At 47.4% G+C, this 71,739-nt stretch overlaps 7 non-coding genes and 4 pseudogenes across 7 annotated transcripts; 5 read left to right on the forward strand and 6 right to left on the reverse strand.

Moving 5' to 3' along the window:
- The first annotated feature begins 5,187 nt into the window (after nucleotides 1–5,187).
- On the forward strand, nucleotides 5,188–5,358 carry LOC137325975 (U2 spliceosomal RNA; annotated as a pseudogene).
- Nucleotides 5,359–7,339: 1,981 nt separating this feature from the next.
- On the reverse strand, nucleotides 7,340–7,503 carry LOC137325699 (U1 spliceosomal RNA). The gene has a single exon (XR_010963943.1). It is a non-coding gene; the product is annotated as a U1 spliceosomal RNA (small nuclear RNA).
- Nucleotides 7,504–12,636: 5,133 nt separating this feature from the next.
- Nucleotides 12,637–12,827, forward strand: LOC137325694 (U2 spliceosomal RNA). Its single transcript, XR_010963937.1, has one exon. It is a non-coding gene; the product is annotated as a U2 spliceosomal RNA (small nuclear RNA).
- Nucleotides 12,828–14,808: 1,981 nt separating this feature from the next.
- On the reverse strand, nucleotides 14,809–14,972 carry LOC137325711 (U1 spliceosomal RNA). The gene has a single exon (XR_010963954.1). It is a non-coding gene; the product is annotated as a U1 spliceosomal RNA (small nuclear RNA).
- A 5,311-nt stretch (nucleotides 14,973–20,283) lies between these two features.
- LOC137325834 (U2 spliceosomal RNA) lies at nucleotides 20,284–20,491 on the forward strand (annotated as a pseudogene).
- Nucleotides 20,492–22,472: 1,981 nt separating this feature from the next.
- Nucleotides 22,473–22,636, reverse strand: LOC137325972 (U1 spliceosomal RNA). Its single transcript, XR_010964059.1, has one exon. It is a non-coding gene; the product is annotated as a U1 spliceosomal RNA (small nuclear RNA).
- A 5,273-nt stretch (nucleotides 22,637–27,909) lies between these two features.
- LOC137325851 (U2 spliceosomal RNA) lies at nucleotides 27,910–28,113 on the forward strand (annotated as a pseudogene).
- Nucleotides 28,114–30,094: 1,981 nt separating this feature from the next.
- LOC137325780 (U1 spliceosomal RNA) lies at nucleotides 30,095–30,258 on the reverse strand. The gene has a single exon (XR_010964020.1). It is a non-coding gene; the product is annotated as a U1 spliceosomal RNA (small nuclear RNA).
- Nucleotides 30,259–35,610: 5,352 nt separating this feature from the next.
- Nucleotides 35,611–35,774, reverse strand: LOC137325670 (U1 spliceosomal RNA). Its single transcript, XR_010963915.1, has one exon. It is a non-coding gene; the product is annotated as a U1 spliceosomal RNA (small nuclear RNA).
- A 23,837-nt stretch (nucleotides 35,775–59,611) lies between these two features.
- Nucleotides 59,612–59,782, forward strand: LOC137325801 (U2 spliceosomal RNA; annotated as a pseudogene).
- Nucleotides 59,783–61,764: 1,982 nt separating this feature from the next.
- LOC137325673 (U1 spliceosomal RNA) lies at nucleotides 61,765–61,928 on the reverse strand. Its single transcript, XR_010963918.1, has one exon. It is a non-coding gene; the product is annotated as a U1 spliceosomal RNA (small nuclear RNA).
- Nucleotides 61,929–71,739: the final 9,811 nt, after the last annotated feature.

A 71,739-nucleotide genomic window follows, 5' to 3' on the forward strand; every position in this document is an offset into this window, starting at 1 on the left:
GGCGATGGTTGTTTGCGTGTCGCCCTTCGAGGGAATTGTCCCGCCTCCAGTTGTTGTTGTTGTAATATATACACGCGCGCTGTTGTAGGAATATTGAACTGCAAGTTGTCTCTATAGTAGTAGTTTCGAATCAGCACAAAGCAGGTGCCTCCCTGGAATGTCACACGTGGGTGGCAGGTCCCTCCCTGACCTGGCCTGGAATGTCACGCCTGCGTCCCAGAAAACAGATCTCCTGGTCAAAGCAGTCCCGCCCCGCCCTGGGATTAACATGACAATGGACAGGGCCTAGTCAGGAGCAGCTTGACACACAACTCACAATATGCACTTCTGAAACATTAACGTCGTTCAACAGTTTAACCAGCCTTTAACACGTCTTGTGTTTTAGGAACATAGGAACAGGAGGAGGCCATTCAGCCCTCGTGCCTGCTCCGCCATTTGATAAGATCATGGCTGATCTGTGATCTAACTCCATATACCTGCCTTTGGCCCACATCCCTTAATATCTTTGGTTGCCAAAAAGCTGTCTATCTCAGATTTAAATTTAGCAATTGAGCTAGTATCAATTGCCGTTTGGGGAAGTGAGTTCCAAATGTTTTCTAATCTCACTCCTGAAAGGTCTGGCTCTAATTTTTAGACTGTGCCCCCTACTCCTACAATCCCCAACCAGCGGAAATAGTTTCTCTCTATCCACCCTATCTGTTCCCTTTAATATCTTATAAACTTTGATCAGATCACCCCTTAACCTTCGAAACTCCAGAGAATACAACCCCAAATTGTGTAATCTCTCCTCGTAACTTAACCCTTGAAGTCCAGGTATCATTCTAGTAAACCTACGCTGCACTCCCTCCAAGGCCAATGTGTCCTTCTGAAGGTGCGGTGCCCAGAACTGCTCACAGTACTCCAGGTGCGGTCTTACCAGGGTTTTGTATAGCTGCAGCATAACTTCTGCCCCATTGTACTCCAGTCCTCTAGATATAAAGGCCAGCATTCCATTAGCCTTCTTGATTATTTTCTGCACCTGTTCATGACACTTCAATGATCGATGTACCTGGACCCCTCAATCCCTTTGGACATCCACTGTTTTTAACTTTTTACCATTTAGAAAGTATCCTGTTCTATCCTTTTTTGATCCAAAGTGGATGACCTCACATTTGTCTACATTGAATTCCATTTGCCACAGTTTTGCCCATTCACCTAATCGATCAATATCGCTTTGTAATTTTATGTTTTCATCTACACTGTTGACAATGTCACCAATCTTTGTGTCATCGGCAAACTTAGATATGAGACTTTCTATGCCTTCATCTAAGTCGTTAATAAACATTGTGAATAATTGAGGCCCCAAGACAGATCCCTGCGGGACTCCACTAATCACACCCTGCCAATGTGAGTACCTTCCCATTATCCATACTCACTGTCGCCTTTCACTCAGCCAACTTCCTAACCAAGTCCGTACTTTTCCCTCGATTCCATGGGCTTCTATCTTAGCTAACAGTCTCTTCTGTGAGACCTTATCAAATGCCTTCTGGAAGTCCATATAAATAACATCCATTGACATTCCCCTATCCACTACTTTAGTCACCTCTTCAAAAAATTCATTCAGGTTTGTCAAGCACGACCTACCTTTCACAAATCCATGCTGGCTCTCTCTGATTAACTGAAAATTCTCGAGGTAGAAAACTATCCCGGACACACTCAAGAAATTCACTACCTTTCTGACAGTTGCTGGTCTGCTTTTCCCAATCTATGTGAAGGTTGAAGTTCCCCCATTAAGACCACTATGCCTTTGTTACACGCTTGTCTAATTCTGCATTTATACAATCTAGCACTTCAGAGCAGCTGCCAGGGGTCCTATATGCAACTCCCACATAGTCTTAGATCCTTTCCTATTTCTCAATTCAACCCATAAGGTCTCTGTTGGCTGCTTACCTCTCGTTATATCCTCCTTTATCATTGAAGTGATTTCATCTCTAATCACTAAGGATACTCCTCCCCCTCTTCCATTTTACCTATCTCTCCTGTAGACTTTATAACCTGGTATATTTAGTTCCCAATCCTGACCATCCTGCAGCCATGTCTCAGTAATAGCTATCATGTCATACCTTCCAATTTGAATTTGAACCTGTAGTTCATTTAATATACTCTGTGCATTTGTATATAGATCTCTTAGTTGGGCCACACACCCTAGCCTGACCTTCAGCTTTGGTGCTGGGTTAATCTCCTTACGTCTTCTAGTTTTCACTTTATCTGTAGTTCCTAATGTACACTTTGTTTCTGCTGCTATACGCTTTTCCCTTTCACTTGTTCTTGAACAACCGTTTGTACTATTTGTATTGTAAATTTCCCCTGGGTCTTCCCCTCTCATGCTGCTCTCAACTTTACTCCCTTCTGACTCCCCGCTCAGGTTCCCATCCCCCTGCCATTCTAGTTTAAACCTTCCCCAACAGTATTCGCAAACACCCCCGCGAGGACATTGGTCCCGGACCTGCTCGGGTGTAACCCGTCCCGCTTGTACGGGTCCCACCTTTCCCAGAACTAGGAATCGAAATCCCTCCCTCCTACACCATCCCTGCAGCCACGCATTCATCCGGTCTATTCTCTTGTTCCTATAAATAGTAGCACATGGCACTGGTAGTAATCCTGAGATCACTACCTTTGAAGTCCTGCTTTTTAAATTTATCTCCTAACTCCTTAAATTCACATTGCAGGACCTCATCCCTTTTTTTACCTATGTCATTGGTACCAATATGGATCACGACTACTGGCTGTTCACCCTCCCCCTCCAGAATGTCCTGGAGCTGCTCCGCGACATAGAGTCATAGAAGTTTACAACATGGAAACAGGCCCTTCGGCCCAACATGTCCATGTCGCCCAGTTGATACCACTAAGCTAGTCCCAATTGCCTGCACTTGGCCCATATCCCTCTATACCCATCTTACCCATGTAACTGTCCAAATGCGTTTTAAAAGACAAAATTGTACCCGCCTCTACTACTGCCTCTGGCAGCTCGTTCCAGACACTCACCACCCTTTGAGTGAAAAAATTGCCCCTCTGGACCTTTTTGTATCTCTCCCCTCTCACCTTAAATCTATGTCCCCTCGTTATAGACTCCCCTACCTTTGGGAAAAGATTTTGACTATCTACCTTATCTATGCCCCTCATTATTTTATAGACTTCTATAAGATCACCCCTTAACCTCCTACTCTCCAGGGAAAAAAGTCCCAGTCTATCCAACCTCTCCCTATAAGTCAAACCATCAAGTCTCGGTAGCATCCTAGTAAATCTTTTCTGCACTCTTTCTAGTTTAATAATATCCTTTCTATAATAGGGTGACCAGAACTGTACACAGTATTCCAAGTGTGGCCTTACTAATGTCCTGTACAACTTCAACAAAACATCCCAACTCCTGTATTCAATGTTCTGACCAATGAAACCAAGCATGCCAAATGCCTTCTTCACCACCCTATCCACCTGTGACTCCACTTTCAAGGAGCTATGAACCTGTACTCCTAGATCTCTTTGTTCTATAACTCTCCCCAACGCCCTACCATTAACGGAGTAGGTCCTGGCCCAATTCGATCTACCTTCCTTGACCCTAGCATCAGGGAGGCAACATACCATCCTGGAGTCACGATTGCGGCCGCAGAAACGCCTATCTGTTCCCCTTACAATTGGATCCCCTATCACTATAGCCCTGCCACTCTTCTTCCTCCCCTCCTGTGCAGCAGAGCCACCCGTGGTGCCACGAAATTGGCTCTTGCTGCTTTCCCCTGATAAGCCATCTCCCCCAACAGTATCCAAAGCTGTATATCTGTTTGAGAGGGAGATGGCCCCAGGGGACTCCTGCTCTACCTGCCTAGTCCTTTTATTCTGCCTGGCGGTCACCCATTTCCTTTCTGCCTGCGTAATCTTTACCTGCGGTGTGACCACCTCACTGATCGTGCTATCCACAATAGTCTCAGCATCATGGATGCTCCACAGTGAATCCACCCGCAGCTCCAGCTCCGAAATGCGGTTAGCCAGTAGCTGCAGCTGGACACACTTCCTGCACACATGGTCGCCAGGGACCCTGGTAGTGTCCATGGCTTCCCATATGGGGCAGGAGGAACATATCACGGGTGCGAGCTGTGCTGCCATAACTTGCCTTAGATTTACACTGCGTTCACCTCTCAGACTCTCCTCCCGCTCTCTGTCTCCTTTTACACTGTGCTCACCTCTCGGACTCTCCTGCCTCACCTGTGACGTTGCACAGTAGTTTTCTCTTGTTGCAGGTCTGCTGCTGCTTTTATTCCCCACTCTCAGTATTCTGCTGCTCAGGTCCGCCGCCGCTCTGCGGAAAAAGTTAGGAAAAGCAAGACAAAGCAGCACCTCCTTCCCCCACTTCACCAAACTCCCACACTCACCAAACTCTCAGCTGTCTCACTCGGTGCTCTGTTGTACTCAGTTTTTATTTCCCATTTCCACCCAGCCAGCCAGCCAAGCCGGCATCTGCAGTATTTTCTTTTGATTGGTCTTGCCTGCTGTGGAACGAATGTTTAAACACAAGCTGCTGATTGTCAGCACCTCACCTCTTTCTCAATTGGCCTGTTGTAATCTCACTCAGACACGTCACATCACGTCACTAGTTTTCTCTAAAGAGGTTTCCTTCCACGGCAGTTAGTTAGTGACTGAGACTGACTGACGGAGGTCCGTTGAGACACAACCCTCTCCCATCTGATTGGTGGACTACTGGCAAATTTACAAATCTCTCAAGCAATCCGAGCGAGAAAGGTAAAAGCGGCAACTTCTTTAAGCCGATCCACTGTTGCAATTAGAAATGGTGGCAAAATTGTGCCCAGAGCGGGAGAGAACGGCAGTGGTTCTAGACTGCTTTAGACACATTCAGCCAGAGTCAAAGGAGGGAGGGCAGACAGGACCCAAGATCAATTCACATCGAGCGCGTTATCGCTTCTCGGCCTTTTGGCTAAGATCAAGTGGTCAAGTGGGGGAAGGCAACCATTTGGAGCCTTCCTGCCATTGTATGCCGGGGGGATGCAGTCAGAGAGAAATCCCCTCGGGCAGAGTGTAGAGCTTTGGCTTGTAGAGCTTTGGCTTGATGTAATGTCACTGCAAGGAATCTGGAATGAATCTGTAAGGCAATAAGGCACCCCAGAGTGTCAGAAAAAAAAAAAAAAAAAAAAAAAAAAAAAAAAAAAAAAAAAAAAATCTGTTCTTATCAGTTTAATATCTGATACGTCCCCTATCTGGGGACCATATATTAAATTGATTTTTGGAACAGGGAGATGGAATAGGGGCTTGCTCCGTCCACTCCACGCATCGACCCAGTATTGCAGTGTCTCTGGGAACGGTGCACCTCCCTCTGGGGAGATATTCAAAAGGAAAAAACAGCTCTTTCCCAGCGTCTCTCTACGTGTGTATGGATTATTACTCAGAATAAAGCTGATATATTGCACTTACTTTCTCAGCTCATTGCTATTCTTTTCTTCTCCTGGGCTGAGTGCCCCTCGCTCCCTCGCAGCGATATAATTCAAACTGCAAAATACCTTGACGTCGTTGACTTTAAACGAGCAGGGTCTGCGTGTCTTTGTGCGTACAAATGAAAACTGCGAGATTAAAGTGTGCGTGCTCCTGAACTCTCTGTCTGTCTGTCAAGGAGAGGAAAAGGCGGTGGTGGTGAGGGTGGAGCATCGCACTCAGAAAAGGAGACTTTCTTTGATGCTGCCAATTAATCTGCACCAGAAAGTCGCTCCCCCCGACCGGGATTCGAACCCAGGTCTCAACGAGTTTGAAAGGTTGCGTCCTGTAAGAATTCTGGGAATTCCTCCTCTTCTGAGTTTGGAAAACTTTGGCCATTGACCAAAATCCTAAGATGGAAGGATAGGTGAGACGTCACCAGTCTCTGTTTCAATGCAAAACCAACAGCAGGTGGTCAATGATCAGCACTAATTCGAGAGGCAGTCGGTCATTGAGAGAGGCAACTGCTCCAGACATGGCGGAGCCATGCCTCGGTTCTGATGCAAAACCAATCGACAGCGAGGACGTGGGGTGAAAAGGGAGCCTTGTGTGGCAAGTGCTCGACGATCGGAATGAATTCGAAGAACAATGGCCCATCGAGAGAAGCAATTGCAACATGATGAGAGACCATCAAAAGCCATTAAAGACTCTTAACAACTTTGTAAGAACTGTTAAACAGACATGGAGTGCCTCATTTAACAACAAAAACTATTGTAAGAGAGGAGTATATAAGTGGAAGCTCGAAACCCCTCTCTCTCTTGTTTGCTCTCTTGCTTTTGGTCTCTTGTTTTTTGCGCTTGTTTGCTGTCTCTGGTTCTTGCTCTCTTGCTTCTTTGCTCTTATCTCTTTTCCAGCTCTTTCTCTCTCTCTCTTAGTTCCTGCTCGCTCTTTTTTTTTCACCCGAGCTCTCCAGGGAGGAGAGCAGCTTCCAACGAAACCAATGTGAGAGAACCGGTCAGCCAGACCGAAGAGTGTAAAGGAATGGTGAGCCCCAACCATACGTGTGTGTGTGTGATAGGTGTCTCCAGGGTCCCCACCAGCCTCTTAGTTTAGCGGGATAAGGTACTGTAGTGGGTGTGTGTAACTCAATGTACTGTGCAGGACCGTTTTTATCGTTATTTTCTTCGTGTTGATGGAATAATAAAAGCAACATTCCAATTAAATTCAAACACCGAGTTTGTGTGTTCTCTGTGCCATTCGGCTATGTGATCCATCACCAGGTGCGTTAGCAAAAGTCCTGTCTTCCTGAACTCCCGGTCCATGAGGTATAAGTGTTCCTTGGCTAGACCGGGGACCAGATATCTGCACCGATCAATAGGGTGAGAACAACCCCAAAGCACCCTACAGTCCTAACCACTAGACCACCAGGGGAGCTGCCTCAACCTCCCTGAGGAACCTGGACATGAGGCTGAGAACACGCACACCGGCCCCACTGGCAGCACCGACCAGCAGGGGGCCGGCCGGCTGGTCCTTCCCTTTCACAGGCTTTTGGCCCTCGATTAAACGGCAAAGGTGTTCAGAAGGAAGGACGGGAGGGTGGGAAATCAGTGGAATGTCACACCTCCGACCCAGAAAACAGGTCTCCTGGTCAAAGCAGTCCTGCCCCGCCCTGCCATTAATGTGACAATGGACAGGGCCCAGCAGCTTCAGACACATCTTTCTTTCAATATGCAAGTTCTTTTTAAAAACCTTTCCTTCCACAGCAGCCTCTGAGTGAGAGAGAGAGACTGACTGACTGACATAACGTACAGACACACACACAAAACAACGCCTCCCATCCGATTGGTGGACTACTGGATCGAAAATCTAACTTTTAGTTTCAATGCAGGGGAGAGCGCGAACGCAGTCCCCCACTACCACAAATTTTGCAGTCGAGTATCCCGCATTTGGGGACATCGCAGGTGTCAGCACACCCCGTGTGCAATGGGCTAGCCTCGTCCTGGGAGATCCACCTTCGGGATCACAGATTCTCCCCTGCCAGGTAAGTATGCCTTATGTCGCCACACAGTGCCACTTGACAGCATTCACTGCCTCTTACGGTTGCAACGGCAGGTTTTAAAAATCAGAATGTCCCTTCGCTCGCAACGTGCTGATGCTCTGAGAGATTAATTCTGCTCAAATATTGGACCCTATATCCGATGATATACTCTCGGAGAAAATACTGCAGCAATGCGGTGCCGGCGATGGTTGTTTGCGTGTCGCCCTTCGAGGGAAATGTCCCGCCTCCAGTTGTTGTTGTTGTAATATATACACGCGCGCTGTTGTAGGAATATTGAACTGCAAGTTGTCGCTATAGTAGTAGTTTCGAATCAGCACAAAGCAGGTGCCTCCCTGGAATGTCACACGTGGGTGGCAGGTCCCTCCCTGACCTGGCCTGGAATGTCACGCCTGCGTCCCAGAAAACAGGTCTCCTGGTCAAAGCAGTCCCGCCCCGCCCTGGGATTAACATGACAATGGACAGGGCCTAGTCAGGAGCAGCTTGACACACAACTCACAATATGCACTTCTGAAACATTAACGTCGTTCAACAGTTTAACCAGCCTTTAACACGTCTTGTGTTTTAGGAACATAGGAACAGGAGGAGGCCATTCAGCCCTCGTGCCTGCTCCGCCATTTGATAAGATCATGGCTGACCTGTGATCTAACTCCATATACCTGCCTTTGGCCCACATCCCTTAATATCTTTGGTTGCCAAAAAGCTGTCTATCTCAGATTTAAATTTAGCAATTGAGCTGGTATCAATTGCCGTTTGGGGAAGTGAGTTCCAAATGTTTTCTAATCTCACTCCTGAAAGGTCTGGCTCTAATTTTTAGACTGTGCCCCCTACTCCTACAATCCCCAACCAGCGGAAATAGTTTCTCTCTATCCACCCTATCTGTTCCCTTTAATATCTTATAAACTTTGATCAGATCACCCCTTAACCTTCGAAACTCCAGAGAATACAACCCCAAATTGTGTAATCTCTCCTCGTAACTTAACCCTTGAAGTCCAGGTATCATTCTAGTAAACCTACGCTGCACTCCCTCCAAGGCCAATGTGTCCTTCCGAAGGTGCGGTGCCCAGAACTGCTCACAGTACTCCAGGTGCGGTCTTACCAGGGTTTTGTATAGCTGCAGCATAACTTCTGCCCCATTGTACTCCAGTCCTCTAGATATAAAGGCCAGCATTCCATTAGCCTTATTGATTATTTTCTGCACCTGTTCATGACACTTCAATGATCTATGTACCTGGACCCCTCAATCCCTTTGGACATCCACTGTTTTTAACTTTTTACCATTTAGAAAGTATCCTGTTCTATCCTTTTTTGATCCAAAGTGGATGACCTCACATTTGTCTACATTGAATTCCATTTGCCACAGTTTTGCCCATTCACCTAATCGATCAATATCGCTTTGTAATTTTATGTTTTCATCTACACTGTTGACAATGCCACCAATCTTTGTGTCATCGGCAAACTTAGATATGAGACTTTCTATGCCTTCATCTAAGTCGTTAATAAACATTGTGAATAATTGAGGCCCCAAGACAGATCCCTGCGGGACTCCACTAATCACACCCTGCCAATGTGAGTACCTTCCCATTATCCATACTCACTGTCGCCTTTCGCTCAGCCAACTTCCTAACCAAGTCCGTACTTTTCCCTCGATTCCATGGGCTTCTATCTTAGCTAACAGTCTCTTCTGTGAGACCTTATCAAATGCCTTCTGGAAGTCCATATAAATAACATCCATTGACATTCCCCTATCCACTACTTTAGTCACCTCTTCAAAAAATTCATTCAGGTTTGTCAAGCACGACCTACCTTTCACAAATCCATGCTGGCTCTCTCTGATTAACTGAAAATTCTCGAGGTAGAAAACTATCCCGGACACACTCAAGAAATTCACTACCTTTCTGACAGTTGCTGGTCTGCTTTTCCCAATCTATGTGAAGGTTGAAGTTCCCCCATTAAGACCACTATGCCTTTGTTACACGCTTGTCTCATTCTGCATTTATACAATCTAGCACTTCAGAGCTGCTGCCAGGGGTCCTATATGCAACTCCCACATAGTCTTAGATCCTTTCCTATTTCTCAATTCAACCCATAAGGTCTCTGTTGGCTGCTTACCTCTCGTTATATCCTCCTTTATCATTGAAGTGATTTCATCTCTAATCACTAAGGATACTCCTCCCCCTCTTCCATTTTACCTATCTCTCCTGTAGACTTTATAACCTGGTATATTTAGTTCCCAATCCTGACCATCCTGCAGCCATGTCTCAGTAATAGCTATCATGTCATACCTTCCAATTTGAATTTGAACCTGTAGTTCATTTAATATACTCTGTGCATTTGTATATAGATCTCTTAGTTGGGCCACACACCCTAGCCTGACCTTCAGCTTTGGTGCTGGGTTAATCTCCTTACGTCTTCTAGTTTTCACTTTATCTGTAGTTCCTAATGTACACTTTGTTTCTGCTGCTATACGCTTTTCCCTTTCACTTGTTCTTGAACAACTGTTTGTACTATTTGTATTGTAAATTTCCCCTGGGTCTTCCCCTCTCATGCTGCTCTCAACTTTACTCCCTTCTGACTCCCCGCTCAGGTTCCCATCCCCCTGCCATTCTAGTTTAAACCTTCCCCAACAGCATTCGCAAACACCCCCGCGAGGACATTGGTCCCGGACCTGCTCGGGTGTAACCCGTCCCGCTTGTACGGGTCCCACCTTTCCCAGAACTAGGAATCGAAATCCCTCCCTCCTACACCATCCCTGCAGCCACGCATTCATCCGGTCTATTCTCTTGTTCCTATAAATAGTAGCACATGGCACTGGTAGTAATCCTGAGATCACTACCTTTGAAGTCCTGCTTTTTAAATTTATCTCCTAACTCCTTAAATTCACATTGCAGGACCTCATCCCTTTTTTTACCTATGTCATTGGTACCAATATGGATCACGACTACTGGCTGTTCACCCTCCCCCTCCAGAATGTCCTGGAGCTGCTCCGCGACATAGAGTCATAGAAGTTTACAACATGGAAACAGGCCCTTCGGCCCAACATGTCCATGTCGCCCAGTTGATACCACTAAGCTAGTCCCAATTGCCTGCACTTGGCCCATATCCCTCTATACCCATCTTACCCATGTAACTGTCCAAATGCGTTTTAAAAGACAAAATTGTACCCGCCTCTACTACTGCCTCTGGCAGCTCGTTCCAGACACTCACCACCCTTTGAGTGAAAAAATTGCCCCTCTGGACCTTTTTGTATCTCTCCCCTCTCACCTTAAATCTATGTCCCCTCGTTATAGACTCCCCTACCTTTGGGAAAAGATTTTGACTATCTACCTTATCTATGCCCCTCATTATTTTATAGACTTCTATAAGATCACCCCTTAACCTCCTACTCTCCAGGGAAAAAAGTCCCAGTCTATCCAACCTCTCCCTATAAGTCAAACCATCAAGTCTCGGTAGCATCCTAGTAAATCTTTTCTGCACTCTTTCTAGTTTAATAATATCCTTTCTATAATAGGGTGACCAGAACTGTACACAGTATTCCAAGTGTGGCCTTACTAATGTCCTGTACAACTTCAACAAAACATCCCAACTCCTGTATTCAATGTTCTGACCAATGAAACCAAGCATGCCAAATGCCTTCTTCACCACCCTATCCACCTGTGACTCCACTTTCAAGGAGCTATGAACCTGTACTCCTAGATCTCTTTGTTCTATAACTCTCCCCAACGCCCTACCATTAACGGAGTAGGTCCTGGCCCGATTCGATCTACCTTCCTTGACCCTAGCATCAGGGAGGCAACATACCATCCTGGAGTCACGATTGCGGCCGCAGAAACGCCTATCTGTTCCCCTTACAATTGGATCCCCTATCACTATAGCCCTGCCACTCTTCTTCCTCCCCTCCTGTGCAGCAGAGCCACCCGTGGTGCCACGAAATTGGCTCTTGCTGCTTTCCCCTGATAAGCCATCTCCCCCAACAGTATCCAAAGCTGTATATCTGTTTGAGAGGGAGATGGCCCCAGGGGACTCCTGCTCTACCTGCCTAGTCCTTTTATTCTGCCTGGCGGTCACCCATTTCCTTTCTGCCTGCGTAATCTTTACCTGCGGTGTGACCACCTCACTGATCGTGCTATCCACAATAGTCTCAGCATCATGGATGCTCCACAGTGAATCCACCCGCAGCTCCAGCTCCGAAATGCGGTTAGCCAGTAGCTGCAGCTGGACACACTTCCTGCACACATGGTCGCCAGGGACCCTGGTAGTGTCCATGGCTTCCCATATGGGGCAGGAGGAACATATCACGGGTGCGAGCTGTGCTGCCATAACTTGCCTTAGATTTACACTGCGTTCACCTCTCAGACTCTCCTCCCGCTCTCTGTCTCCTTTTACACTGTGCTCACCTCTCGGACTCTCCTGCCTCACCTGTGACGTTGCACAGTAGTTTTCTCTTGTTGCAGGTCTGCTGCTGCTTTTATTCCCCACTCTCAGTCTTCTGCTGCTCAGGTCTGCCGCCGCTCTGCGGAAAAAGTTAGGAAAAGCAAGACAAAGCAGCACCTCCTTCCCCCACTTCACCAAACTCCCACACTCACCAAACTCTCAGCTGTCTCACTCGGTGCTCTGTTGTACTCAGTTTTTATTTCCCATTTCCACCCAGCCAGCCAGCCAAGCCGGCATCTGCAGTATTTTCTTTTGATTGGTCTTGCCTGCTGTGGAACGAATGTTTAAACACAAGCTGCTGATTGTCAGTACCTCACCTCTTTCTCAATTGGCCTGTTGTAATCTCACTCAGACACGTCACATCACGTCACTAGTTTTCTTTAAAGAGGTTTCCTTCCACGGCAGTTAGTTAGTGACTGAGACTGACTGACGGAGGTCCGTTGAGACACAACCCTCTCCCATCTGATTGGTGGACTACTGGCAAATTTACAAATCTCTCAAGCAATCCGAGCGAGAAAGGTAAAAACGGCAACTTCTTTAAGCCGATCCACTGTTGCAATTAGAAATGGTGGCAAAATTGTGCCCAGAGCGGGAGAGAACGGCAGTGGTTCTAGACTGCTTTAGACACATTCAGCCAGAGTCAAAGGAGGGAGGGCAGACAGGACCCAAGATCAATTCACATCGAGCGCGTTATCGCTTCTCGGCCTTTTGGCTAAGATCAAGTGTAGTATCTGTTCTTATCAGTTTAATATCTGATACGTCCCCTATCTGGGGACCATATATTAAATTGATTTTTGGAACAGGGAGATGGAATAGGGGCTTGCTCCGTCCACTCCACGCATCGACCCAGTATTGCAGTGTCTCTGGGAACGGTGCACCTCCCTCTGGGGAGATATTCAAAAGGAAAAAACAGCTCTTTCCCAGCGTCTCTCTACGTGTGTATGGATTATTACTCAGAATAAAGCTGATATATTGCACTTACTTTCTCAGCTCATTGCTATTCTTTTCTTCTCCTGGGCTGAGTGCCCCTCGCTCCCTCGCAGCGATATAATTCAAACTGCAAAATACCTTGACGTCGTTGACTTTAAACGAGCAGGGTCTGCGTGTCTTTGTGCGTACAAATGAAAACTGCGAGATTAAAGTGTGCGTGCTCCTGAACTCTCTGTCTGTCTGTCAAGGAGAGGAAAAGGCGGTGGTGGTGAGGGTGGAGCATCGCACTCAGAAAAGGAGACTTTCTTTGATGCTGCCAATTAATCTGCACCAGAAAGTCGCTCCCCCCGACCGGGATTCGAACCCAGGTCTCAACGAGTTTGAAAGGTTGCGTCCTGTAAGAATTCTGGGAATTCCTCCTCTTCTGAGTTTGGAAAACTTTGGCCATTGACCAAAATCCTAAGATGGAAGGATAGGTGAGACGTCACCAGTCTCTGTTTCAATGCAAAACCAACAGCAGGTGGTCAATGATCAGCACTAATTCGAGAGGCAGTCGGTCATTGAGAGAGGCAACTGCTCCAGACATGGCGGAGCCATGCCTCGGTTCTGATGCAAAACCAATCGACAGCGAGGACGTGGGGTGAAAAGGGAGCCTTGTGTGGCAAGTGCTCGACGATCGGAATGAATTCGAAGAACAATGGCCCATCGAGAGAAGCAATTGCAACATGATGAGAGACCATCAAAAGCCATTAAAGACTCTTAACAACTTTGTAAGAACTGTTAAACAGACATGGAGTGCCTCATTTAACAACAAAAACTATTGTAAGAGAGGAGTATATAAGTGGAAGCTCGAAACCCCTCTCTCTCTTGTTTGCTCTCTTGCTTTTGGTCTCTTGTTTTTTGCGCTTGTTTGCTGTCTCTGGTTCTTGCTCTCTTGCTTCTTTGCTCTTATCTCTTTTCCAGCTCTTTCTCTCTCTCTCTTAGTTCCTGCTCGCTCTTTTTTTTTCACCCGAGCTCTCCAGGGAGGAGAGCAGCTTCCAACGAAACCAATGTGAGAGAACCGGTCAGCCAGACCGAAGAGTGTAAAGGAATGGTGAGCCCCAACCATACGTGTGTGTGTGTGATAGGTGTCTCCAGGGTCCCCACCAGCCTCTTAGTTTAGCGGGATAAGGTACTGTAGTGGGTGTGTGTAACTCAATGTACTGTGCAGGACCGTTTTTATCGTTATTTTCTTCGTGTTGATGGAATAATAAAAGCAACATTCCAATTAAATTCAAACACCGAGTTTGTGTGTTCTCTGTGCCATTCGGCTATGTGATCCATCACCAGGTGCGTTAGCAAAAGTCCTGTCTTCCTGAACTCCCGGTCCATGAGGTATAAGTGTTCCTTGGCTAGACCGGGGACCAGATATCTGCACCGATCAATAGGGTGAGAACAACCCCAAAGCACCCTACAGTCCTAACCACTAGACCACCAGGGGAGCTGCCTCAACCTCCCTGAGGAACCTGGACATGAGGCTGAGAACACGCACACCGGCCCCACTGGCAGCACCGACCAGCAGGGGGCCGGCCGGCTGGTCCTTCCCTTTCACAGGCTTTTGGCCCTCGATTAAACGGCAAAGGTGTTCAGAAGGAAGGACGGGAGGGTGGGAAATCAGTGGAATGTCACACCTCCGACCCAGAAAACAGGTCTCCTGGTCAAAGCAGTCCTGCCCCGCCCTGCCATTAATGTGACAATGGACAGGGCCCAGCAGCTTCAGACACATCTTTCTTTCAATATGCAAGTTCTTTTTAAAAACCTTTCCTTCCACAGCAGCCTCTGAGTGAGAGAGAGAGACTGACTGACTGACATAACGTACAGACACACACACAAAACAACGCCTCCCATCCGATTGGTGGACTACTGGATCGAAAATCTAACTTTTAGTTTCAATGCAGGGGAGAGCGCGAACGCAGTCCCCCACTACCACAAATTTTGCAGTCGAGTATCCCGCATTTGGGGACATCGCAGGTGTCAGCACACCCCGTGTGCAATGGGCTAGCCTCGTCCTGGGAGATCCACCTTCGGGATCACAGATTCTCCCCTGCCAGGTAAGTATGCCTTATGTCGCCACACAGTGCCACTTGACAGCATTCACTGCCTCTTACGGTTGCAACGGCAGGTTTTAAAAATCAGAATGTCCCTTCGCTCGCAACGTGCTGATGCTCTGAGAGATTAATTCTGCTCAAATATTGGACCCTATATCCGATGATATACTCTCGGAGAAAATACTGCAGCAATGCGGTGCCGGCGATGGTTGTTTGCGTGTCGCCCTTCGAGGGAAATGTCCCGCCTCCAGTTGTTGTTGTTGTAATATATACACGCGCGCTGTTGTAGGAATATTGAACTGCAAGTTGTCGCTATAGTAGTAGTTTCGAATCAGCACAAAGCAGGTGCCTCCCTGGAATGTCACACGTGGGTGGCAGGTCCCTCCCTGACCTGGCCTGGAATGTCACGCCTGCGTCCCAGAAAACAGGTCTCCTGGTCAAAGCAGTCCCGCCCCGCCCTGGGATTAACATGACAATGGACAGGGCCTAGTCAGGAGCAGCTTGACACACAACTCACAATATGCACTTCTGAAACATTAACGTCGTTCAACAGTTTAACCAGCCTTTAACACGTCTTGTGTTTTAGGAACATAGGAACAGGAGGAGGCCATTCAGCCCCCGTGCCTGCTCCGCCATTTGATAAGATCATGGCTGACCTGTGATCTAACTCCATATACCTGCCTTTGGCCCACATCCCTTAATATCTTTGGTTGCCAAAAAGCTGTCTATCTCAGATTTAAATTTAGCAATTGAGCTGGTATCAATTGCCGTTTGGGGAAGTGAGTTCCAAATGTTTTCTAATCTCACTCCTGAAAGGTCTGGCTCTAATTTTTAGACTGTGCCCCCTACTCCTACAATCCCCAACCAGCGGAAATAGTTTCTCTCTATCCACCCTATCTGTTCCCTTTAATATCTTATAAACTTTGATCAGATCACCCCTTAACCTTCGAAACTCCAGAGAATACAACCCCAAATTGTGTAATCTCTCCTCGTAACTTAACCCTTGAAGTCCAGGTATCATTCTAGTAAACCTACGCTGCACTCCCTCCAAGGCCAATGTGTCCTTCCGAAGGTGCGGTGCCCAGAACTGCTCACAGTACTCCAGGTGCGGTCTTACCAGGGTTTTGTATAGCTGCAGCATAACTTCTGCCCCATTGTACTCCAGTCCTCTAGATATAAAGGCCAGCATTCCATTAGCCTTATTGATTATTTTCTGCACCTGTTCATGACACTTCAATGATCTATGTACCTGGACCCCTCAATCCCTTTGGACATCCACTGTTTTTAACTTTTTACCATTTAGAAAGTATCCTGTTCTATCCTTTTTTGATCCAAAGTGGATGACCTCACATTTGTCTACATTGAATTCCATTTGCCACAGTTTTGCCCATTCACCTAATCGATCAATATCGCTTTGTAATTTTATGTTTTCATCTACACTGTTGACAATGCCACCAATCTTTGTGTCATCGGCAAACTTAGATATGAGACTTTCTATGCCTTCATCTAAGTCGTTAATAAACATTGTGAATAATTGAGGCCCCAAGACAGATCCCTGCGGGACTCCACTAATCACACCCTGCCAATGTGAGTACCTTCCCATTATCCATACTCACTGTCGCCTTTCGCTCAGCCAACTTCCTAACCAAGTCCGTACTTTTCCCTCGATTCCATGGGCTTCTATCTTAGCTAACAGTCTCTTCTGTGAGACCTTATCAAATGCCTTCTGGAAGTCCATATAAATAACATCCATTGACATTCCCCTATCCACTACTTTAGTCACCTCTTCAAAAAATTCATTCAGGTTTGTCAAGCACGACCTACCTTTCACAAATCCATGCTGGCTCTCTCTGATTAACTGAAAATTCTCGAGGTAGAAAACTATCCCGGACACACTCAAGAAATTCACTACCTTTCTGACAGTTGCTGGTCTGCTTTTCCCAATCTATGTGAAGGTTGAAGTTCCCCCATTAAGACCACTATGCCTTTGTTACACGCTTGTCTCATTCTGCATTTATACAATCTAGCACTTCAGAGCTGCTGCCAGGGGTCCTATATGCAACTCCCACATAGTCTTAGATCCTTTCCTATTTCTCAATTCAACCCATAAGGTCTCTGTTGGCTGCTTACCTCTCGTTATATCCTCCTTTATCATTGAAGTGATTTCATCTCTAATCACTAAGGATACTCCTCCCCCTCTTCCATTTTACCTATCTCTCCTGTAGACTTTATAACCTGGTATATTTAGTTCCCAATCCTGACCATCCTGCAGCCATGTCTCAGTAATAGCTATCATGTCATACCTTCCAATTTGAATTTGAACCTGTAGTTCATTTAATATACTCTGTGCATTTGTATATAGATCTCTTAGTTGGGCCACACACCCTAGCCTGACCTTCAGCTTTGGTGCTGGGTTAATCTCCTTACGTCTTCTAGTTTTCACTTTATCTGTAGTTCCTAATGTACACTTTGTTTCTGCTGCTATACGCTTTTCCCTTTCACTTGTTCTTGAACAACTGTTTGTACTATTTGTATTGTAAATTTCCCCTGGGTCTTCCCCTCTCATGCTGCTCTCAACTTTACTCCCTTCTGACTCCCCGCTCAGGTTCCCATCCCCCTGCCATTCTAGTTTAAACCTTCCCCAACAGCATTCGCAAACACCCCCGCGAGGACATTGGTCCCGGACCTGCTCGGGTGTAACCCGTCCCGCTTGTACGGGTCCCACCTTTCCCAGAACTAGGAATCGAAATCCCTCCCTCCTACACCATCCCTGCAGCCACGCATTCATCCGGTCTATTCTCTTGTTCCTATAAATAGTAGCACATGGCACTGGTAGTAATCCTGAGATCACTACCTTTGAAGTCCTGCTTTTTAAATTTATCTCCTAACTCCTTAAATTCACATTGCAGGACCTCATCCCTTTTTTTACCTATGTCATTGGTACCAATATGGATCACGACTACTGGCTGTTCACCCTCCCCCTCCAGAATGTCCTGGAGCTGCTCCGCGACATAGAGTCATAGAAGTTTACAACATGGAAACAGGCCCTTCGGCCCAACATGTCCATGTCGCCCAGTTGATACCACTAAGCTAGTCCCAATTGCCTGCACTTGGCCCATATCCCTCTATACCCATCTTACCCATGTAACTGTCCAAATGCGTTTTAAAAGACAAAATTGTACCCGCCTCTACTACTGCCTCTGGCAGCTCGTTCCAGACACTCACCACCCTTTGAGTGAAAAAATTGCCCCTCTGGACCTTTTTGTATCTCTCCCCTCTCACCTTAAATCTATGTCCCCTCGTTATAGACTCCCCTACCTTTGGGAAAAGATTTTGACTATCTACCTTATCTATGCCCCTCATTATTTTATAGACTTCTATAAGATCACCCCTTAACCTCCTACTCTCCAGGGAAAAAAGTCCCAGTCTATCCAACCTCTCCCTATAAGTCAAACCATCAAGTCTCGGTAGCATCCTAGTAAATCTTTTCTGCACTCTTTCTAGTTTAATAATATCCTTTCTATAATAGGGTGACCAGAACTGTACACAGTATTCCAAGTGTGGCCTTACTAATGTCCTGTACAACTTCAACAAAACATCCCAACTCCTGTATTCAATGTTCTGACCAATGAAACCAAGCATGCCAAATGCCTTCTTCACCACCCTATCCACCTGTGACTCCACTTTCAAGGAGCTATGAACCTGTACTCCTAGATCTCTTTGTTCTATAACTCTCCCCAACGCCCTACCATTAACGGAGTAGGTCCTGGCCCGATTCGATCTACCTTCCTTGACCCTAGCATCAGGGAGGCAACATACCATCCTGGAGTCACGATTGCGGCCGCAGAAACGCCTATCTGTTCCCCTTACAATTGGATCCCCTATCACTATAGCCCTGCCACTCTTCTTCCTCCCCTCCTGTGCAGCAGAGCCACCCGTGGTGCCACGAAATTGGCTCTTGCTGCTTTCCCCTGATAAGCCATCTCCCCCAACAGTATCCAAAGCTGTATATCTGTTTGAGAGGGAGATGGCCCCAGGGGACTCCTGCTCTACCTGCCTAGTCCTTTTATTCTGCCTGGCGGTCACCCATTTCCTTTCTGCCTGCGTAATCTTTACCTGCGGTGTGACCACCTCACTGATCGTGCTATCCACAATAGTCTCAGCATCATGGATGCTCCACAGTGAATCCACCCGCAGCTCCAGCTCCGAAATGCGGTTAGCCAGTAGCTGCAGCTGGACACACTTCCTGCACACATGGTCGCCAGGGACCCTGGTAGTGTCCATGGCTTCCCATATGGGGCAGGAGGAACATATCACGGGTGCGAGCTGTGCTGCCATAACTTGCCTTAGATTTACACTGCGTTCACCTCTCAGACTCTCCTCCCGCTCTCTGTCTCCTTTTACACTGTGCTCACCTCTCGGACTCTCCTGCCTCATCTGTGACGTTGCACAGTAGTTTTCTCTTGTTGCAGGTCTGCTGCTGCTTTTATTCCCCACTCTCAGTCTTCTGCTGCTCAGGTCCGCCGCCGCTCTGCGGAAAAAGTTAGGAAAAGCAAGACAAAGCAGCACCTCCTTCCCCCACTTCACCAAACTCCCACACTCACCAAACTCTCAGCTGTCTCACTCGGTGCTCTGTTGTACTCAGTTTTTATTTCCCATTTCCACCCAGCCAGCCAGCCAAGCCGGCATCTGCAGTATTTTCTTTTCATTGGTCTTGCCTGCTGTGGAACGAATGTTTAAACACAAGCTGCTGATTGTCAGCACCTCACCTCTTTCTCAATTGGCCTGTTGTAATCTCACTCAGACACGTCACATCACGTCACTAGTTTTCTTTAAAGAGGTTTCCTTCCACGGCAGTTCGTTAGTGACTGAGACTGACTGACGGAGGTCCGTTGAGACACAACCCTCTCCCATCTGATTGGTGGACTACTGGCAAATTTACAAATCTCTCAAGCAATCCGAGCGAGAAAGGTAAAAACGGCAACTTCTTTAAGCCGATCCACTGTTGCAATTAGAAATGGTGGCAAAATTGTGCCGAGAGCGGGAGAGAACGGCAGTGGTTCTAGACTGCTTTAGACACATTCAGCCAGAGTCAAAGGAGGGAGGGCAGACAGGACCCAAGATCAATTCACATCAAGCGTGTTATCGCTTCTCGGCCTTTTGGCGAAGATCAAGTGGTCAAGTGGGGGAAGGCAACCATTTGGAGCCTTCCTGCCATTGTATGCCGGGGGGATGCAGTCAGGGAGAAATCCCCTCGGGCAGAGTGTAGAGCTTTGGCTTGTAGAGCTTTGGCTTGATGTAATGTCACTGCAAGGAATCTGGAATGAATCTGTAAGGCAATAAGGCACCCCAGAGTGTCAGAAGAAAAAAAAAAAAATCTGTTCTTATCAGTTTAATATCTGATACGTCCCCTATCTGGGGACCATATATTAAATTGATTTTTGGAACAGGGAGATGGAATAGGGGCTTGCTCCGTCCACTCCACGCATCGACCCAGTATTGCAGTGTCTCTGGGAACGGTGCACCTCCCTCTGGGGAGATATTCAAAAGGAAAAAACAGCTCTTTCCCAGTGTCTCTCTACGTGTGTATGGATTATTACTCAGAATAAAGCTGATATATTGCACTTACTTTCTCAGCTCATTGCTATTCTTTTCTTCTCCTGGGCTGAGTGCCCCTTGCAGCGATATAATTCAAACTGCAAAATACCTTGACGTCGTTGACTTTAAACGAGCAGGGTCTGCGTGTCTTTGTGCGTACAAATGAAAACTGCGAGATTAAAGTGTGCGTGCTCCTGAACTCTCTGTCTGTCTGTCAAGGAGAGGAAAAGGCGGTGGTGGTGAGGGTGGAGCATCGCGCTCAGGAAAGGAGACTTTCTTTGATGCTGCCAATTAATCTGCACCAGAAAGTCGCTCCCCCCGACCGGGATTCGAACCCAGGTCTCAACGAGTTTGAAAGGTTGCGTCCTGTAAGAATTCTGGGAATTCCTCCTCTTCCGAGTTTGGAAAACTTTGGCCATTGACCAAAATCCTAAGATGGAAGGATAGGTGAGACGTCACCAGTCTCTGTTTCAATGCAAAACCTACAGCAGGTGGTCAATGATCAGCACTAATTCGAGAGGCAGTCGGTCATTGAGAGAGGCAACTGCTCCAGACATGGCGGAGCCATGCCTCGGTTCTGATGCAAAACCAATCGACAGCGAGGACGTGGGGTGAAAAGGGAGCCTTGTGTGGCAAGTGCTCGACGATCGGAATGAATTCGAAGAACAATGGCCCATCGAGAGAAGCAATTGCAACATGATGAGAGACCATCAAAAGCCATTAAAGACTCTTAACAACTTTGTATGAACTGTTAAACAGACATGGAGCGCCTCATTTAACAACAAAAACTATTGTAAGAGAGGAGTATATAAGTGGAAGCTCGAAACCCCTCTCTCTCTTGTTTGCTCTCTTGCTTTTGGTCTCTTGTTTTTTGCGCTTGTTTGCTGTCTCTGGTTCTTGCTCTCTTGCTTCTTTGCTCTTATCTCTTTTCCAGCTCTTTCTCTCTCTCTCTTAGTTCCTGCTCGCTCTTTTTTTTTCACCCGAGCTCTCCAGGGAGGAGAGCAGCTTCCAACGAAACCAATGTGAGAGAACCGGTCAGCCAGACCGAAGAGTGTAAAGGAATGGTGAGCCCCAACCATACGTGTGTGTGTGTGATAGGTGTCTCCAGGGTCCCCACCAGCCTCTTAGTTTAGCGGGATAAGGTACTGTAGTGGGTGTGTGTAACTCAATGTACTGTGCAGGACCGTTTTTATCGTTATTTTCTTCGTGTTGATGGAATAATAAAAGCAACATTCCAATTAAATTCAAACACCGAGTTTGTGTGTTCTCTGTGCCATTCGGCTATGTGATCCATCACCGGGTTCGTGAGCAAAAGTCCTGTCTTCCTGAACTCCCGGTCCATGAGGTATAAGTGTTCCTTGGCTAGACCGGGGACCAGATATCTGCACCGATCAATAGGGTGAGAACAACCCCAAAGCACCCGACAGTCCGAACCACTGGACCACCAGGGGAGCTGCCTCAACCTCCCTGAGGAACCTGGACATGAGGCTGAGAACACGCACACCGGCCCCACTGGCAGCACCGACCAGCAGGGGGCCGGCCGGCTGGTCCTTCCCTTTCACAGGCTTTTGGCCCTCGATTAAACGGCAAAGGTGTTCAGAAGGAAGGACGGGAGGGTGGGAAATCAGTGGAACGTCACACCTCCGACCCAGAAAACAGGTCTCCTGGTCAAAGCAGTCCTGCCCCGCCCTGCCATTAATGTGACAATGGACAGGGCCCAGCAGCTTCAGACACATCTTTCTTTCAATATGCAAGTTCTTTTTAAAAACCTTTCCTTCCACAGCAGCCTCTGAGTGAGAGAGAGAGAGAGAGAGACTGACTGACTGACATAACGTACACACACACACACAAAACAACGCCTCCCATCCGATTGGTGGACTACTGGATCGAAAATCTAACTTTTAGTTTCAATGCAGGGGAGAGCGCGAACGCAGTCCCCCACTACCACAAATTTTGCAGTCGAGTATCCCGCATTTGGGGACATCGCAGGTGTCAGCACACCCCGTGTGCAATGGGCTAGCCTCGTCCTGGGAGATCCACCTTCGGGATCACAGATTCTTCCCTGCCAGGTAAGTATGCCTTATGTCGCCACACAGTGCCACTTGACAGCATTCACTGCCTCTTACGGTTGCAACGGCAGGTTTTAAAAATCAGAATGTCCCTTCACTCGCAACGTGCTGATGCTCTGAGAGATTAATTCTGCTCAAATATTGGACCCTATATCCGATGATATACTCTCGGAGAAAATACTGCAGCGATGCGGTGCCGGCGATAGTTGTTTGCGTGTCGCCCTTCGAGGGAAATGTCCCGCCTCCAGCTGCAAGTTGTCGCTATAGTAGTAGTTTCGAATCAGCACAAAGCAGGTGCCTCCCTGGAATGTCACACGTGGGTGGCAGGTCCCTCCCTGACCTGGCCTGGAATGTCACGCCTGCGTCCCAGAAAACAGATCTCCTGGTCAAAGCAGTCCCGCCCCGCCCTGCCCTTGGATTAACATGACAATGGACAGGGCCTAGTCAGGAGCAGCTTGACACACAACTCACAATATGCACTTCTGAAACATTAACGTCGTTCAACAGTTTAACCAGCCTTTAACACGTCTTGTGTTTTAGGAACATAGGAACAGGAGGAGGCCATTCAGCCCTCGTGCCTGCTCCGCCATTTGATAAGATCATGGCTGATCTGTGATCTAACTCCATATACCTGCCTTTGGCCCACATCCCTTAATATCTTTGGTTGCCAAAAAGCTGTCTATCTCAGATTTAAATTTAGCAATTGAGCTAGTATCAATTGCCGTTTGGGGAAGTGAGTTCCAAATGTTTTCTAATCTCACTCCTGAAAGGTCTGGCTCTAATTTTTAGACTGTGCCCCCTACTCCTACAATCCCCAACCAGCGGAAATAGTTTCTCTCTATCCACCCTATCTGTTCCCTTTAATATCTTATAAACTTTGATCAGATCACCCCTTAACCTTCGAAACTCCAGAGAATACAACCCCAAATTGTGTAATCTCTCCTCGTAACTTAACCCTTGAAGTCCAGGTATCATTCTAGTAAACCTACGCTGCACTCCCTCCAAGGCCAATGTGTCCTTCCGAAGGTGCGGTGCCCAGAACTGCTCACAGTACTCCAGGTGCGGTCTTACCAGGGTTTTGTATAGCTGCAGCATAACTTCTGCCCCATTGTACTCCAGTCCTCTAGATATAAAGGCCAGCATTCCATTAGCCTTATTGATTATTTTCTGCACCTGTTCATGACACTTCAATGATCTATGTACCTGGACCCCTCAATCCCTTTGGACATCCACTGTTTTTAACTTTTTACCATTTAGAAAGTATCCTGTTCTATCCTTTTTTGATCCAAAGTGGATGACCTCACATTTGTCTACATTGAATTCCATTTGCCACAGTTTTGCCCATTCACCTAATCGATCAATATCGCTTTGTAATTTTATGTTTTCATCTACACTGTTGACAATGCCACCAATCTTTGTGTCATCGGCAAACTTAGATATGAGACTTTCTATGCCTTCATCTAAGTCGTTAATAAACATTGTGAATAATTGAGGCCCCAAGACAGATCCCTGCGGGACTCCACTAGTCACATCCTGCCAATGTGAGTACCTTCCCATTATCCATACTCACTGTCGCCTTTCGCTCAGCCAACTTCCTAACCAAGTCCGTACTTTTCCCTCGATTCCATGGGCTTCTATCTTAGCTAACAGTCTCTTCTGTGAGACCTTATCAAATGCCTTCTGGAAGTCCATATAAATAACATCCATTGACATTCCCCTATCCACTACTTTAGTCACCTCTTCAAAAAATTCATTCAGGTTTGTCAAGCACGACCTACCTTTCACAAATCCATGCTGGCTCTCTCTGATTAACTGAAAATTCTCGAGGTAGAAAACTATCCCGGACACACTCAAGAAATTCACTACCTTTCTGACAGTTGCTGGTCTGCTTTTCCCAATCTATGTGAAGGTTGAAGTTCCCCCATTAAGACCACTATGCCTTTGTTACACGCTTGTCTAATTCTGCATTTATACAATCTAGCACTTCAGAGCAGCTGCCAGGGGTCCTATATGCAACTCCCACATAGTCTTAGATCCTTTCCTATTTCTCAATTCAACCCATAAGGTCTCTGTTGGCTGCTTACCTCTCGTTATATCCTCCTTTATCATTGAAGTGATTTCATCTCTAATCACTAAGGATACTCCTCCCCCTCTTCCATTTTACCTATCTCTCCTGTAGACTTTATAACCTGGTATATTTAGTTCCCAATCCTGACCATCCTGCAGCCATGTCTCAGTAATAGCTATCATGTCATACCTTCCAATTTGAATTTGAACCTGTAGTTCATTTAATATACTCTGTGCATTTGTATATAGATCTCTTAGTTGGGCCACACACCCTAGCCTGACCTTCAGCTTTGGTGCTGGGTTAATCTCCTTACGTCTTCTAGTTTTCACTTTATCTGTAGTTCCTAATGTACACTTTGTTTCTGCTGCTATACGCTTTTCCCTTTCACTTGTTCTTGAACAACTGTTTGTACTATTTGTATTGTAAATTTCCCCTGGGTCTTCCCCTCTCATGCTGCTCTCAACTTTACTCCCTTCTGACTCCCCGCTCAGGTTCCCATCCCCCTGCCATTCTAGTTTAAACCTTCCCCAACAGCATTCGCAAACACCCCCGCGAGGACATTGGTCCCGGACCTGCTCGGATGTAACCCGTCCCGCTTGTACGGGTCCCACCTTTCCCAGAACTAGGAATCAAAATCCCTCCCTCCTACACCATCCCTGCAGCCACGCATTCATCCGGTCTATTCTCTTGTTCCTATAAATAGTAGCACATGGCACTGGTAGTAATCCTGAGATCACTACCTTTGAAGTCCTGCTTTTTAAATTTATCTCCTAACTCCTTAAATTCACATTGCAGGACCTCATCCCTTTTTTTACCTATGTCATTGGTACCAATATGGATCACGACTACTGGCTGTTCACCCTCCCCCTCCAGAATGTCCTGGAGCTGCTCCGCGACATAGAGTCATAGAAGTTTACAACATGGAAACAGGCCCTTCGGCCCAACATGTCCATGTCGCCCAGTTGATACCACTAAGCTAGTCCCAATTGCCTGCACTTGGCCCATATCCCTCTATACCCATCTTACCCATGTAACTGTCCAAATGCGTTTTAAAAGACAAAATTGTACCCGCCTCTACTACTGCCTCTGGCAGCTCGTTCCAGACACTCACCACCCTTTGAGTGAAAAAATTGCCCCTCTGGACCTTTTTGTATCTCTCCCCTCTCACCTTAAATCTATGTCCCCTCGTTATAGACTCCCCTACCTTTGGGAAAAGATTTTGACTATCTACCTTATCTATGCCCCTCATTATTTTATAGACTTCTATAAGATCACCCCTTAACCTCCTACTCTCCAGGGAAAAAAGTCCCAGTCTATCCAACCTCTCCCTATAAGTCAAACCATCAAGTCTCGGTAGCATCCTAGTAAATCTTTTCTGCACTCTTTCTAGTTTAATAATATCCTTTCTATAATAGGGTGACCAGAACTGTACACAGTATTCCAAGTGTGGCCTTACTAATGTTCTGTACAACTTCAACAAAACATCCCAACTCCTGTATTCAATGTTCTGACCAATGAAACCAAGCATGCCAAATGCCTTCTTCACCACCCTATCCACCTGTGACTCCACTTTCAAGGAGCTATGAACCTGTACTCCTAGATCTCTTTGTTCTATAACTCTCCCCAACGCCCTACCATTAACGGAGTAGGTCCTGGCCCGATTCGATCTACCTTCCTTGACCCTAGCATCAGGGAGGCAACATACCATCCTGGAGTCACGATTGCGGCCGCAGAAATGCCTATCTGTTCCCCTTACAATTGGATCCCCTATCACTATAGCCCTGCCACTCTTCTTCCTCCCCTCCTGTGCAGCAGAGCCACCCGTGGTGCCACGAAATTGGCTCTTGCTGCTTTCCCCTGATAAGCCATCTCCCCCAACAGTATCCAAAGCTGTATATCTGTTTGAGAGGGAGATGGCCCCAGGGGACTCCTGCTCTACCTGCCTAGTCCTTTTATTCTGCCTGGCGGTCACCCATTTCCTTTCTGCCTGCGTAATCTTTACCTGCGGTGTGACCACCTCACTGATCGTGCTATCCACAATAGTCTCAGCATCATGGATGCTCCACAGTGAATCCACCCGCAGCTCCAGCTCCGAAATGCGGTTAGCCAGTAGCTGCAGCTGGACACACTTCCTGCACACATGGTCGCCAGGGACCCTGGTAGTGTCCATGGCTTCCCATATGGGGCAGGAGGAACATATCACGGGTGCGAGCTGTGCTGCCATAACTTGCCTTAGATTTACACTGCGTTCACCTCTCAGACTCTCCTCCCGCTCTCTGTCTCCTTTTACACTGTGCTCACCTCTCGGACTCTCCTGCCTCATCTGTGACGTTGCACAGTAGTTTTCTCTTGTTGCAGGTCTGCTGCTGCTTTTATTCCCCACTCTCAGTCTTCTGCTGCTCAGGTCCGCCGCCGCTCTGCGGAAAAAGTTAGGAAAAGCAAGACAAAGCAGCACCTCCTTCCCCCACTTCACCAAACTCCCACACTCACCAAACTCTCAGCTGTCTCACTCGGTGCTCTGTTGTACTCAGTTTTTATTTCCCATTTCCACCCAGCCAGCCAGCCAAGCCGGCATCTGCAGTATTTTCTTTTCATTGGTCTTGCCTGCTGTGGAACGAATGTTTAAACACAAGCTGCTGATTGTCAGCACCTCACCTCTTTCTCAATTGGCCTGTTGTAATCTCACTCAGACACGTCACATCACGTCACTAGTTTTCTTTAAAGAGGTTTCCTTCCACGGCAGTTAGTTAGTGACTGAGACTGACTGACGGAGGTCCGTTGAGACACAACCCTCTCCCATCTGATTGGTGGACTACTGGCAAATTTACAAATCTCTCAAGCAATCCGAGCGAGAAAGGTAAAAACGGCAACTTCTTTAAGCCGATCCACTGTTGCAATTAGAAATGGTGGCAAAATTGTGCCCAGAGCGGGAGAGAACGGCAGTGGTTCTAGACTGCTTTAGACACATTCAGCCAGAGTCAAAGGAGGGAGGGCAGACAGGACCCAAGATCAATTCACATCGAGCGCGTTATCGCTTCTCGGCCTTTTGGCGAAGATCAAGTGGTCAAGTGGGGGAAGGCAACCATTTGGAGCCTTCCTGCCATTGTATGCCGGGGGGATGCAGTCAGGGAGAAATCCCCTCGGGCAGAGTGTAGAGCTTTGGCTTGTAGAGCTTTGGCTTGATGTAATGTCACTGCAAGGAATCTGGAATGAATCTGTAAGGCAATAAGGCACCCCAGAGTGTCAGAAAAAAAAAAAAAAAAATCTGTTCTTATCAGTTTAATATCTGATACGTCCCCTATCTGGGGACCATATATTAAATTGATTTTTGGAACAGGGAGATGGAATAGGGGCTTGCTCCGTCCACTCCACGCATCGACCCAGTATTGCAGTGTCTCTGGGAACGGTGCACCTCCCTCTGGGGAGATATTCAAAAGGAAAAAACAGCTCTTTCCCAGTGTCTCTCTACGTGTGTATGGATTATTACTCAGAATAAAGCTGATATATTGCACTTACTTTCTCAGCTCATTGCTATTCTTTTCTTCTCCTGGGCTGAGTGCCCCTCGCTCCCTCGCAGCGATATAATTCAAACTGCAAAATACCTTGACGTCGTTGACTTTAAACGAGCAGGGTCTGCGTGTCTTTGTGCGTACAAATGAAAACTGCGAGATTAAAGTGTGCGTGCTCCTGAACTCTCTGTCTGTCTGTCAAGGAGAGGAAAAGGCGCTGGTGGTGAGGGTGGAGCATCGCGCTCAGGAAAGGAGACTTTCTTTGATGCTGCCAATTAATCTGCACCAGAAAGTCGCTCCCCCCGACCGGGATTCGAACCCAGGTCTCAACGAGTTTGAAAGGTTGCGTCCTGTAAGAATTCTGGGAATTCCTCCTCTTCCGAGTTTGGAAAACTTTGGCCATTGACCAAAATCCTAAGATGGAAGGATAGGTGAGACGTCACCAGTCTCTGTTTCAATGCAAAACCTACAGCAGGTGGTCAATGATCAGCACTAATTCGAGAGGCAGTCGGTCATTGAGAGAGGCAACTGCTCCAGACATGGCGGAGCCATGCCTCGGTTCTGATGCAAAACCAATCGACAGCGAGGACGTGGGGTGAAAAGGGAGCCTTGTGTGGCAAGTGCTCGACGATCGGAATGAATTCGAAGAACAATGGCCCATCGAGAGAAGCAATTGCAACATGATGAGAGACCATCAAAAGCCATTAAAGACTCTTAACAACTTTGTAAGAACTGTTAAACAGACATGGAGCGCCTCATTTAACAACGAAAACTATTGTAAGAGAGGAGTATATAAGTGGAAGCACGAAACCCCTCTCTCTCTTGTTTGCTCTCTTGCTTTTGGTCTCTTGTTTTTTGCGCTTGTTTGCTGTCTCTGGTTCTTGCTCTCTTGCTTCTTTGCTCTTATCTCTTTTCCAGCTCTTTCTCTCTCTCTCTTAGTTCCTGCTCGCTCTTTTTTTTTCACCCGAGCTCTCCAGGGAGGAGAGCAGCTTCCAACGAAACCAATGTGAGAGAACCGGTCAGCCAGACCGAAGAGTGTAAAGGAATGGTGAGCTCCAACCATACGTGTGTGTGTGTGATAGGTGTCTCCAGGGTCCCCACCAGCCTCTTAGTTTAGCGGGATAAGGTACTGTAGTGGGTGTGTGTAACTCAATGTACTGTGCAGGACCGTTTTTATCGTTATTTTCTTCGTGTTGATGGAATAATAAAAGCAACATTCCAATTAAATTCAAACACCGAGTTTGTGTGTTCTCTGTGCCATTCGGCTATGTGATCCATCACCGGGTGCGTTAGCAAAAGTCTTGTCTTCCTGAACTCCCGGTCCATGAGGTATAAGTGTTCCTTGGCTAGACCGGGGACCAGATATCTGCACCGATCAATAGGGTGAGAACAACCCCAAAGCACCCTACAGTCCTAACCACTAGACCACCAGGGGAGCTGCCTCAACCTCCCTGAGGAACCTGGACATGAGGCTGAGAACACGCACACCGGCCCCACTGGCAGCACCGACCAGCAGGGGGCCGGCCGGCTGGTCCTTCCCTTTCACAGGCTTTTGGCCCTCGATTAAACGGCAAAGGTGTTCAGAAGGAAGGACGGGAGGGTGGGAAATCAGTGGAATGTCACACCTCCGACCCAGAAAACAGGTCTCCTGGTCAAAGCAGTCCTGCCCCGCCCTGCCATTAATGTGACAATGGACAGGGCCCAGCAGCTTCAGACACATCTTTCTTTCAATATGCAAGTTCTTTTTAAAAACCTTTCCTTCCACAGCAGCCTCTGAGTGAGAGAGAGAGAGACTGACTGACTGACATAACGTACACACACACACAAAACAACGCCTCCCATCCGATTGGTGGACTACTGGATCGAAAATCTAACTTTTAGTTTCAATGCAGGGGAGAGCGCGAACGCAGTCCCCCACTACCACAAATTTTGCAGTCGAGTATCCCGCATTTGGGGACATCGCAGGTGTCAGCACACCCCGTGTGCAATGGGCTAGCCTCGTCCTGGGAGATCCACCCTCGGGATCACAGATTCTCCCCTGCCAGGTAAGTATGCCTTATGTCGCCACACAGTGCCACTTGACAGCATTCACTGCCTCTTACGGTTGCAACGGCAGGTTTTAAAAATCAGAATGTCCCTTCGCTCGCAACGTGCTGATGCTCTGAGAGATTAATTCTGCTCAAATATTGGACCCTATATCCGATGATATACTCTCGGAGAAAATACTGCAGCGATGAGGTGCCGGCGATGGTTGTTTGCGTGTCGCCCTTCGAGGGAAATGTCCCGCCTCCAGTTGTTGTTGTTGTAATATATACACGCGCGCTGTTGTAGGAATATTGAACTGCAAGTTGTCGCTATAGTAGTAGTTTCGAATCAGCACAAAGCAGGTGCCTCCCTGGAATGTCACACGTGGGTGGCAGGTCCCTCCCTGACCTGGCCTGGAATATCACGCCTGCGTCCAAGAAAACAGGTCTCCTGGTCAAAGCAGTCCCGCCCCGCCCTGGGATTAACATGACAATGGACAGGGCCTAGTCAGGAGCAGCTTGACACACAACTCACAATATGCACTTCTGAAACATTAACGTCGTTCGACAGTTTAACCAGCCTTTAACACGTCTTGTGTTTTAGGAACATAGGAACAGGAGGAGGCCATTCAGCCCTCGTGCCTGCTCCGCCATTTGATAAGATCATGGCTGATCTGTGATCTAACTCCATATACCTGCCTTTGGCCCATATCCCTTAATATCTTTGGTTGCCAAAAAGCTGTCTATCTCAGATTTAAATTTAGCAATTGAGCTAGTATCAATTGCCGTTTGGGGAAGTGAGTTCCAAATGTTTTCTAATCTCACTCCTGAAAGGTCTGGCTCTAATTTTTAAGACTGTGCCCCCTACTCCTACAATCCCCAACCAGCGGAAATAGTTTCTCTCTGTCCACCCTATCTGTTCCCCTTAATATCTTATAAACTTCGATCAGATCACCCCTTAACCTTCGAAACTCTAGAGAATACAACCCCAATTTGTGTAATCTCTCCTCGTAACTTAACCCTTGAAGTCCGGGTATCATTCTAGTAAACCTACGCTGCACTCCCTCCAAGGCCAATATGTCCTTCCGAAGGTGCGGTGCCCAGAACTGCTCACAGTACTCCAGGTGCGGTCTAACCAGGGTTTTGGAAGCCTGCTGCCCTTACCCGGTCTGGCCTATATGTGACTCCAGACCCACAGCAATGTGGTTGATTCTTAATTGCCCTCTGAAATGGCCTAGCAAGCCACTCAGTTGTAAAATCTCGCTACGAAAAGTCATAATAAGAATAAAACCGGACGGACCACCCGGCATCGGACCACTAGGCACCGGACACGACAACGGCAAAACACCAAGCCCAGTCGACCCTGCAAGGTCCTCCTTACTAACATCTGGGGACTTGTGCCAAAATTGGGAGAGCTGTCCCACAGACTAGTCAAGCAACAGCCTGACATAGCCATACTCACAGAATCATATCTTTCAGCCAACGTCCCAGACTCTTCCATCACCATCCCTGGGTATGTCCTGTCCCACCGGCAGGACAGACCCACCAGAGGTGGCGGTACAGTGATATACAGTCAGGAGGGAGTGGCCCTGGGAGTCCTCAACATTGACTCTGGACCCCATGAAATCTCATGGCATCAGGTCAAACATGGGCAAGGAAACCTCCTGCTGATTACCACCTACCGTTCTCCCTCAGCTGATGAATCAGTCCTCCTCCATGTTGAGTACCACTTGGAGGAAGCACTGAGGGTAGCAAGGGCACAAAATGTACTCTGGGTGGGGGACTTCAATGTCCATCACCAAGAGTGGCTCGGTAGCACCACTACTGACCGAGCTGGCCGAGTCCTGAAGGACATAGCTGCCAGACTGGGCCTGCGGCAGGTGGTGAGCGAACCAACACGAGGGAAAAACTTACTTGACCTCGTCCTCACCAATCTACCTGTCGCAAATGCATCTGTCCATGACAGTATTGGTAGGAGTGACCACCGCACAGTCCTCGTGGAGATGAAGTCCCGTCTTCGCAATGAGGACACCATCCAACGTGTTGTGTGGCACTACCACCGTGCTAAATGGGATAGATTCAGAACAGATCTAGCAGCTCAAAACTGGGCATCCATGAGGCGCTGTGGGCCATCAGCAGCAGCAGAATTGTATTCCAGCACAATCTGTAACCTCATGGCCCGGCATATTCCTCACTCTACAATTACCAACAAGCCAGGGGATCAACCCTGGTTCAATGAGGAGTGTAGAAGAGCATGCCAGGAGCAGCACCAGGCGTACCTAAAAATGAGGTGCCAACCTGGTGAAGCTACAACTCAGGACTACATGCATGCTAAACAGCGGAAGCAACATGCTATAGACAGAGCTAAGCGATTCCACAACCAACGGATCAGATCAAAGCTCTGCAGTCCTGCCACATCCAATCGTGAATGGTGGTGGACAATTAAACAACTAACGGGAGGAGGAGGCTCTGCAAACATCCCCATTCTCAATGATGGCGGAGTCCAGCACGTGAGTGCAAAAGACAAGGCTGAAGCGTTTGCAACCATCTTCAGCCAGAAGTTGTAACTTCTATGATTCTGTTGTAACTTCTATGATTCTATTTTGGACAGTTACATGGGTAAGATGGGTATAGAGGGATATGGGCCAAGTGCAGGCAATTGGGACTAGCTTAGTGGTATAAACTGGGCGACATGGACATGTTGGGCCGAAGGGCCTGTTTCCATGTTGTAACTTCTATGATTCTTCTATGATTCTAAGTGCCGAGTGGATGATCCATCTCAGCCTCCTCCCGATATCCCCACCATCACGAAAGCCAGTCATCGGCCAATTCGATTCACTCCACGTGATGTCAAGAAACGGCTGAGTGCACTGGATACAGCAAAGGCTATGGGCCCCGACAACATCCCAGCTGTCGTGCTGAAGACTTGTGCTCCAGAACTAGCTGCGCCTCTAGCCAAGCTGTTCCAGTACAGCTGCAACACTGGCATCTACCCGACAATGTGGAAAATTGCCCAGGTATGTCCTGTCCACAAAAAGCAGGACAAATCCAATCCGGCCAATTACCGCCCCATCAGTCTACTCTCAATCATCAGCAAAGTGATGGAAGGTGTCGTCGACAGTGCTATCAAGCGGCACTTACTCACCAATAACCTGCTCACCGATGCTCAGTTTGGGTTCCGCCAGGACCACTCGGCTCCAGACCTCATTACAGCCTTGGTCCAAACATGGACAAAAGAGCTGAATTCCAGAGGTGAGGTGAGTGTGACTGCCCTTGACATCAAGGCAGCATTTGACCGAGTGTGGCACCAAGGAGCCCGAGTAAAATTGAAGTCAATGGGAATCAGGGGGAAAACTCTCCAGTGGCTGGAGTCATACCTAGCACAAAGGAAGATGGTAGTGGTTGTTGGAGGCCAATCATTTCAGCCCCAGGGCATTGCTGCAGGAGTTCCTCAGGGCAGTGTCCTAGGCCCAACCATCTTCAGCTGCTTCATCAATGACCTTCCCTCCATCATAAGGTCAGAAATGGGGATGTTCGCTGATGACTGCACAGTGTTCAGTTCCATTCGCAACCCCTCAAATAATGAAGCAGTCCGAGCCTGCATGCAGCAAGACCTGGACAACATCCAGGCTTGGGCTCATAAGTGGCAAGTAACATCGCGCTCAGGAAAGGAGACTTTCTTTGATGGTGCCAATTAATCTGCACCAGAAAGTCGCTCCCCCCGACGGGGATTCGAACCCAGGTCTCAACGAGTTTGAAAGGTTGCCTCCTATTAGAATTCTGAGAATTCCTCCTCTTCCGAGTTTGTAAAACTTTGGCCATTGACCAAAATCCTAAGATGGAAGGATAGGTGAGACGTCACCAGTCTCTGTTTCAATGCAAAACCTACAGCAGGTGGTCAACGATCAGCACTAATTCGAGAGGCAGTCGGTCATTGAGAGAGGCAACTGCTCCAGACATGGCGGAGCCATGCCTCGGTTCTGATGCAAAACCAATCGACAGCGAGGACGTGGGGTGAAAAGGGAGCCTTGTGTGGCAAGTGCTCGACGATCGGAATGAATTCGAAGAACAATGGCCCATCGAGAGAAGCAATTGCAACATGATGAGAGACCATCAAAAACCATTAAAGACTCTTAACGACTTTGTAAGAACTGTTAAACAGACATGGAGTGCCTCATTTAACAACGAAAACTATTGTAAGAGAAGGGTCTTTTAGTGGAAGTTCGAAACCTCTCTCTCTCTTGTTTGCTCTCTTGCTTTTGGTCTCTTGATTTATGCTCTTGTTTGCTGTCTCTGGTTCTTGCTCTCTTGCTTCTTCGCTCTTATCCCTTTTCCAGCTCTTTCTCTCTCTCGCTCTCTCTCTTAGTTCCTGCTCGCTCTTTTTTTTCACCTGAGCTCTCCAGGGAGGAGAGCAGCTTCCAACGAAACCAATGTGAGAGAACCGGTCAGCCAGACCGAAGAGTGCAAAGGAATGGTGAGCCCCAACCATATGTGTGTGTGTGTGTGTGTGATAGGTGTCTCCAGGGTCCCCACCAGCCTCTCTCTCACTCAGAGGCTGCTGTGGAGGGAAAGCTTTTTAAAAAGAACTTTCATATTGTTCAGCGGGATAAGGTACTGTAGTGGGTGTGTGTAACTCAATGTACTGTGTAGGACCGTTTTTATCGTTATTTTCTTCGTGTTGATGGAATAATAAAACCAACATTCCGATTAAATTCAAACACCGAGTTTGTGTGTTCTCTGTGCTATTCGGCTACGTGATCCATCACCGGGTGCGTTAGCAAAAGTCCTGTCTTCCTGAACCCCCGGTCCGTGAGGTATAAGTGTTCCTTGGCTAGACCGGGGACCAGATATCTGCACCGATCAATAGGGTGAGAACAACCCCAAAGCACCCGACAGTCCTAACCACGAGACCTGCCTCGACCTCCCTGAGGAACCTGTACATGAGGCTGAGAACATGCACGCCGGCCCCAATGGCAGCACCGACCAGCAGGGAAACGGCCGGCCGGTCCTTCCCTTTCACAGGCTTTTGGCCCTCGATAAAACGGCAAAGGTGTTCAGAAGGACGGGAGGGAGGGAAATCAGCACAAAGCAGGTCCACTGGAATGTCACACCTCCGACCCAGAAAACAGGTCTCCTGGTCAAAGCAGTCCTGCCCCGCCCTGCCATTAATGTGACAATGGACAGGGCCCAGCAGCTTCAGACATATCTTTCTTTCAATATGAAAGTTCTTTTTAAAAAGCTTTCCCTCCACAGCAGCCTCTGAGTGAGAGAGAGACTCACTGACTGACACAACGTACACACACACACACACACACACACAACACCGCCTCCCATCCGATTGGTGGACTACTGGATCGAAAATCAAACTTTTAGTTTCAATGCAGGGGAGAGCCCGAACGCAGTCCCCCACTACCACAAATTTTGCAGTTAAGTATCCCGCATTTGGGGACATCGCAGGCGTCAGCGCACCCCGCGTGCAATGGGCTAGCCTCATCCTGGGAGATCCACCTTCAGGATCACAGATTCTCCCCTGCCAGGTAAGTATGCCTTATGTCTCCACACAGTGCCACTTGACAGCATTCACTACCTCTTCACTCACAATGTGCTAATGCTCAGAGATTAATTTTGCTCCTGTATTGTAACATGTATCCGATAACATACTCAGAGAAAATACTACAGCGATGCAGTGGTCTTCCCCATGGCCCTGTCAATTTTTTTCCAAGTCAAGTATTTATCCAATTCCCTTTTGTAAGTTACAATTGAATCTGCTTCATCCACCCTTTCAGGCAGTGTATTCCAGATCATTACAACTGGCTGCATAAAAAAATGTTTCCTCATGTCGCCTCTGGTTCTTTTGCCAATCATTTTATCTCTGTACCCACTCGTGACTGACCCTTCTGCCTCTGGAAACAGTTTCTCATATTTACTCTGTCAAAACCGTTCATGATATTGAGCACCTCTAACAAATCTCCCCTTAGCCTTCTCTGCTCCAAGGAGAACAACCCAAGCTTCTTCAGTCTCTCCACATCACTGAAGTCCCTCATCCCTGGTTCCATTCTAGTAAATCTCTTTTGAACCCTAAGGCCTTTCCATCCTTCCTGAAGTGCAGTGCCCAGAATTGAACACAATACTCCAGTTGAGGCCTAACCAGTGTTTTATAAAGGTTTAACTTAACTTCCTTGCTTTTGTACTCTATGCTCTTAATAAAGCATATGGGATCCTGGACTTGATTAAGAGCCTTCTCAACTTGTCCTGTCACCTTCAAAGGTTAATGTATATACACCCCCAGTTCTCTCTGTTCCTGCACCCCCTTTAAAATTGTACCATTTAGTTTATATTGCCTCTCCTTATTCTTCTTACCAAAATGCATCACTTCACACTTCTCTGCAGTAAATTTCACTGCCATGTGTCTGCCCATTTCACCAGTCTGTCTACGTCCCCCTGAAGTCTGTTACTATCCTCCACATTGTTTACTACTTTTCCGAGTTTTGTGTCATCTGCAAACTTTGAAATTATACCCTCCAGATCCAAGTCCAGGTCACTAATATATATTAAAAATAGCAGTGGTCCTAATACTGACCCCTGGGGAACACCACTCTATACTTCCCTCCAGTCTGAAAAATAACCGGTCACCAGTACTCTCTGCTTTCTATCCCATCGCCAAGTTTATATCCATGCTGCCACTGTCGTTTTAATCGCATCGGCTTTAATTTTGCTAACAAGTCTATTATGCGGTACTTTATCAATTGCCTTTTAAAGTCCATAAACACAATATCAACCCTCTCCGTTACTTCATCAAAGAACTCAATCAAGTTAGTCAAACTCGATTTTCCTTTAACAAATCCACGCTGACTTTCATTTATTAGCCCATACTCTTCCAAGTGCCAATTTATTTTGTCTGGATTTTTGCCTCAAAGTTTCCTCACCACCGATGTTGGGCTGACTGCCTGGAATTGCCGGGTTTATACCTCGCCCCTTTTTTGAACAGGGGTGTAACATTTGCAATCCTCCAGCACCATCCCCGTATCGAAGGAGGATTAGAAGATTGTGGCCAGAGCCTCTGTAATTTCTACCCTTACTTCCCTCAGTAACCTGGATTGCATCCCATCTGGACCAGGTGACTTTTCTACTTTGAGCCCTGCCAATCTTTTAAGTATCTCCTCTTTATCTATTTTTATCCTGTCCAACATCACTACCACCTCCTCCTTTACTGGTACAATGGCAGCATCCTCTTCTCTAGTGAAGACCGATGCAAAGTATTCATTTAGTACCTCAGCCATATCCTCTGCCTGCACAAGAAGATCTCCTTTGACTACCCTTTTACTATTCGTGTGTTTATGAAAGACTTTTGGGTTCCCTTTTATTTTAGCCTCTAATCTGTTCTCATCCTCTCTCTTTGCCCCTATTATTCCCTTTATTTTAAACAAGGTCTCCACTGTACTTCCATTATTCAGCCTGGTTCTCTACTGTATTATGAACCTTACATTCATCATAAGCCTCCTTTTTATGTTTCATTTTAATCTCGATATCTTTAGTCATTCAGGGAGCTCTAGCTTTGTAACGCCCTTTTCCCCTCATTGGGATGTGTCTACTCTGCACTCGAACAGACTTCTCCTGACTGGCCTCCCATCGTTCAATTACCGTTTTGCCTGCCGATTTTTGATTCCACTCCACCTGGGCATGATCTCTTTTAACTGACTGAAATTTGCCCTTCTCCAGTTAAGCATTTTCACATTTGATTGTTCCTTGTCCTTTTCCATTACTATTCTAAACCTAATGACATTATGATCACTGTTCCCCAAATGCTCCCCCACTGAAACATGCTCTACCTGCCCCACTTCATTCCCCAGAACTAGGTCCAGCACTGTTTCCTTCCTGGTTGGGCTGGAAACACACTGTTCCAGAAAGCTCTCTGGAACACATTTCAGGAATTCCTCCCCCTCTTTGCCCTTTATACTGTTACTATCCCAATCTATATTAGGATAATTGAAGTCCCCCATTATTACTGCCCTATAGTTCTTGCATCTTTCTGTAATTTGCCTGCAAATGTTCTCCTCTCTCTCCTCCCCACTATTTGGTGGCCTGTAGTATACACCCAGTAACATAATAGTTCCTCTATTGTCCCTTAATTCTAACCAAATAGATTCTGTCTTTGACCCCTCAACAACATCATCCCTTTCCAGTGCTATAACAGTTTCTTTGATCAACACTGCTAGTCCCCCCTCCTTTCTATCCTTCCCTCTTTCTCCTGAATACCTTGTAGCCAGGAATATTAAGTACGTAATCCTCCCCTTCTTTGAGCCAGGTCTCTGTTATTGCCACTATATCATTGTCCCATGTGGCGACTTGAACCTGCAGCTCACCAACCTTATTTACCACACTACGTGAATTTACGCAAATGCACTCCAATCTTTTTTCTGATTCGTTCATGGAATGTGGGTGTTGCTGGTGGTGGTGAGCCGCCTTCTTGAACCGCTGCAGTCCGTGTGATGAAGGTACTCCCACAATCTCATCTTAAACTGCCTCGCATTTTCCCCCTGACTGATCCCTATTTCTGAACTATTCTTTAATCTAGTGCTACGTGTCCCTCCCAGTCCTCTGAGCATCTTGTTTCGCCCCTCAAGTATTTCCTCCTGGTGTCCATTCCCCTGCCAAATTAGTTTTCACCATAAGACCATCGAGATAGGAGCAGGAGTAGGCCATTCGGCCCCTCGAGCCGACTCCACCATTTAATGAGACCATGCCTGATCTGATTTTTACCTCAACTCCACTTTCCCGCCCTTTCCCCATATCCTTTGACTCCCTTGCTGATTAAAAATTTGTCTGACTCAGCCTTGAATGTATTCAATGACTCAGCCTCCACAGCTTTTTGGGGTAAAGAATTCCAAAGATTCACGATCCTCTGGGAGAAGAAATTCCACTTCATTTCAGTCTAAACCGGTCACCCCTTATTCTGAGACTATGCCCCCTGGTTTTAGATTCCCCCATGAGGGGTAACATCCTCTCAGCATCTACCCTATCGAGTCCCCTCAGAATCTTGTATGTTTCAAGAAGATCTCCTCTCATTCTTCTGAATTCCAATGAGTATAGACCCAACCTGTTCAATTTTTCCTCATAAGACAACCCTTCCATACCCGGAATCAACCTCGTGAACCTTCTCTGAACTGCCTCCAATGCAAGTATGTCCTTCATTAAATAAGGGCACCAGAACTGTATGCAGTACTCCAGGTGTGGTCTCACCAGCACCCTGTACAGTTGTAGCATGACTTCCCTGCTTTTATACTCCATCCCCCGAGAAATAAAGGCCAATAGTCCGTTTGCCTTCCGGATTACCTGCTGCACCTGTATGTTGACTTTTTGTGTGTCATGTACGAGGACACCCAGATCCCACTGTACCACAGCATTTTGTAGTATTTCTCCATTCAAATAATATTTTGCTTTTTTATTTTTCCTCCCAAAGTGGATGACTTCACATTTTCCCACATTATATTCCAATTATATTATATTAACCCTCCCCCACAGCACGAGTTCAGCTCCCCATGAGGACACTGGTCCCAGTTCTGTTGAGGTGTCACCCGTCCATCTTGAACAGATCCCTCCTACAGAACTGGTCCCAATGCCCCAGGAACCTGAAGCCCTCTCTCCTGCACCATTGCTCCAGCCACGCATTAACTTGTCTTTTCCTACTATTCCTGCACTCACCAGCACGAGACACTGGGAGTAATCCAGAGATTACTATCTTTGAGGTCCTGCTTTTTAACTTCCTCCCTAGCTCCTGAAACGCTGCAGAACCTCAACCCCTTTCCTTCCTATGTCATTGGTTCCCACATAGACCACGACTTCTGGCTGTTCCCCTGCCCCCCCTCAAAATGTTCCGCACCCTCTCAGTGATGTCCTTTACCCTGGCACCAGGGAGGCAACACACCATGTGGGACTCACGTCGCCGGTCGCAGAAATGCCTGTCTATCCCCCGGACTTTCGAATCCTCTATAACAGCTGCATTTCTTGTGCCCCCCCTCTCCCCGACCCTGTGCAGCCGAGTCTCCCACGGTGCCGTGGATTTGCTCCAGACTGCACTCCCCCATGGTGTCAACACCCTCACTGGGACTCAACACTGAATACCAATTTGTGAGTGCCACACTCCCAGGGGACTCCTGCACGGCCTGCCTGTTCCTTCTTGTCTGTCCGGTGGACACCCACTCCCTCTCCACCTGAACTCTCAGTAGCTGGGGGGTGACCACCTCCTGAAACGTGCGATCCACAAAACTCTCAGCTTCCCGCATTCACTGTAGTGACGCCAGCCGCCCCTCAAACTCAGAAGCCCTGAGCTTGAACTCCAGCAGATGGCGGCACTTCCTGTACATGTGGTTTCCCAGGACACAAAGTGCGTTCTGGAGTTCCCACATGGCACAGGATGTGCATGGGACGGGCCCCAGCTGTCCTGCCATGGAAACTGTTTCTTTAGCTTTAAGGCACTTTACTGTTTATCTGACAGTAAAACACGAACCAACCACTAAAAAACACTAACCAATGAACTAAATACTGACTGACCTGCCCTCGGCGCGCCTCCTTGCCTTGTTTTGATTCCTCCTGCGTCTCCCTTTATGCTCCGCTCAGTCTACGTCTACAGTTCTTGGGTTTAAATCACTTAGCACCTCCTTCCCCCTCTGCACCTAATTCCCACATGCACCAAATTCCCAGTTGAATGTGTTCACTCCGTTCGAGGCTCACTCTCTGCCTTTCCCAAACTCTGTGCTCAATCTCCACACTCACATCATCAGTAAATCTCCACACTCACATCAGTGAAAATCCACATTCATCAGTAAAAATACAGAGCAAGGAGTCTCGCACACACCATCCTACAATATACTTTCATTATCTGTGCAGCGAGACCGAGATCAGAGTTTAAACACACTAATACTCACCAACCCGCCTGCAATAGCACATCCCAGGATTTTTATTGAACTCTCTTATTCTCCATTTGTACCACACAGAACAGTGCAGATCCCTTCTCCTCAGGGCACTGCATCACCTGTTATTTAAATCCTCCTGTCCTATAAGATTCTACGATTCCATCAGTCAAAATCCACACACACAACTCCGGTCAAGATCCACAGAGCAAGGAGTCTCGCACACACTCAATCACTGTTAGAGCAAGGAGTCCCGCACGCACCATCCTACAATACACTTTCATTACCTGTACAGTGAGACAGAGACCAAGAGTTTAAACATGCTTACACTCACCAGTCCGTCTTCAATAACACATCCCAGGAGAAAGAGAGAGAGAGAGAGGGGTCAGTGCACCTACCTGCCCTGATATAACAGAAGCTTGTCAGTCAAAAGTCCTCTCCTCCCAGTCCAAAGCCCCTATCCGACCAGCTAACTGCTTTCTCTGTCTCAAACAGCCCCCTGCTGTGGAAAGGTCCAAGTTGAGTCCGTCTGTGAGGGGGGAGGGCATTTTGTCTTGGTGCAGTGACCCAGATTGTTCCTTCCCGGGGCTGTGTGAGGTGAGACCTCCTGCTGGGAGCCAGGTCTAAGGTCTGCTACCTGGAGAGGACAGAGCTCTTTTCACCATTGTGTGCAGACAGGCAGTGAGCAAATGAACTGAACGGAGCCCTCAATCACCTGCAAAGCTCCTTTGCTCACACCTTCCTTTCATTAAACTCACCTCAATTGTCTGATTTCAAAAGTTTCCTTTCTTTTATTTTAACCTGCTACTTCTTTGTCTGTTATCCATCTGCTTTTTGATTGCTTTTTCCCTGTTCCCTATCGGTCATAGAATCAAACAGCACAGAAGGAGGCCATTGGGCTGACTCTTTGAAAGATCTATCCAATTAATCCCACTCCCTGCTAATTCCCCGTAGCCCTGCAAATTTTTCCTTTCGAAGTCGACATCCACTTTCTGCTTTTCCCTCTGCTCTTTTTCTCCGTCTCCCCCCGTTCCCTTTATAATCACGACGTTTGCTTCCATTTCCCCCTGTGACACTGTGCAGTCCGTGTGTACAGGTCTCTGTGTCTGTGCTTCAAGCAATGTTTGTCTCTCTCACTGTCTCTGTCTGTGGTAGTCACTGTACCTCAGCCTGTTTTTACTACATTAATTACTTTGCGTCAGTATTTACAGTAGAGGAAGAGGATAGCATGCTGGACATCCCAAGGAAACTAATTTTGAATCAGGGATGGGGACTCACTGTAATCATAAATCATCAGGTGGCACGAATGTTACGTGCTGCCTGCATCGCAAACAACAGGCGAAGGTTAATCACCGACCGCGATCCCAGCACCTGTTTTCAGGAGTTAACAAATTTAACCCAAGAGTTTAAAGATAGAGAGACACTTGCACTGTCCTACAATATACTTTCATTACTTGTACAGGCATCACTTGTCATTTAAATCTTTCTGTGCTGTAAGGTTCTATGATTCCATCAGTAAAAATCCACATTCAAAACATCAGTAAAAATCCACAGAGCAAGAGGTCTCCCACACACCATCCTCCAATACACTTTCATTACCTGTGCAGCAAGACAGAGATCAAGAGTAATACTCACCAACCTGCCTCCAGTAGCACATCCCAGGAGTAAGAGAGAGAGGGGCCAGTGCATCTGCCTCCCCTGATGGAGCAGAAACTTGTCAGTCAAAAGCCTTCTCCTCCCAGTCCAAAGCCCCTATCCTACCAGGTAACTGCTTTCTGTCTCAAACCCAGCCCCCTTCTGTGGAAGGGTCCAAGGTGAGTCTGTCTGTGAGGGGGGAGGGCCTTCTGTCTGGTGCAGTGACCCAGGTGGTTCCTTCCTGGGCCTGTGTGAGGTGAGACCTCCTGCTGGGAGCCAGGAATAAGGCCTACTACCTGTGGAGGCCAGGGCCCTGTTAACCATTGTGCACAGAGTCAGTGAGCTGAAACTGAGGGGAGCCCTCACTCACCTCCAAAGCTCCATTGCTCACTGGAGCATTAATGAAAAGAAGGATCTTCCTTTCATTACAATCACCTCAATTGTCTCATTTCAATGTTCCTTGCTTTATTTTAACCTGCTGCTTCTTTGTCTGTTACCCGTCTGCTTTTTGGTTGCTCTTTCCCTGTTCCCCATCTGTTATAGAATCAGAATCAAACAGCACAGAAGGAGCCCATTGGGCCCATCGAGCCGGTGCCGGCTCTTTGAAAGAGCTGTCCAATTAGTCCCACTCCCCAGCTAATTCACCGTAGACAAATTTTTCCTTTGAAGTATCCATCCACTTTCTGCTTTTCCCTCTGCTCTTGTCTCTCCATCTCCCCCTGTTCCCTTTGTATTATAGTAGATACAGCACAGGAGGTGGCCATTCAGCCCCTCGTGCCTGTGCTGGCTCTTTGAAAGAACTATCCAATTAATCCCACTCCCTCTGATCTTTCCCCACAGCCATGTAAGTTATTTCCCTTCAAGTGTTTATCTAATTCTCTGTTGAAAGTTACTATTGAATCTGCTTCCACCACGCTTTCAGGCAGTGCATTCCAGATCATTACAACTCACTGCATTAAAAAATGTTTCCTCTCGTCACCTCTGGCTCTTCTGCTGATTCATTTTGTCCCGGATTGTTGTCTCTAAAAGTTTCCCCACCACCGACGTTAGGCTGACTGCAATTGCCGGGTTTATCCCTCTCCCTTTTTTGAACAGGGGTATAACATTTGCAATCCTCCAGTCCTCCGGCACCATCCCCATATCTAAAGGAGGATTGGAAGATTGTGGCCAGACCCAACGCAATTTCCACCCTTACTTCCCTCAATAACCGAGGATGCATCCCATCTGGACCGGGTGACTTTTCTACTTTGAGCATCGCCAATCTTTTAAGCACCTCCTCCTCCTGTAATCCTGACATCCCCAGCCATTTCCCATTGTGACATCAATAGAACCATGGAAAAGATACAGCACAGAAGGGGCCATTCGGCCCATCGTGTCCGCACCGGCTCGAAGAACAACCAGGTGCCCATTCTAATCCCACCTTCCAGCATCCGGTCTGTAGCCCTGCAGCTTACAGCACTTTAGGTGCAGGTCCAGGTACTTTTTAAAAGAGTTGAGGGTCCCTGCCTCTACCACCAATTCGGGCAGTGAATTCCAAACACCCACCACCCTCTGGGTAAAAAAGTTTTTCCTCATGTCCTCTCTAATCCTTCCGCCAATCATCTTAAATCAATGTCCTCTAGTTCTTGAACTCTCCGCTAGGGGAAACAGGTACTTCCTGTCTACTCTATCTGGGCCCCACATAATTTTGTACACCTCAATCAAGTCTCCCTTCAGCCTCCTCTGCTCCAAGGAAAACAACCCCAGCCTATCCAATCTCTCCTCGTAGCTGCAATTTTCAAGCCCTGACAACATTCTTGTAATACTTCTTTGCACTCTCTCCACAGCAATTACATCCTTCCTGTAATGTGGTGACCAGAACTGCGCTCAATACTCCAGCTGTGGCCTTACCAGCATTTTATACAGTTCCATCATTACATCCCTGCTTTTTATTCTATACCTCGGCTAATAATGGAGAGCATTCCATATGCCTTCTTCACAACCTTATCTACCTGTACTGCCACCTTCAGGGACCTGTGCACACGCACTCCAAGATCTCTCACTTCCTCTCCCCCTCTCAATATATTCCCGTTTACTGCGTGTTCCCGTTTACTGTTTGCCCTCCCTAAGTGCATTACCTCACACTTCTCCGGGTTGAACTCCATTTGCCACTTTTCCGCCCACTCCACCAAACCATTGATATTTTCTTGGAGTCCACAGCTATCCTCTTCACTATCAACTACACGGCCAATTTATGTGTCGTCTGCAAATTTGCCAATCATGCCCCTTACATTCAAGTCCAAATCATTAATATATACCACAAACAGCAAGGGACCCAACACTGAGCCCTGTGGCACACCACTGGAAACGGATTTCCATTCACAAAGACATCTGTGTGCAGAAGTCCTCTGCACTTGAAGCATGTGCTTCAAGCATTGTTTGTCTCGCTCTCGCTGTCTGTCTGTGGGAGTCACTGTGCCTCAACCTGTTTTTACTGAACACTTTCATTTTCTACATGTATCACACAGAACAGTGCAGAACCGTTCACTGCACTGCATCACCCCTCATTTAAACAGGTGGAATGGTCAGGACCGTGATCAAACTCTTCCCTTTCTGTGTCTTTATATTTACCAATACACAACTGGATCTATCTCCCTCTGTATCACTCACACCTTTATCTATCTCTCTCTGTTGGTGTCTGTCTCAATTACTGTACTGAGTCACACCTTTATCTATCTCCCTCTATCACCTCCTGTACTCAGTCTCACCTTTATCTGTCGCCCCTCTTGGTGTCTCTGTGTATCACTCACGAGACTGAGTCTCACTTTTAACTAACTCCCTCTGTTGGTTTGTCTCTATTACTCACTGTACTCAGTCACACATTATCCCTCTCTGCTGGTGTCTCTCTGTAGTACTGTACTGAGTCTCACCTTTATTTATCTCCCTCTGTCGGTGTCTATCACATGGGGACATGGAAGCTGAACGTGAAACTGTTGACCCCGGGAAACATTGAGGAACTGACGAGGGATTACAAAGGTTGGAGAACCGTAAAGCCCCTCTTTGACTCCCCAGTGCACTGGTGGGAAGCCATCAAGGCGAACATCAAGAGGTTCTTCATCCTCAAAGGTGTTCAGAAGGCGAGAGAGAGGCAGAGGGAAACGTCCCGACTCCAGAAAAGCATGCAGAATCTTCTCCTGCTGCAGTCGATGGGGATCGATGTCGGGGAGGAACTCAGAGAGGTGAAGGACCAGCAAGCCTCGCTCTTTGCCTCCGAGGCTTCCAAGATCATCTTCCGGTCCAGAGTCCGCTCCGTGGAGCAGGACGAGACTTGCTCGCGCTTCTTCTTCCAAAAGGTGCAGAGAGAGAGCTCTGTGATCAGCAGCCTGAAGGAAGAGAACGGCTCGGTCACGTCCTCGCAGCCCGACATACTGAGGATCTGCAAATCCTTTTATGCCGGACTGTACAACGCGAAGCCCACAGATAGCGCGGCCTCCCACTCCTTCTTGTCGTCTATCACGGAGGCTCTAGACGACAGCAAGCGGGAGAGTCTAAATCACCCGCTAACTCTGGACGAACTGACAAAGGCCGTCCGATCCTTCGAGAAGAGTAAGACTCCCGGAAGTGACGGCTTACCGGTGGAGTTGTACTCGGCTCTGTGGGACTGGATAGGCCCAGACCTGCTGGAAGTGTACGGGGGTATGCTTCTGGCAGGCAGCATGTCAGACTCCATGAGGAAAGGCATCATCACCCTCATCTACAAGCAGAAGGGGGAGAGGGAAGAAATCAAAAATTGGCGACCCATCTCACTACTTAACGTGGACTACAAAATTCTGTCCAAGGTCATCGCCAATCGGGTCAAGTCAGCCCTGGAGGTGGTGATCCACCCCGATCAGACCTGCGCCGGACCCGGCAGGAAGATCTCTGATAGCCTGGCGCTACTCAGGGATACGATTGCCTACGTACAGGACAGGGGGGTGAACACCTGCCTGATCAGCCTGGACCAGGAGAAGGCCTTTGACAGAATATCCCACACGTACATGATGGACGTGCTCTCCAAAATGGGGTTTGGGGAGGGAATCCGCAATTGGATCCAACTGCTCCACACAAACATCAGTAGCGCAGTTTCAATCAACGGGTGGGAATCAGAAAGCTTTCCGATCAAATCTGGAGTCAGGCAGGGCTGTCCTCTCTCCTCCGTCTTGTTCGTGTGTTGCATCGAACCCTTTGCCGAGTCCATCAGGAGGGATGCGGGCATAAGAGGGGTGACGATCCCAGGCAGCGGAGGCACTCAGGTCAAGGCCTCCCTGTACATGGATGACGTCGCCGTCTTTTGCTTGGATCAGCTGTCGGTCCGCAGATTGATGAGCATCTGCGACCAGTTCGAACTGGCCTCGGGGGCCAGGGTAAATCGTAGCAAGAGCGAGGCCATGTTCTTTGGGAACTGGACCGACCAATCCTTTGTCCCCTTCACCGTCAGGTCAGATTACCTCAAGGTGCTGGGGATCTGGTTTGGGGGGGCCGGGGCGTGCACCAAAAACTGGGAGGAGTGTATCTCCAAGGTTAAGCAGAAACTGGGACTGTGGGATCAACGATCCCTCTCGATCGTGGGCAAGAACCTGGTCATCAGGTGCGAGGTGCTCTCGGTGTTGCTGTACGTGGCGCAGGTCTGGCCCATACCTCGCTCCTGCGCCGCGACAGTCACCCGAGCCATCTTCCACTTTGTCTGGAGATCAAAAATGGACCGTGTCCGCAGGGTCACGATGTACAAATCTCCAGAGAAAGGGGGGAAAGGCGTGCCCAATGTGGCCCTCATCCTGATAGCCACCTTTGTGTGCGGCTGCATCAAGCTATGCATAGACCCTCAGTACGCAAACACAAAGTGTCACTACGTGCTGAGGTTCTACCTGTCCCCGGTGTTGAGAAGGATGGGCCTGGCCACGCTGCCACGGAACGCTCCGTCCAGTTGGACCGTTCCGCCCCACCTGTCCTTCGTGGAAAGGTTTGTCCAGGAAAACACCTTTGACCACAAGGCGATCAGCAAGTGGTCCGCACGTAACGTCCTCGAGACCCTGCGGGAAAAGGAGATGGTGGATCCTGTCGGTTGGTTCCCTGAGCAGACTGTCAATGTCATTTGGCAGAACGCCTCATCGCCAGAGCTTTCAAACAAGCACCAAGACCTAGCTTGGCTGGTGGTGAGAAGGGCCCTTCCCGTCAGATCCTTCATGCACTCCCGGACTCAGCGCCACCGCGCGCTGTCCCAGAGGAGGCTGCGGTGGAGACGAGACCGTCACCCATCTCCTTATGGAATGTGCCTTTGCAAAGAAGGTCTGGAGAGAGATGCAGTGGTATCTGTCCAGGTTCGTCCCGAGCAGTTCCGTAACACAGGATTCTGTGCTCTATGGGCTGTTCCCGGGGACGCACACTGAGACGGACATCAGCTGCTGCTGGAAGACCATCAACTCGGTGAAAGACGCCCTTTGGTCTGCCCGAAACTTGCTGGTCTTCCAGCACAAGGAGCTGTCCTCGACCGAGTGTTGCAGACTGGCACATTCCAAGGTCCAGGACTACGTGCTGAGGGATGCACTGAGGATGGGTGCGGCCGCCGCAAAGGCTCTGTGGGGAAAGGCAACCGATTAGAGCCTTCCCGCCATTGTAAACCGAGGGGCTGCAATCAGGGAAAAACCCCCTCGGGCAGAATGTAAAATTCAAATTGATGTAATGTAACTGTAATGAACCTGTAAAGAATCTGTAACGTACCTGTTATCAAAAATGTGTATTGAGTGCAATGCAATGAGGCACCCTCGAGTGTCATGAACTGTAATTATGTCCAATGTGTTTCATTGAACTGTACTTGATGTAACCTGCAGGTGAAACAGTGATTTCCTTGTACTTCTTTCAATTTACTATACTGTATCCGCTGCACACATGCGGTCTCCTCTGCACTGGGGAGACCAAACGCAGACTGGGTGATCGCTTTGCTGAACACCTCCGCTCTGTCCACAAGTGTGACCCTGACCTGCCGGTCACTTGCCATTTTAATTCCCCGTCCCACACCTACTCTGACCTCTCTGTCCTCGGCCTCTTACACTGTTCCAATGAAGCTCAACTGAAGCTCGAGGAACAGCTCCTCATCTTTCGTTTAGGCACTTTACAACCTTCTGGACTCAACCATGATTTCAATAACTTCAGATCATAACCACTGCTCCCATTGTATCGGACAGCGAGTGCTGGTAATCGTTCCGCTGTTACCATTTACAGCTCCTCTGGACCATCTTTTGTTTCTTTAAATTGTCCCGTTATCACCCTCCTTGCCTTGCACCATCATCTCTTTTGTCATTTAATCACTCCTGCCCACCACCCTATCACAGGCCTTTCCCTCCCTCCCCTTCCTACCGCCCATTCCCTGGCTCTGTACTTGCTTAAAAACGGTTAAATCTTTAGCTTCTTCCAGTTCTGATGAAAGGTCTTTGACCTGAAACATTAACTCTGTTTCTTTCTCCAGAGATGCTGCCTGACTTGATGAATATTTCCAGCATTTTCTCTTTTTATTTCAGATTTCCAGCATCCGCAGTATTTTCATCGAATCTTAGATTGGCTACAACACAGGAGGAGGCCATTCAGCCCATCGAGCCCGTGCTGGCTCTTTGAAAGAGCTATCCAATTAATCCCACTCCCCTGCTCTTTCCACATAGCCCTGTAACTTTTTCCCTTCAAGTATTTATCCAATTCCCTTTTGAAAGTTACGATTGAATCTGCTTCCACCGCCCTTTCAGGCAGTGTATTCCAGATCATCACAACTCGCTGCGTAAAAAAAAATGTTTCCTCATGTCGCCTCTGGCTCTTTTGCCGATCAACTTAAATCTGTGTCCTCTGGTTACCGACCCTTCTGCCACTGGAAACAGTTTCTCCTTATTTACTCTATCAAAACAGTTCATGATTTTGAACACCTCTATCAAATCTCGCCTTAACCTTCTCTGCTCTAAGGAGAACAATCCCAGCTGTCCCAGTCTCTCCAAATAATTGAAGTCCCTCATCCCTGGTACCATTCCAGTAAATCTCTTCTGCACCCTCTCTCAGACCGTGACATCCTTCCCAAAGTGTGGTGCCCAGAATTGGACACAATACTCCAGCTGAGGCCTAACCAGTGTTTTATAAAGGTTTAGCATAACTTTCTTGCTTTTGTACTCTATGCCTCTATTTATATAGCTCAGGATCCCATATGCTTAATTAACAGCGTTCTCAACTTGTCCTGCTACCTTCAAAGATTTGTGTATGTGCACCCCCAAGTCTCTCTGTTCCTGTACCCCTTTAAAATTGTACCATTTTGTTTATCACCCCTCCTCATTCTTCCTACCAAAGTACATCACTTCATACTTCTCTGCGGTAAATTCCATCTGCCTTGTGTCTGCCCATTTCAACAGTCTGCCTATGTCCTCCTGAAGGCTGTTATTATCCTCCACATTTTTTACTACATTTCCAAGTTTCGTGTCATCTGCAAACTTTGAAATTATACCCTTGATACCGGAGTCCAGGTCATTAATATTTATCAAAAAGAGCAGTGGTCTTAATACTGACCCTTGGAGACCACCACTGTGTACTTCCCTCCAGTCTGAAAAACAACCGTTCACCACTACTCTATGCTTTCTATCCCATAGCCAATTTTGTATCCACGCTACCACTGTCCCTTTAATTCCATGGGCTTCAATTTTGTTAACAAGCCTATTATGTGGTACTTTATCAAATGCCTTTTGAAAGTTCATATACACAACATCAACCGCACTACCCTCATCAACCCTCTCCGTTACTTCATCAAAGAACTCAATCAAGTTCGTCAAACTCGATTTTCCTTTAACAAATCCATGCTGACTTTCATTTATTAGCCCATACTCTTCCAAGTGCCAATTTATTTTGTCTGGATTTTTGCCTCAAAGTTTCCTCACCACCGATGTTGGGCTGACTGCCTGGAATTGCCGGGTTTATACCTCGCCCCTTTTTTGAACAGGGGTGTAACATTTGCAATCCTCCAGCACCATCCCCGTATCGAAGGAGGATTAGAAGATTGTGGCCAGAGCCTCTGTAATTTCTACCCTTACTTCCCTCAGTAACCTGGATTGCATCCCATCTGGACCAGGTGACTTTTCTACTTTGAGCCCTGCCAATCTTTTAAGTATCTCCTCTTTATCTATTTTTATCCTGTCCAACATCACTACCACCTCCTCCTTTACTGGTACAATGGCAGCATCCTCTTCTCTAGTGAAGACCGATGCAAAGTATTCATTCAGTACCTCAGCCATATCCTCTGCCTGCACAAGAAGATCTCCTTTGACTACCCTTTTACTATTCGTGTGTTTATGAAAGACTTTTGGGTTCCCTTTTATATTAGCCTCTAATCTGTTCTCATCCTCTCTCTTTGCCCCTATTATTCCCTTTATTTTAAACAAGGTCTCCACTGTACTTCCATTATTCAGCCTGGTTCTCTACTGTATTATGAACCTTACATTCATCATAAGCCTCCTTTTTATGTTTCATTTTAATCTCGATATCTTTAGTCATTCAGGGAGCTCTAGCTTTGTAACGCCCTTTTCCCCTCATTGGGATGTGTCTACTCTGTACTCGAACAGACTTCTCCTTACTGGCCTCCCATCGTTCAATTACCGTTTTGCCTGCCGATTTTTGATTCCACTCCACCTGGGCATGATCTCTTTTAACTGACTGAAATTTTCACATTTGATTGTTCCTTGTCCTTTTCCATTACTATTCTAAACCTAATGATATTATGATCACTGTTCCCCAAATGCTCCCCCACTGAAACATGCTCTACCAGCCCCACTTCATTCCCCAGAACTAGGTCCAGCACTGTTTCCTTCCTGGTTGGGCTGGAAACACACTGTTCCAGAAAGCTCTCTGGAACACATTTCAGGAATTCCTCCCCCTCTTTGCCCTTTATACTGTTACTATCCCAATCTATATTAGGATAATTGAAGTCCCCCATTATTACTGCCCTATAGTTCTTGCATCTTTCTGTAATTTGCCTGCAAATGTTCTCCTCTCTCTCCTCCCCACTATTTGGTGGCCTGTAGTATACACCCAGTAACATAATAGTTCCTCGATTGTTCCTTAATTCTAACCAAATAGATTCTGTCTTTGACCCCTCAACAACATCATCCCTTTCCAGTGCTATAACAGTTTCTTTGATCAACACTGCTAGTCCCTCCTCCTTTCTATCCTTCCCTCTTTCTCCTGAATACCTTGTAGCCAGGAATATTAAGTACGTAATCCTCCCCTTCTTTGAGCCAGGTCTCTGTTATTGCCACTATATCATTGTCCCATGTGGCGACTTGAACCTGCAGCTCACCAACCTTATTTACCACACTACGTGAATTTACGCAAATGCACTCCAATCTTTTTTCTGATTCGTTCATGGAATGTGGGTGTTGCTGGTGGTGGTGAGCCGCCTTCTTGAACCGCTGCAGTCCGTGTGATGAAGGTACTCCCACAATCTCATCTTAAACTGCCTCGCATTTTCCCCCTGACTGATCCCTATTTCTGAACTATTCTTTAATCTAGTGCTATGTGTCCCTCCCAGTCCTCTGTGCATCTTGTTTCTCCTCTCAAATATTTCCTCCTGGTGTCCATTCCCCTGCCAAATTAGTTTTCACCAAAAGACCATCGAGATAGGAGCAGGAGTAGGCCATTCGGCCCCTCGTACCTACTCCACCATTTAATGAGACCATGCCTGATCTGATTTTTACCTCAACTCCACTTTCCCGCCCTTTCCCCATATCCTTTGACTCCCTTGCTGATTAAAAATTTGTCTGACTCAGCCTTGAATGTATTCAATGACTCAGCCTCCACAGCTTTTTGGGGTAAAGAATTCCAAAGATTCACGATCCTCTGGGAGAAGAAATTCCACTTCATTTCAGTCTAAACCGGTCACCCCTTATTCTGAGACTATGCCCCCTAGTTTTAGATTCCCCCATGAGGGGTAACATCCTCTCAGCATCTACCCTATCGAGTCCCCTCAGAATCTTGTATGTTTCAAGAAGATCTCCTCTCATTCTTCTGAACTCCAATGAGTATAGACCCAACCTGTTCAATTTTTCCTCATAAGACAACCCTTCCATACCCGGAATCAACCTCGTGAACCTTCTCTGAACTGCCTCCAATGCAAGTATGTCCTTCATTAAATAAGGGCACCAGAACTGTATGCAGCACTCCAGGTGTGGTCTCACCAGCACCCTGTACAGTTGTAGCATGACTTCACTGCTTTTATACTCCATCCCCCTAGAAATAAAGGCCAATAGTCCATTTGCCTTCCAGATTACCTGCTGCACCTGTATGTTGACTTTTTGTGTGTCATGTACGAGGACACCCAGATCCCACTGTACCACAGCATTTTGTAGAATCATAGAAGTTACAACATGGAAACAGGCCCTTTGGCCCAACATGTCCATGTCGCCCAGTTTATACCACTAAGCTAGTCCCAATTTCCTGCACTTGGCCCATATCCCTCTATACCCATCTTACCCATGTAACTGTCCAAATGCTTTTTAAAAGACAAAATTGTACCCGCCTCTACTACTGCCTCTGGCAGCTCGTTCCAGACACTCACCACCCTTTGAGTGAAAAAATTGCCCCTCTGGACCCTTTTGTATCTCTCCCCTCTCACCTTAAATCTACGCCCCCTCGTTATAGACTCCCCTACCTTTGGGAAAAGATTTTGACTATCTACCTTATCTATGCCCCTCATTATTTTATAGACTTCTATAAGATCACCCCTTAACCTCCTACTCTCCAGGGAAAAAAGTCCCAGTCTGTCCAACCTCTCCCTATAAGTCAAACCATCAAGTCCCGGTAGCATCCTAGTAAATCTTTTCTGCACTCTTTCTAGTTTAATAATATCCTTTCTATAATAGGGTGACCAGAACTGTACACAGTATTCCAAGTGTGGCCTTACTAATGTCCTGTACAACTTCAACAAAACATCCCAACTCCTGTATTCAATGTTCTGACCAATGAAACCAAGCATGCCGAATGCCTTCTTCACCACCCTATCCACCTGTGACTCCACTTTCAAGGAGCTATGAACCTGTACTCCTAGATCTCTTTGTTCTATAACTCTCCCCAACGCCCTACCATTAACGGAGTAGGTCCTGGCCCGATTCGATCTCCCAAAATGCATCACCTCACATTTATCTAAATTAAACTCCATCTGCCATTCATCGGCCCACTGACCCAATTTATCAAGATCCCGTTGCAATCCTAGATAACCTTCTTCACTGTCCACAATGCCACCAATCTTGGTGTCATCTGCAAACTTACTAACCATGCCTCCTAAATTCTCATCCAAATCATTAATATAAATAACAAATAACAGCGGACCCAGCACCGATCCCTGAGGCACACCGCTGGACACACGCATCCAGTTTGAAAAACAACCCTCTACAACCACCCTCTGTCTTCTGTTGTCAAGCCAATTTTGTATCCAATTGGCTACCTCACCTTGGATCCCATGAGATTTAACCTTATGCAACAACCTACCATGCGGTACCTTGTCAAAGGCTTTGCTGAAGTCCATGTAGACCACGTCCACTGCACAGCCCTCATCTATCTTCTTGGTTACCCCTTCAAAAAACTCAATCAAATTCGTGAGACATGATTTTCCTCTCACAAAACCATGCTGACTGTTCCTAATTAGTCCCTGCCTCTCCAAATGCCTGTAGATCCTGTCCCTCAGAATACCCTCTAACAACTTGCCCACTACAGATGTCAGGCTCACCGGTCTGCAGTTCCCAGGCTTTTCCCTGCCGCCCTTCTTAAACAAAGGCACAACATTTGCTACCCTCCAATCTTCAGGCACCTCACCTGTAGCGGTGGATGATTCAAATATCTCTGCTAGGGGACCCGCAATTTCCTCCCGAACCTCCCATAACATCCTGGGATACATTTCATCAGGTCCTGGAGATTTATCTACCTTGATGCGCGTTAAGACTTCCAGCACCTCCCTCTCTGTAATATGTACACTCCTCAAGACATCACTATTTCTTTCCCCAAGTTCCCTAACATCCATGCCTTTCTCAACCGTAAATACCGATGTGAAATATTCATTCAGGATCTCACCCATCTCTTGTGGTTCCGCACATAGATGACCTTGTTGATCCTTAAGAGGCCCTACTCTCTCCCTTGTTACTCTTTTGCCCTTTATGTATTTGTAGAAGCTCTTTGGATTCTCCTTTGCCTTATCTGCCAAAGCAATCTCATGTCCCCTTTTTGCCCTCCTGATTTCTCTCTTAACTCTACTCCGGCAATCTCTATACTCTTCAAGGGATCCACTTGATCCCAGCTGCCTATGCATGTCATGTGCCTCCTTCTTCTTTTTGACTAGGGCCTCAATCTCCCGAGTCATCCAAGGTTCCCTACTTCTACCAGCCTTGCCCTTCACTTTATAAGGAATGTGCTTACCCTGAACCCTGGTTAACACATTTTTGAAAGCCTCCCACTTACCAGACGTCCCTTTGCCTGCCAACAGACTCTCCCAATCAACTTCTGAAAGTTCCTGTCTAATACCATCAAAATTGGCCTTTCCCCAATTTAGAATTTTAACTTTTGGGCCAGACCTATCCTTCTCCATAGCTATCTTAAAACTAATGGAATTATGATCACTGGTCCCAAAGTGATCCCTCACTAACACTTCTGTCACCTGCCCTTCCTTATTTCCCAAGAGGAGGTCAAGTTTTGCCCCCTCTCTAGTCGGGCCATCCACATACTGATTGAGAAATTCCTCCTGAATACACTCAACAAATTTCTCTCCATCCAAGCCCCTAATGCTATGGCTGTCCCAGTCAATGTTGGGAAAGTTAAAGTCCCCGACTATTACCACCCTATTTTTCTTGCAGCTGTCTGTAATCTCCTTACATATTTGCTCCTCAATTTCCCGTTGACTATTTGGGGGTCTGTAGTACAATCCTATCAAAGTGATCTCTCCTTTCTTATTTTTCAGTTCTACCCATATAGACTCAGTGGGCGAACCCTTGGATATATCCCCTCTCACTACTGCCGTGATGTTCTCCCTTGAAGAGTATTTCTCCATTCAAATAATATTTTGCTTTTTTATTTTTCCTCCCAAAGTGGATGACTTCACATTTTCCCACATTATATTCCAATTATATTATATTAAACCTCCCCCACAGCATGAGTTAACCTCCCCATGAGGACACTGGTCCCAGTTCTGTTGAGGTGTCACCCGTCCATCTTGAACAGATCCCTCCTACAGAACTGGTCCCAATGCCCCAGGAACCTGAAGCCCTCTCTCCTGCACCATTGCTCCAGCCACGCATTAACTTGTCTTTTCCTACTATTCCTACACTCACCAGCACGAGACACTGGGAGTAATCCAGAGATTACTATCTTTGAGGTCCTGCTTTTTAACTTCCTCCCTAGTTCCTGAAACGCTGCAGAACCTCAACCCCTTTCCTTCCTATGTCATTGGTTCCCACATAGACCACGACTTCTGGCTGTTCCCCTGCCCCCCCTCAAAATGTTCCGCACCCTCTCAGTGATGTCCTTTACCCTGGCACCAGGGAGGCAACACACCATGTGGGACTCACGTCGCCGGTTGCAGAAATGCCTGTCTATCCACCGGACTTTCGAATCCTCTATAACAGCTGCATTTCTTGTGCCCCCCCTCCCCCCGACCCTGTGCAGCCGAGTCTCCCATGGTGCCGTGGATTTGCTCCAGACTGCACTCCCCCATGGTGTCAACACCCTCACTGGGACTCAACACTGAATACCAATTTGTGAGTGCCACACTCCCAGGGGACTCCTGCACGGCCTGCCTGTTCCTTCTTGTCTGTCCGGTGGACACCCACTCCCTCTCCACCTGAACTCTCTGCAGCTGGGGGGTGACCACCTCCTGAAACGTGCGATCCACAAAACTCTCAGCTTCCCGCATTCACTGTAGTGACGCCAGCCGCCCCTCAAACTCAGAAGCCCTGAGCTTGAACTCCAGCAGATGGCGGCACTTCCTGTACATGTGGTTTTCCAGGACACAAAGTGCGTTCTGGAGTTCCCACATGGCACAGGATGTGCATGGGACGGGCCCCAGCTGTCCTGCCATGGAAACTGTTTCTTTAGCTTTAAGGCACTTTACTGTTTATCTGACAGTAAAACACGAACCAACCACTAAAAAACACTAACCAATGAACTAAATACTTACTGACCTGCCCTCGGCGCGCCTCCTTGCCTTGTTTTGATTCCTCCTGCGTCTCCCTTTATGCTCCGCTCAGTCTACGTCTACAGTTCTTGGGTTTAAATCACTTAGCACCTCCTTCCCCCCCTGCACCTAATTCCCACATGCACCAAATTCCCAGTTGAATGTGTTCACTCCGTTCGAGGCTCACTCTCTGTCTTTCCCAAACTCTGTGCTCAATCTCCACACTCACATCATCAGTAAATCTCCACACTCACATCAGTGAAAATCCACATTCATCAGTAAAAATACAGAGCAAGGAGTCTCGCACACACCATCCTACAATATACTTTCATTATCTGTGCAGCGAGACCGAGATCAGAGTTTAAACACACTAATACTCACCAACCCGCCTGCAATAGCACATCCCAGGATTTTTATTGAACTCTCTTATTCTCCATTTGTACCACACAGAACAGTGCAGATCCCTTCTCCTCAGGGCACTGCATCACCTGTTATTTAAATCCTCCTGTCCAATAAGATTCTACGATTCCATCAGTCAAAATCCACACACACATCTCCGGTCAAGATCCACAGAGCAAGGAGTCTCGCACACACTCAATCACTGTTAGAGCAAGGAGTCCCGCACGCACCATCCTACAATACACTTTCATTACCTGTACAGTGAGACAGAGACCAAGAGTTTAAACATGCTTACACTCACCAGTCCGTCTTCAACAACACATCCCAGGAGAAAGAGCGAGAGAGAGAGGGGTCAGTGCACCTACCTGCCCTGATATAACAGAAGCTTGTCAGTCAAAAGTCCTCTCCTCCCAGTCCAAAGCCCCTATCCGACCAGCTAACTGCTTTCTCTGTCTCAAACAGCCCCCTGCTGTGGAAAGGTCCAAGTTGAGTCGGTCTGTGAGGGGGGAGGGCATTTTGTCTTGGTGCAGTGACCCAGATTGTTCCTTCCCGGGGCTGTGTGAGGTGAGACCTCCTGCTGGGAGCCAGGAATAAGGCCTACTACCTGTGGAGGCCAGGGCCCTGTTAACCATTGTGCACAGAGTCAGTGAGCTGAAACTGAGGGGAGCCCTCACTCACCTCCAAAGCTCCATTGCTCACTGGAGCATTAATGAAAGGAAGGATCTTCCTTTCATTACAATCACCTCAATTGTCTCATTTCAATGTTCCTTGCTTTATTTTAACCTGCTGCTTCTTTGTCTGTTACCCGTCTGCTTTTTGGTTGCTCTTTCCCTGTTCCCCATCTGTTATAGAATCAGAATCAAACAGCACAGAAGGAGCCTATTGGGCCCATCGTGCCTGTGCCGGCTCTTTGAAAGAGCTGTCCAATTAGTCCCACTCCCCAGCTAATCCCCCGTAGCCAAATTTTTCCTTTTGAAGAAAACATCCACTTTCTGCTTTTCCCTCTGCTCTTGTCTCTCCATCTCCCCCCGTTCCCTTTGTGTCCGCAGGGTCACGATGTACAAATCTCCAGAGAAAGGGGGGAAAGGCGTGCCCAACGTGGCCCTCATCCTGATGGCCACCTTTGTGTGCGGCTGCATCAAGCTGTGCATGGACCCTCGGTACGCAAACACAAAGTGTCACTACGTGCTGAGGTTCTACCTGTCCCCGGTGTTGAGAAGGATGGGCCTGGCCACGCTGCCACGGAACGCTCCGTCCAGTTGGACCGTTCCGCCCCACCTGTCCTTTGTGGAAAGGTTTGTGCAGGAAAACACCTTTGACCACAAGGCGATCAGCAAGTGGTCCGCACGTAACGTCCTCGAGACCCTGCGGGAAAAGGAGATGGTGGATCCTGTCGGTTGGTTCCCCGAGCAGACTGTCAATGTCATTTGGCAGAACGCCTCATCGCCAGAGCTTTCAAACAAGCACCAAGACCTAGCTTGGCTGGTGGTGAGAAGGGCCCTTCCAGTCAGATCCTTCATGCACTCCCGGGCTCTCAGCGCCACCGCGCGCTGTCCCAGAGGAGGCTGCGGTGGAGACGAGACCGTCACCCATCTCCTTCTGGAATGTGCCTTTGCAAAGAAGGTCTGGAGAGAGATGCAGTGGTATCTGTCCAGGTTCGTCCCGAGCAGTTCCGTAACACAGGATTCTGTGCTCTACGGGCTGTTCCCGGGGACGCACACTGAGACGGACATCAGCTGCTGCTGGAAGACCATCAACTCGGTGAAAGACGCCCTTTGGTCTGCCCGAAACTTGCTGGTCTTCCAGCACAAGGAGCTGTCCTCGACCGAGTGTTGCAGACTGGCACATTCCAAGGTCCAGGACTACGTGCTGAGGGACGCACTGAGGATGGGTGCGGCCGCCGCAAAGGCCCTGTGGGGAAAGGCAACCGTTTAGAGCCTTCCCGCCATTGTAAACCGAGGGGCTACAATCAGGGAAAAACCCCCTCGGGCAGAATGTAAAATTCAAATTGCTGAGATGTACCTGTAATGAATCTAAAATGGACCAGAAATGAATCTGTAAGCAATAATCTGTGTTGAGTATGATGCAATGAGACACCCCAGAGTGTCATGAACTGTAATTATGTCCAATGTTTTCATTGTACTGCACTTAACGTAACCTGCAAATTGTATAATCTGTATTGTGTACGTTTGGAAAGTGACATGACAACTGTTTTGTATGTACTGCTGCAAATTTTATGAATAAAGTATATTTTTTGAAAAAAAATCTGTTCTTATCAGTTTAATATCTGATACGTCCCCTATCTGGGGACCATATATTAAATTGATTTTTGGAACAGGGAGATGGAATAGGGGCTTGCTCCGTCCACTCCACGCATCGACCCAGTATTGCAGTGTCTCTGGGAACGGTGCACCTCCCTCTGGGGAGATATTCAAAAGGAAAAAACAGCTCTTTCCCAGCGTCTCTCTACGTGTGTATGGATTATTACTCAGAATAAAGCTGATATATTGCACTTACTTTCTCAGCTCATTGCTATTCTTTTCTTCTCCTGGGCTGAGTGCCCCTCGCTCCCTCGCAGCGATATAATTCAAACTGCAAAATACCTTGACGTCGTTGACTTTAAACGAGCAGGGTCTGCGTGTCTTTGTGCGTACAAATGAAAACTGCGAGATTAAAGTGTGCGTGCTCCTGAACTCTCTGTCTGTCTGTCAAGGAGAGGAAAAGGCGGTGGTGGTGAGGGTGGAGCATCGCGCTCAGGAAAGGAGACTTTCTTTGATGCTGCCAATTAATCCGCACCAGAAATTCGCTCCCCCCGACCGGGATTCGAACCCAGGTCTCAACGAGTTTGAAAGGTTGCGTCCTGTCAGAATTCTGGGAATTCCTCCTTTTCCGAGTTTGGAAAACTGTGGCCATTGACCAAAATCCTAAGATGGAAGGATAGGTGAGACGTCACCAGTCTCTGTTTCAATGCAAAACCTACAGCAGGTGGTCAATGATCAGCACTAATTCGAGAGGCAGTCGGTCATTGAGAGAGGCAACTGCTCCAGACATGGCGGAGCCATGCCTCGGTTCTGATGCAAAACCAATCGACAGCGAGGACGTGGGGTGAAAAGGGAGCCTTGTGTGGCAAGTGCTCGACGATCGGAATGAATTCGAAGAACAATGGCCCATCGAGAGAAGCAATTGCAACATGATGAGAGACCATCAAAAGCCATTAAAGACTCTTAACAACTTTGTAAGAACTGCTAAACAGACATGGAAGGGCCTCATTTAACAACGAAAACTATTGTAAGAGAGGGGTATATAAGTGGAAGCTCGAAACCTCTCTCTCTCTTGTTTGCTCTCTTGCGTTTGGTCTCTTGTTTGCTGTCTCTGGTTCTTGCTCTCTTGCTTCTTAGCTCTTATCCCTTTTCCAGCTCTATCTCTCTTTCTCTCTCTCTTTGTTCCTGCTCGCTCTTTTTTTTTCACCCGAGCTCTCCAGGGAGACGAGCAGCTTCCAGTGAAACCAATGTGAGAGAACCGGTCAGCCAGACCGAAGAGTGTAAAGGAATGGTAAGCCCCAACCACACGTGTGTGTGTGTGATAGGTGTCTCCAGGGTCCCCACCAGCCTCTTAGTTTAGCGGGATAAGGTACTGTAGTGGGTGTGTGTAACTCAATGTACTGTGTAGGACCGTTTTTATCGTTATTTTCTTCGTGTTGATGGAATAATAAAAGCAACATTCCAATTAAATTCAAACACCGAGTTTGTGTGTTCTCTGTGCTATTCGGCTACGTGATCCATCACCGGGTGCGTTAGCAAAAGTCCTGTCTTGCTGAACCCCCGGTCCGTGAGGTATAAGTGTTCCTTGGCTAGACCGGGGACCAGATATCTGCACCAATCAATAGGGTGAGAACAACCCCAAAGCACCCTACAGTCCTAACCACTAGACCTGCCTCAACCTCCCTGGGGAACCTGGACATGAGGCTGAGAACATGCACGCCGGCCCCACTGGCAGCACCGACCAGCAGGGAAACGGCCGGCCGGTACTTCCCTTTCACAGGCTTTTGGCCCTCGATTAAACGGCAAAGGTGTTCAGAAGGAAGGACGGGAGGGTGGGAAATCAGTGGAATGTCACACCTCCGACCCAGAAAACAGGTCTCCTGGTCAAAGCAGTCCTGCCCCGCCCTGCCATTAAAGTGACAATGGACAGGGCCCAGCAGCTTGAGACACATCTTTCTTTCAATCTGCAAGTTCCTTTTAAAAAGCTTTCCCTCCACAGCAGCCTCTGAGTGAGAGAGAGAGAGAGAGAGAGACTCACTGACTGACACAACGTACACACACACACACACACACACACAACACCGCCTCCCATCCGATTGGTGGACTACTGGATCGAAAATCAAACTTTTAGTTTCAATGCAGGGGAGAGCCCGAACGCAGTCCCCCACTACCACAAATTTTGCAGTTAAGTATCCCGCATTTGGGGACATCGCAGGCGTCAGCGCACCCCGCGTGCAATGGGCTGGCCTCATCCTGGGAGATCCACCTTCAGGATCACAGATTCTCCCCTGCCAGGTAAGTATGCCTTATGTCTCCACACAGTGCCACTTGACAGCATTCACTACCTCTTCACTCACAATGTGCTAATGCTCAGAGATTAATTTTGCTCCTGTATTGTAACATGTATCCGATAACATACTCAGAGAAAATACTGCAGCGATGCAGTGGTCTTTCCCCATGGCCCTGTCAATTTTTTTCCAAGTCAAGTATTTATCCAATTCCCTTTTGAAAGTTACAATTGAATCTGCTTCATCCACCCTTTCAGGCAGTGTATTCCAGATCATTACAACTGGCTGCATAAAAAAATGTTTCCTCATGTCGCCTCTGGTTCTTTTGCCAATCATTTTATCTCTGTACCCACTCGTTACTGACCCTTCTGCCTCTGGAAACAGTTTCTCATATTTACTCTGTCAAAACCGTTCATGATATTGAGCACCTCTAACAAATCTCCCCTTAGCCTTCTCTGCTCCAAGGAGAACAACCCAAGCTTCTTCAGTCTCTCCACATCACTGAAGTCCCTCATCCCTGGTTCCATTCTAGTAAATCTCTTTTGAACCCTAAGGCCTTTCCATCCTTCCTGAAGTGCGGTGCCCAGAATTGAACACAATACTCCAGTTGAGGCCTAACCAGTGTTTTATAAAGGTTTAACTTAACTTCCTTGCTTTTGTACTCTATGCTCTTAATAAAGCATATGGGATCCTGGACTTGATTAAGAGCCTTCTCAACTTGTCCTGTCACCTTCAAAGGTTAATGTATGTACACCCCCAGTTCTCTCTGTTCCTGCACCCCCTTTAAAATTGAACCATTTAGTTCATATTGCCTCTCCTTATTCTTCTTACCAAAATGCATCACTTCACACTTCTCTGCAGTAAATTTCTCTGCCATGTGTCTGCCCATTTCACCAGTCTGTCTACGTCCCCCTGAAGTCTGTTACTATCCTCCACATTGTTTACTACTTTTCCGAGTTTTGTGTCATCTGCAAACTTTGAAATTATACCCTCCAGATCCAAGTCCAGGTCACTAATATATATTAAAAATAGCAGTGGTCCTAATACTGACCCCTGGGGAACACCACTCTATACTTCCCTCCAGTCTGAAAAATAACCGGTCACCAGTACTCTCTGCTTTCTATCCCATCGCCAAGTTTATATCCATGCTGCCACTGTCGTTTTAATCGCATGGGCTTTAATTTTGCTAACAAGTCTATTATGCGGTACTTTATCAATTGCCTTTTAAAGTCCATAAACACAATATCAACCCTCTCCGTTACTTCATCAAAGAACTCAATCAAGTTAGTCAAACTCGATTTTCCTTTAACAAATCCACGCTGACTTTCATTTATTAGCCCATACACTTCCAAGTGCCAATTTATTTTGTCTGGATTTTTGCCTCAAAGTTTCCTCACCACCGATGTTGGGCTGACTGCCTGGAATTGCCGGGTTTATACCTCGCCCCTTTTTTGAACAGGGGTGTAACATTTGCAATCCTCCAGCACCATCCCCGTATCGAAGGAGGATTAGAAGATTGTGGCCAGAGCCTCTGTAATTTCTACCCTTACTTCCCTCAGTAACCTGGATTGCATCCCATCTGGACCAGGTGACTTTTCTACTTTGAGCCCTGCCAATCTTTTAAGTATCTCCTCTTTATCTATTTTTATCCTGTCCAACATCACTACCACCTCCTCCTTTACTGGTACAATGGCAGCATCCTCTTCTCTAGTGAAGACCGATGCAAAGTATTCATTTAGTACCTCAGCCATATCCTCTGCCTGCACAAGAAGATCTCCTTTGACTACCCTTTTACTATTCGTGTGTTTATGAAAGACTTTTGGGTTCCCTTTTATATTAGCCTCTAATCTATTCTCATCCTCTCTCTTTGCCCCTATTATTCCCTTTATTTTAAACAAGGTCTCCACTGTACTTCCATTATTCAGCCTGGTTCTCTACTGTATTATGAACCTTACATTCATCATAAGCCTCCTTTTTATGTTTCATTTTAATCTCGATATCTTTAGTCATTCAGGGAGCTCTAGCTTTGTAACGCCCTTTTCCCCTCATTGGGATGTGTCTACTCTGCACTCGAACAGACTTCTCCTGACTGGCCTCCCATCGTTCAATTACCGTTTTGCCTGCCGATTTTTGATTCCACTCCACCTGGGCATGATCTCTTTTAACTGACTGAAATTTGCCCTTCTCCAGTTAAGCATTTTCACATTTGATTGTTCCTTGTCCTTTTCCATTACTATTCTAAACCTAATGACATTATGATCACTGTTCCCCAAATGCTCCCCCAGTGAAACATGCTCTACCTGCCCCACTTCATTCCCCAGAACGAGGTCCAGCACTGTTTCCTTCCTGGTTGGGCTGGAAACACACTGTTCCAGAAAGCTCTCTGGAACACATTTCAGGAATTCCTCCCCCTCTTTGCCCTTTATACTGTTACTATCCCAATCTATATTAGGATAATTGAAGTCCCCCATTATTACTGCCCTATAGTTCTTGCATCTTTCTGTAATTTGCCTGCAAATGTTCTCCTCTCTCTCCTCCCCACTATTTGGTGGCCTGCAGTGTACACCCAGTAACATAATAGTTCCTCTATTGTCCCTTAATTCTAACCAAATAGATTCTGTCTTTGACCCCTCAACAACATCATCCCTTTCCAGTGCTATAACAGTTTCTTTGATCAACACTGCTAGTCCCCCCTCCTTTCTATCCTTCCCTCTTTCTCCTGAATACCTTGTAGCCAGGAATATTAAGTACGTAATCCTCCCCTTCTTTGAGCCAGGTCTCTGTTATTGCCACGATATCATTGTCCCATGTGGCGACTTGAACCTGCAGCTCACCAACCTTATTTACCACACTACGTGAATTTACGCAAATGCACTCCAATCTTTTTTCTGATTCGTTCATGGAATGTGGGTGTTGCTGGTGGTGGTGAGCCGCCTTCTTGAACCGCTGCAGTCCGTGTGATGAAGGTACTCCCACAATCTCATCTTAAACTGCCTCGCATTTTCCCCCTGACTGATCCCTATTTCTGAACTATTCTTTAATCTAGTGCTACGTGTCCCTCCCAGTCCTCTGAGCATCTTGTTTCGCCCCTCAAGTATTTCCTCCTGGTGTCCATTCCCCTGCCAAATTAGTTTTCACCATAAGACCATCGAGATAGGAGCAGGAGTAGGCCATTCGGCCCCTCGAGCCGACTCCACCATTTAATGAGACCATGCCTGATCTGATTTTTACCTCAACTCCACTTTCCCGCCCTTTCCCCATATCCTTTGACTCCCTTGCTGATTAAAAATTTGTCTGACTCAGCCTTGAATGTATTCAATGACTCAGCCTCCACAGCTTTTTGGGGTAAAGAATTCCAAAGATTCACGATCCTCTGGGAGAAGAAATTCCACTTCATTTCAGTCTAAACCGGTCACCCCTTATTCTGAGACTATGCCCCCTGGTTTTAGATTCCCCCATGAGGGGTAACATCCTCTCAGCATCTACCCTATCGAGTCCCCTCAGAATCTTGTATGTTTCAAGAAGATCTCCTCTCATTCTTCTGAATTCCAATGAGTATAGACCCAGCCTGTTCAATTTTTCCTCAGAAGACAACCCTTCCATACCCGGAATCAACCCAGTGAACCTTCTCTGAACTGCCTCCAATGCAAGTATGTCCTTCCTTAAATAAGGGCACCAGATCTGTACGCAGTACTCCAGGTGTGGTCTCACCAGCACCCTGTACAGTTGTAGCATAACTTCCCTGCTTTTATACTCCATCCCCCGAGAAATAAAGGCCAATAGTCCGTTTGCCTTCCAGATTACCTGCTGCACCTGTATGTTGACTTTTTGTGTGTCATGTACGAGGACACCCAGATCCCACTGTACCACAGCATTTTGTAGTATTTCTCCATTCAAATAATATTTTGCTTTTTTATTTTTCCTCCCAAAGTGGATGACTTCACATTTTCCCACATTATATTCCAATTATATTATATTAACCCTCCCCCACAGCACGAGTTAAGCTCCCCATGAGGACACTGGTCCCAGTTCTGTTGAGGTGTCACCCGTCCATCTTGAACAGATCCCTCCGACAGAACTGGTCCCAATGCCCCAGGAACCTGAAGCCCTCTCTCCTGCACCATTGCTCCAGCCACGCATTAACTTGTCTTTTCCTACTATTCCTACACTCACCAGCACGAGACACTGGGAGTAATCCAGAGATTACTATCTTTGAGGTCCTGCTTTTTAACTTCCTCCCTAGCTCCTGAAACGCTGCAGAACCTCAACCCCTTTCCTTCCTATGTCATTGGTTCCCACATCGACCACGACTTCTGGCTGTTCCCCTGCCCCCCCTCAAAATGTTCCGCACCCTCTCAGTGATGTCCTTTACCCTGGCACCAGGGAGGCAACACACCATGTGGGACTCACGTCGCCGGTTGCAGAAATGCCTGTCTATCCACCGGACTTTCGAATCCTCTATAACAGCTGCATTTCTTGTGCCCCCCCTCCCCCCGACCCTGTGCAGCCGAGTCTCCCACGGTGCCGTGGATTTGCTCCAGACTGCACTCCCCCATGGTGTCAACACCCTCACTGGGACTCAACACTGAATACCAATTTGTGAGTGCCACACTCCCAGGGGACTCCTGCACGGCCTGCCTGTTCCTTCTTGTCTGTCCGGTGGACACCCACTCCCTCTCCACCTGAACTCTCTGCAGCTGGGGGGTGACCACCTCCTGAAACGTGCGATCCACAAAACTCTCAGCTTCCCGCATTCACTGTAGTGACGCCAGCCGCCCCTCAAACTCAGAAGCCCTGAGCTTGAACTCCAGCAGATGGCGGCACTTCCTGTACATGTGGTTTCCCAGGACACAAAGTGCGTTCTGGAGTTCCCACATGGCACAGGATGTGCATGGGACGGGCCCCAGCTGTCCTGCCATGGAAACTGTTTCTTTAGCTTTAAGGCACTTTACTGTTTATCTGACAGTAAAACACGAACCAACCACTAAAAAACACTAACCAATGAACTAAATACTGACTGACCTGCCCTCGGCGCGCCTCCTTGCCTTGTTTTGATTCCTCCTGCGTCTCCCTTTATGCTCCGCTCAGTCTACGTCTACAGTTCTTGGGTTTAAATCACTTAGCACCTCCTTCCCCCTCTGCACCTAATTCCCACATGCACCAAATTCCCAGTTGAATGTGTTCACTCCGTTCGAGGCTCACTCTCTGCCTTTCCCAAACTCTGTGCTCAATCTCCACACTCACATCATCAGTAAATCTCCACACTCACATCAGTGAAAATCCACATTCATCAGTAAAAATACAGAGCAAGGAGTCTCGCACACACCATCCTACAATATACTTTCATTATCTGTGCAGCGAGACCGAGATCAGAGTTTAAACACACTAATACTCACCAACCCGCCTGCAATAGCACATCCCAGGATTTTTATTGAACTCTCTTATTCTCCATTTGTACCACACAGAACAGTGCAGATCCCTTCTCCTCAGGGCACTGCATCACCTGTTATTTAAATCCTCCTGTCCAATAAGATTCTACGATTCCATCAGTCAAAATCCACACACACAACTCCGGTCAAGATCCACAGAGCAAGGAGTCTCGCACACACTCAATCACTGTTAGAGCAAGGAGTCCCGCACGCACCATCCTACAATACACTTTCATTACCTGTACAGTGAGACAGAGACCAAGAGTTTAAACATGCTTACACTCACCAGTCCGTCTTCAATAACACATCCCAGGAGAAAGAGTGAGAGAGAGAGGGGTCAGTGCACCTACCTGCCCTGATATAACAGAAGCTTGTCAGTCAAAAGTCCTCTCCTCCCAGTCCAAAGCCCCTATCCTACCAGCTAACTGCTTTCTCTGTCTCAAACAGCCCCCTGCTGTGGAAAGGTCCAAGTTGAGTCCGTCTGTGAGGGGGGAGGGCATTTTGTCTTGGTGCAGTGACCCAGATTGTTCCTTCCCGGGGCTGTGTGAGGTGAGACCTCCTGCTGGGAGCCAGGTCTAAGGTCTGCTGCCTGGAGAGGTCAGAGCTCTTTTCACCATTGTGTGCAGACAGGCAGTGAGCAAATGAACTGAACGGAGCCCTCAATCACCTGCAAAGCTCCTTTGCTCACACCTTCCTTTCATTAAACTCACCTCAATTGTCTGATTTCAAAAGTTTCCTTTCTTTTATTTTAACCTGCTACTTCTTTGTCTGTTATCCATCTGCTTTTTGATTGCTTTTTCCCTGTTCCCTATCGGTCATAGAATCAAACAGCACAGAAGGAGGCCATTGGGCTGACTCTTTGAAAGATCTATCCAATTAATCCCACTCCCTGCTAATTCCCCGTAGCCCTGCAAATTTTTCCTTTCGAAGTCGACATCCACTTTCTGCTTTTCCCTCTGCTCTTTTTCTCCGTCTCCCCCCGTTCCCTTTATAATCACGACGTTTGCTTCCATTTCCCCCTGTGACACTGTGCAGTCCGTGTGTACAGGTCTCTGTGTCTGTGCTTCAAGCAATGTTTGTCTCTCTCACTGTCTCTGTCTGTGGTAGTCACTGTACCTCAGCCTGTTTTTACTACATTAATTACTTTGCGTCAGTATTTACAGTAGAGGAAGAGGATAGCATGCTGGACATCCCAAGGAAACTAATTTTGAATCAGGGATGGGGACTCACTGTAATCATAAATCATCAGGTGGCACGAATGTTACGTGCTGCCTGCATCGCAAACAACAGGCGAAGGTTAATCACCGACCGCGATCCCAGCACCTGTTTTCAGGAGTTAACAAATTTAACCCAAGAGTTTAAAGATAGAGAGACACTTGCACTGTCCTACAATATACTTTCATTACTTGTACAGGCATCACTTGTCATTTAAATCTTTCTGTGCTGTAAGGTTCTATGATTCCATCAGTAAAAATCCACATTCAAAACATCAGTAAAAATCCACAGAGCAAGAGGTCTCCCACACACCATCCTCCAATACACTTTCATTACCTGTGCAGCAAGACAGAGATCAAGAGTAATACTCACCAACCTGCCTCCAGTAGCACATCCCAGGAGTAAGAGAGAGAGGGGCCAGTGCATCTGCCTCCCCTGATGGAGCAGAAACTTGTCAGTCAAAAGCCTTCTCCTCCCAGTCCAAAGCCCCTATCCTACCAGGTAACTGCTTTCTGTCTCAAACCCAGCCCCCTTCTGTGGAAGGGTCCAAGGTGAGTCTGTCTGTGAGGGGGGAGGGCCTTCTGTCTGGTGCAGTGACCCAGGTGGTTCCTTCCTGGGCCTGTGTGAGGTGAGACCTCCTGCTGGGAGCCAGGAATAAGGCCTACTTCCTGTGGAGGCCAGGGCCCTGTTAACCATTGTGCACAGAGTCAGTGAGCTGAAACTGAGGGGAGCCCTCACTCACCTCCAAAGCTCCATTGCTCACTGGAGCATTAATGAAAAGAAGGATCTTCCTTTCATTACAATCACCTCAATTGTCTCATTTCAATGTTCCTTGCTTTATTTTAACCTGCTGCTTCTTTGTCTGTTACCCGTCTGCTTTGTGGTTGCTCTTTCCCTGTTCCCCATCTGTTATAGAATCAGAATCAAACAGCACAGAAGGAGCCCATTGGGCCCATCGAGCCGGTGCCGGCTCTTTGAAAGAGCTGTCCAATTAGTCCCACTCCCCAGCTAATTCACCGTAGCCAAATTTTTCCTTTGAAGTATCCATCCACTTTCTGCTTTTCCCTCTGCTCTTGTCTCTCCATCTCCCCCTGTTCCCTTTGTATTATAGTAGATACAGCACAGGAGGTGGCCATTCAGCCCCTCGTGCCTGTGCTGGCTCTTTGAAAGAACTATCCAATTAATCCCACTCCCTCTGATCTTTCCCCACAGCCATGTAAGTTATTTCCCTTCAAGTGTTTATCTAATTCTCTGTTGAAAGTTACTATTGAATCTGCTTCCACCACCCTTTCAGGCAGTGCATTCCAGATCATTACAACTCACTGCATTAAAAAATGTTTCCTCTCGTCACCTCTGGCTCTTCTGCTGATTCATTTTGTCCCGGATTGTTGTCTCTAAAAGTTTCCCCACCACCGACGTTAGGCTGACTGCAATTGCCGGGTTTATCCCTCTCCCTTTTTTGAACAGGGGTATAACATTTGCAATCCTCCAGTCCTCCGGCACCATCCCCATATCTAAAGGAGGATTGGAAGATTGTGGCCAGACCCAACGCAATTTCCACCCTTACTTCCCTCAATAACCGAGGATGCATCCCATCTGGACCGGGTGACTTTTCTACTTTGAGCATCGCCAATCTTTTAAGCACCTCCTCCTCCTGTAATCCTGACATCCCCAGCCATTTCCCTTTGTGACATCAATAGAACCATGGAAAAGATACAGCACAGAAGGGGCCATTCGGCCCATCGTGTCCGCACCGGCTCGAAGAACAACCAGGTGCCCATTCTAATCCCACCTTCCAGCATCCGGTCTGTAGCCCTGCAGCTTACAGCACTTTAGGTGCAGGTCCAGGTACTTTTTAAAAGAGTTGAGGGTCCCTGCCTCTACCACCAATTCGGGCAGTGAATTCCAAACACCCACCACCCTCTGGGTAAAAAGGTTTTTCCTCATGTCCTCTCTAATCCTTCCGCCAATCATCTTAAATCAATGTCCTCTAGTTCTTGAACTCTCCGCTAGGGGAAACAGGTACTTCCTGTCTACTCTATCTGGGCCCCACATAATTTTGTACACCTCAATCAAGTCTCCCTTCAGCCTCCTCTGCTCCAAGGAAAACAACCCCAGCCTATCCAATCTCTCCTCGTAGCTGCAATTTTCAAGCCCTGACAACATTCTTGTAATACTTCTTTGCACTCTCTCCACAGCAATTACATCCTTCCTGTAATGTGGTGACCAGAACTGCGCTCAATACTCCAGCTGTGGCCTTACCAGCATTTTATACAGTTCCATCACTACATCCCTGCTTTTTATTCTATACCTCGGCTAATAATGGAGAGCATTCCATATGCCTTCTTCACAACCTTATCTACCTGTACTGCCACCTTCAGGGACCTGTGCACACGCACTCCAAGATCTCTCACTTCCTCTCCCCCTCTCAATATATTCCCGTTTACTGCGTGTTCCCGTTTACTGTTTGCCCTCCCTAAGTGCATTACCTCACACTTCTCCGGGTTGAACTCCATTTGCCACTTTTCCGCCCACTCCACCAAACCATTGATATTTTCTTGGAGTCTACAGCTATCCTCTTCACTATCAACTACACGGCCAATTTATGTGTCGTCTGCAAATTTGCCAATCATGCCCCTTACATTCAAGTCCAAATCATTAATATATACCACAAACAGCAAGGGACCCAACACTGAGCCCTGTGGCACACCACTGGAAACGGATTTCCATTCACAAAGACATCTGTGTGCAGAAGTCCTCTGCACTTGAAGCATGTGCTTCAAGCATTGTTTGTCTCGCTCTCGCTGTCTGTCTGTGGGAGTCACTGTGCCTCAACCTGTTTTTACTGAACACTTTCATTTTCTACATGTATCACACAGAACAGTGCAGATCCGTTCACTGCACTGCATCACCCCTCATTTAAACAGGTGGAATGGTCAGGACCTTGATCAAACTCTTCCCTTTCTGTGTCTTTATATTTACCAATACACAACTGGATCTATCTCCCTCTGTATCACTCACACCTTTATCTATCTCTCTCTGTTGGTGTCTGTTTCAATTACTGTACTGAGTCACACCTTTATCTATCTCCCTCTATCACCTCCTGTACTCAGTCTCACCTTTATCTGTCGCCCCTCTTGGTGTCTCTGTGTATCACTCACTATACTGAGTCTCACTTTTAA

This window comes from Heptranchias perlo, chromosome 9 (genome assembly GCF_035084215.1).
Source record: "Heptranchias perlo isolate sHepPer1 chromosome 9, sHepPer1.hap1, whole genome shotgun sequence".
In the NCBI taxonomy this organism is placed as follows: Eukaryota; Metazoa; Chordata; class Chondrichthyes; order Hexanchiformes; family Hexanchidae; genus Heptranchias; species Heptranchias perlo.